Here is a 72,089-nt window from a genome sequence, read left to right as displayed (position 1 = left end):
TCAAGAGGTTTGTAGTCTTTACTATATTTCATGAGGATAAGGGAAGTGGAAACGGATTTTAATACCTCTTCATCACTGGTTTTGATGGTTGATATTTGACAAGATGGGCAAGCTTAATGAAGCCATTCTTGCACTTTGTGTAGATTTTGTCATGAACAACTGTACTTTTCATGTAAGTATAGGGAAATTGAATGTGCTGATGTCTATGCAAAGAAAGTAGGAGTATATGTTTCTGATAAAGAATGGACCCAGAAATGTAAAAATGTATCTTCCAATATTGTTTATCTCCATTTTAATGCTTCCAGTTGTGGATGAATGACACTTGCCTGGTTTGTGCAGCATAATAATTAAAATTGGGTTATGCAAGATGCTAGAATTGGCACAGGGTGGATGTCCTTTTAGAGAGGGGTGCTGTGTTGCATTTCGAGTGTGTGCACATGTACACACTGATGCTTAGCCGGGCTTGTGTGGGGACAGGATAATGACTGGTGGTTGTAGGCCTGTTTAGGTGAAGTTTACCAGTAGATGGAGAGGAGAGATAAATGAATGATCTGTGTGCAAGAATCATTTAAATGGATTGCATAGATGGCTTGGAGCCAGTGTAGATCAACAAAGTAATGGTTGGTTGATTGTGCAAGTTAGGATGCAGTGGGAAGTTTGTGATGTGCTTCAATTTAGTGAGGATAAAAGGTGGGATCCTCTCCTGGAGACCTGTTAAAAAGGTTACGTTGAATAGTATTAGAGGTGTGATTTATTGTCTTGCAATTAGTTAAATAGGTTAGTGGTTGATGTAATGGAGAAGTAAATAGGAAGGTATGGGACCAGTGTAGATATGCATTAATTTGGAGATATGAGGAATTGCAAATAAGTTTGCATTAACAATTGAATGTCATCATATTGATGGCAGCACAGTGAAGATCATTAACCACAACAGGCGTTGAAGAGCCCCATAAATACGCAACACCCTGCTGTTTGTTCCTTATCTCCAAATGGGTATTTGACTAATTTGTGAAAATACTTGCCCACTGGTTATTTATCTTTCCTGTAGTCAGAATGTAGGTGAACATCATGGTCCTTGCAAAACGTTTACAAGTTTTTACCTTAGATTAGCTGCAGTTGTTTGCCATTGTTTTTTACTTCAAATTTAATTATCCTCAGTGATTTGAACAGCACATGTTTACTCATCTACTTCTCTCCAAGCATTTGCTGATTACCTTTACATTCTTACATGTTGAGGTATGAAATGAGATGAGATTCTATAATTGCTTTTGGTTAATTGATGTTTTCTTAGGTATGTTTCTCTTTTATATACTTTGTTTTCCTACGTCCCTAAATAGAATGGTTTGATGTCAGATTATGTGCGGTAGTGAACAAAAAAAAATGGCAGGTAAAAAAAAGTATGGAATATGTCACATTTCCATTATTCGCCGAACACCTCCGCTCAGTCCGCAATAACCTACCTGAACTCCCGGTGGCTCAGCACTTCAACTCCCCCTCCCATTCCCAATCCGACCTCTCTGTCCTGGGTCTCCTCCATTGCCAGAGTGAGCAACACCGGAAATTGGAGGAACAGCACCTCATATTCCACCTGGGTTGCTTGCGTCCGGATGGCATGAACGTTGAATTCTCCCAATTTTGCTAGCCCTTGCTGTCTCCTCCCCTTCCTTAACCCTCGAGCTGTCTCCTCCCATCCCCCCGCCCTCGGGCTCCTCCTCCTCCCTTTTTCCTTCCTTCTCCCCCCCACCCCCCATCAGTCTGAAGAAGGGTTTCGGCCCGAAACGTCGCCTATTTCCTTCGCTCCATAGATGCTGCTGCACCCGCTGAGTTTCTCCAGCATTTTTGTGTACTTTCCATTATTCTTGTCTGTTTGTAACTTAGTTTGATGTTCAGAATCGGAAAGGTCACCAAAGCCAGTTAATCTTTCCCTTGCAAGGGGATAACTAACTGACTGCTTGTAGTGAGGTGGGGAGTGAGCTTAACAATATGGTCACTGACTTTGAAAAATGGTGGACAAAATACTGAGAGCTTTTGATGATTTATTTTGTTATGATGATCATCATGAGTTTATCCAGGTGAAAAGTATGAAACATTTTCCTATTACTTGCACAATATGGTAACAAGCAATCCAACATTTCGGGAGGAAAAGCCAATTTTATTTAGTCCAATGTTTAATTTTTCAACTTTTCACACAGTTATAACTCATAGAAGTTTTTTGTCATTTTAGTAATAAATGTTAATTTGAACAGGTTTACAAGAATTTGGGTTGGTAATTTAAACTAGATTACAGCATGCAAAATTGGATGAATTAAGTTTTTTTTAAATGAAAGGAAATAATAAGAGCTAAGGAATTAAGTGAAAATAATCCACATCTCTCGTTGTGGACAGTACAGGCTGTGCATGATGCAATTGGAGAAAATAAATGAAGAAATTCTGAGAATAGATTGAAATATTAATGCTTAATTTAAAATAATTCAATTAAAATTACTCAAGAGTTATAGGTCAAGCATATTTAATTGTTACGTTGGTATATCCCTTTCTGCTCTGTCTTCTTCATATAGCTTTTGTTTCTTTTTCTCTTTTTTTTTTCTATGGCCTATTTCTTAACTTTTTTCTCTAACTTCGCGTAATGGGTCTTTTTTCTTGATCACTTTTTCACACAATCACGATTCTTTCTCACTTTCTTTACTTTTTTCTCTTTTTAAAGCTTAAAAAATGAAGTGGTACAAGAAATGTAATAACATATTTGGCTTGTATTATTGTAATGTACTTTACTTCTAATAAATAAAATTATTTTAAAAAAAATATATATATTTAATTGTTACATGCATTGGGAATGGAACAATAAAATTATTACTTGCAGCTTTACACGCACATTAAAGCAACTACACAACCAATAAATATACAATAAATAATAATACAGTCTATTTTCAGTTATACTAGGTAGCTAGACCAAAGCAGTGCAAGCTGAAGTACGTAGTGCAACCTATACAAAGTCCATTGTAGCTTGGTGCCGAGGTAGGGTTCGGTTGTGCAGTGTTGAGAGTCTAATGGGTGATGGGAAGAAACTATTCCTGAACCTGGAGGAAATAGTTCTCAACATCCTGTATCATCCTGTATTCCTGCTAGTAGCAGCAGTGAGATGAGAGCGTGACCAGGGTGGTGTGGGTCTTTGATGCCGCTCTTGATCTCATTTCAGTTGCATTCCACTTTCATTAGTTGGATATCAATTATGAACTTCTAATTTGCTAAGCTATTTAAGATTAAAAGTTTCAATAAGACTACATGATTTCAACTCATTTGGTGAAGAGAAAATCGTTGACGAGTTTACTACCAAATGTATTGTAGAGCTGGCAGTTGTGAAGTGCTAGATGAACTAAATTGCTAATTTCATTGGAGCTGTGCCAACCTTCTGGGTCAATTTCATCAGTCTCCCTGACTACTATCTTACAATAATTTTGCCCTTGCCTGTAATTGAAAATAATTGTTGTTGCATGTGCTGCTGGAATTAGTCAATTTCCATCTTGTATCAAGTATGGATCAATGCCCCATTGATCACACTGTCAATTGGTTGACCTTTGGTTCTTTAGAGCTAAAACTCAAAACCTTGTTCTAAACGGCTGCTCAGTATTAGTCATCAGGAAATCAGTGCTCTTCAGTGAATGAGCATGTATTTTGTGGTTATTGTATTTGATATTTCAAGTATTAGTACTTGGAAACTTGGGACATCTGTCATTCAGCCAAACCTCAGCAAAGGTTTGCTTATCTCTGTTCTTAGCAATACTTTTGCACAGCCAAAGACCCACTACATTGGTCAAATAAGCTGAGTTCTTAAATGTGCTGAAGACATTACCTGAAATGGTACCTGGTTTGAAACAGAAGCCTGCAAAAGGTCAGTTTGTAAATTAAAGCACAGTTTAACATCTTGAAAATACCAGCCTTTAATAACAACAAAGTTTGTGCAATTTCTTACATTTTGGCAGCACGTTATTCTTGTTAGGTTTGATTTATAAAACCATCTTGACTGAAGTTTCCTGCCAAATTAGTAGTTGTACAGGACCATTGCACTTCAAGAATAGATCTGGAACTGGTTGTCAGTATTTGCAGGCAGTAGAATCAGTGGGACAGTTAATTGAGTCATGTTTCAGGAAGGCGGTTTGGGCAGGTAGGCATAAAATAAACTAAAATGCAAAAAAATCAAAAATTAAATTGGGAAAAAGAGTGCCAATTCATATCTTATTTCAAAAATCTTAATTTGTGTGCTCAATGCAATGTGGGATGATGGGTGAAGTTAGCAAATATATAATCTGCTTTTCGGTATATTGTACATTGAATCATAATTAAAATGTTGCCCACGTTGATAAAATCTACGTGCGTGGTAGATATTTTGAAAATAATTTTTGTTTTGTTACTTAATTCTCTTCATTTTGTGTTTATTACAGGGAACTTTGATCCAAAAGCCATGAATAATTTTTATGACAATATAGGACTAACTGGCCCTGTAGGAGCTGTTCCCCCAAAGCATAGTAAAAAAGGTAAGTTATTAACTGACTCGCATGTATTGGTTAGTGCAGGTTTTTTCCGTATAAATGTGAGGGTCTATTTTAACACTTAATTGATTATCAGGGATAGCACTATGGATTAGAAAATGCTGATTGATGGGAGAATATAGTTCTGTTTGTCTGCATAACTGCACTGGTGACAAATAGGGCAATAACTATCAGTCAAAACTAGAGGAATAACTTTATGGCTAAATGTATGGGTTAAAATTCAATTCCCTTACAGCAGCACTAAGACAACACAGTCTGTAAAAATATTTTCAAAATCTGATTGAAATTGGAGTTTTGTCCATGGATCTTTAGAAGGAGATATTGATTATTTTGGATGTTTTCTGCAAAATGGCCCCCTAGGCGATCAGTTAGAAATCCCATCAAACTTAAACCTGCAATCAACCCCGTTTGTGATAATAGCTAACATTATTTGACTTCCTAAGTGCTTGCTGCACATGCACAGTTGCTGAAAGTGACCTGCAAACAAGCACACATAGATACCTTTAAAACTCGACACTGCCCATTCTTTCAATATACAACAAACACTCATCATTTCTGATTTGTGGAACAACGTGGTGACCTCACATTTTTTGCTCATGATATGCTATGTTCTTACCCATTCATTCAGCTTGGCCCTATCCCCTTGAAGCCTCATTACGTGCTACATATTGATAATTCCACTTACCTCTGTATCATCAGCAAATGTGTAATTTCAACATCTTGCCCCTAGGGCCACATTTTTGAATGCATCGTAAAAGCTTGGGTCCAAATGCAGTTGTGCTATTTTTAGTACATGATTGCAATGGAACACCTATGACGGTGCTTCAGGTTGCTAAAATACATGCATGTTTTGACGTGGATATAGTGTTTAATTGGGAGTCATGCCCTGTCTGAATATAACATGACTGGTGCAAAGTTTGAATGAGCTTAAGTTTATTGGTAGATTGGAGGTGGGTTTAAAAGAGAACGTGATGACCATGAGAATGAGTGCAGTTGTGATATTTGTCTATGTTTGAAGAAGGCTTTTAGAAATATAATTGAGGCAAGATCCAATTTGGATCTTGCTGAGATGAATATAAGCAGACTTGAATGGTTGTATGGTCCAAAGTTAATCTTTGGCAAAGACAACATTAAATTTACAAATGAGCTGTTTCACCTTCATATGGTTACCGTTTCCAATTAGGAGGAGAGATTGGATGGGCTGGATTTGTTTCAGAACAGAGGAGGCTGAGGAGAATCTTGATGGAACTATACAAAATTATGGGACGGAGGTGACTATAGATATGGGAGGTGACCATAGATATGAATGAATGAATGAATAATACTTTTTGAGTATAGATAGATTCCATGTGAGAAGTCAGTGGACATGGAGTTAAGGTTGAAAAGTAAGAGGATTAGAGAGGATCTAAGGAAAAATCTTGCTAGAGGGTGGAGAGGGTTGAAATCTGAAATTAACTGCCCAAGAAGGTGGAGACTGCAGGTACTGTCACTATTAAAAAATATCTGGATGATCCCTTGAATAGCCGGGAAGAAGACTTTAGGCCAAACATTTGTAAATGAGAATAGTGTAGACAGATCCTTGTTTGTCACACGGATGTCATGGTTCTGTGCTAAACGGCAGTGACTAGTGACCAAAGTTTGTGCAAAAAAACATGACATTTTTGGCTATTTGTATTGGCAGGGATGATGGTAGGTGAGGTTGGGGTGGAATATATCAAGGTGACCATAGGAAAGTGTACAGTTATAATATTCATGTTTGCTGGAATGAGCAAACCTGAGGTTTAGATGAGGTGACAGACACATTAGAGAGAAACAAGAGTCAAGAATGCTGGTAGCATTGAGATAGGGCTTGGTGTTAGCGTTAGCAGGATGCATGTGACACCAGAGCTGTTTTTGGATGAAGAGAGAAATGGAGCCTTGGAATTTCTGTGGGATCCTGGTGAAGGTGTGGGAAAATAAGCTGTTTTTGGCATCACGAGATCAAGGCCCGTTTTTCTTGAGTCTGCTGTACAATTGCAAAGAAATTTCATAGATGTTTTGTAAAAATGTATTTCTGATAAGCCATTAGTGAAATTGAGAACAGATTTCTTGCATGTTTTTGGAGCCAGAGCCTCTCGTTTACCTTTGAAGTCACTGCTCTGGTGCATTGTGTTCTGATCACTTGATACGCTCCTGAGCAATGTTGCAAGATAGTTGTTTTAATCGTAAGCTGTTTAAATTTTTGCTGATCTAGCTGCATTGAAGAATCTCTATATTGGAATGGCATCAATCAGCAAACAGCATTAAAGCACATCAAGCATTACAATTTGGCTGATTTCCAGGAAAAGCATTGCAAACATTAAAAGCTTTGTATATTATGGCAAGAGTTTTGAATTATTGGGACTATCAGTCTAATTTGGAACACCAATTTTTTGGGAGGTCATTATATTTTCTAAGCTATGTTTCATTGATTGTATATGGGATGTAATATTTTGAGGACCGTATGTCATTTTTATTATTCAGTCACTCTCGGGTCAGTGTATTTGATACCAACTAGTCTATGAGTGACAATCCAAATAAGTCATTCTTTTGAAATGAGATCAATATCTTAACAGATGCAATATTCATAGAGAGATACAGTATGGAAACAGGTCATTTGGCCCACTGAGTCAATCATAGTCATAGTCATACAGCATGGAAACAGATCCTTCGGCCCAACTTGCCCATGCCAACCAACATGCCCCATCTACACCAGTCCCACCTGCCCACGTTTGGCCCATATCCTTCTAAACCTATCTTATCCATGTACCTGTCCAAATGTATTTTAAACATCGTGACAATACCTGGCTCAACCACCTCCTCTGGCAATTCATTCTATGCACCCCCACCACCCCTCTGTGTGAAAAGGTTGCACCTCAGGTTCCTATTAAATCTTTCCCTCCTCACCTTACATCTATGTCCTTTGGTTCTTGATTCCCCTAATCTGGGTAAAAGACACCCTATCAAATCCCCTCATCATTTTATACACCAAGTCCAGGGAATGAAGTCCTAACCTGCTTTCCCTTTTGCTCAGGCCCTGAAGAACTGGCAACATCATCTTAAATCTTCTGTGTACCCTTCCCAGGTTAATATCTTTCCTATAGCAGGGTGACCTAAAATGAACACAACAATTTAATCCTAAAGTAATCTAATCCAATTTTTAATCTCTATATTGTCATTAACCCCCCCCCCCCCCCCCCTCCAGAATTTACCACTCAGCTGCACCCATGGGGAAATTTACAGCAGTTAATTAAACTGCCAACCCACATGACTTTGGTATGTGGGGGATAACTTGAGTCTTGCGGGGTCACTAGGAGAATGTGCAAACAGATAGAACATTAAGTCTGAATTGAGCCCAGATCTTTGGTGCTGTGAGACAGTGGCTCTTCAAGCTGTGCCACTGCCGCCCCACTCATAAACCCAATTTCAATTAATGAATAACGGATTAAAGATGGACTTTTTCCTAGATTAATGGCACATAAAACTTTTGTGGGGGCGCTCAGTTTTAATGTTTACTAGAGGGCCATTAATGAGAAACACGTTTTAATTTAACAGTTCATGACCAGTTAGTGATATTTTTAAGTCGTGTTTAATGATACGTGCAGCAGGGTGTTCACAGTACTACTTGTAAAATCTCAGGTGTTGCATGATGCCACTAAGCTCATGTCAGACTGGAAATACTCAGCAGGGTCACAACATCTATGGGGAGAATAGCCATGAGCTTGGATTGGAACTGACAAAAGATCTTTGACCTGAAATCTTCACCTGCTACAAATGCTGCCTGGTCTATCAAGTCGCTCTTGTGCTTTACTGCAGATGCTTGAGCTATGGAAAATTTAGTTTCTCAACATCTCCCATGGTGGGTTGTAAAACTACTTGAGCTAATTTTAGCAATTCGACAGAATGCAGAAAGCTGCATTAGTTTTAAAAGCTTGCCGTTCGTACCTTCCTGTCAAGTGATGCCACTGCATGAAGTGGGCAAGCTGGACACATCTCGTGGTTACTCTCAATACTCATTCTGACAAGCAGCACCAGCTTTTTCCTGGGAATCCCTCATTCAAGGTGACAGTTCTTAACAAGAGTGAAATCCGAGAGAGAAGCCTGGCTGGATACAGTTGTTTGATCAGGTTTACAGTCTATTGTGCTTGTATCAGCTGTTTAAGGGACCAGAAAGAAATTGTAGTTTGAGGCAGCAAGAAATCTAAATCTAGTAGTTGTGTACTCTACCTCGTTTTCCGACAAAATGACTATATTTGCACTAAATTTCAATTTTACATTTTAATAAATTTAAACCCACGACAACCACACAACAGTTTTAGTTTAGTTTAAAGATGCATCATAGAAACAGGCCCTTCGGTCCACAAGTCCATGCTGACCATCGTTCACACTAGTTCTATGTTATTCCATTTGCTCATCCTCTCCTTGTACATTAAGAACAATGTGCAGGGCCAATCATCCTACAAACCTGCACATTTTTGGGATGTGGGAAGAAATTGGAGCAAACCGGAAGAAACTCGTGTGGTCACATGGAGAATGTGCAAACTCTATACAGGCAGTACCCAAGGTCAGGATTGAACCCAGTTCTCTAGCGCTGTGAGGCAGCAGTTCTACCAGCTTTGCCACTGCCGCTCCATTAGATCACCAGGCTTACCCAGGGGACAGACATGCCTATTCGTACTGTACCTCAGTTTCCATTTGGGACCTGTGCTCAATTTATACACTGACAGATTTATGGTCACCACTTCTATATCCTGCATCATACAATGAATAGTATGGACCACCAGTAATATGGGCCATTGTTATATTAACACACCTTGTTCTGTCCACCTATTCTGTATTGCAGTTAATCAGGGATCCCTGTGATCTCTGTCTCAGCCAGTGCACCATGTACATCGGGTATTTGGTAATGGAAATTCACCCTTACAGAATTCACAAGCCATGACCTAAAAGTTTGTCAAATTAGATTCTCTCTTACTACTCTTGTAGGAAGAAAAGTTTTTTAAGATAAACACCATTTTTTTAACTCATGTTTCTTGGCGCTTTGTGCGATGGAAATTTCTGATACATGCCCCATTTTCTCAGAATACAAACCCACAGCCCCTGCCCCATAATGTGGGCTACATCTTTATTTTATGTCCACTCTGTAGTGACTCATCTGACAGGCAAATTGTACTCCCAAGCTGAAATGATAGATACAGTGCCCTCCATAATGTTTGGGACAAAGACCATAATTTGAGATTTGTAATAGAAAAAAAATCACATGTGGTTAAATTGCACTTTGTCAGATTTTAATAAAGGGGGTTTTTATACATTTTGGTTTCACCATGCAGAAATTACAGCTGTGTTTATACATAGTCCCCCCATTTCAGGGCACCATAATGTTTGGGACACATGGGTTCACAGATGTTTGTAATTGCTCAGGTGTGTTTAATTGCCTCCTTAATGCAGGTATAACAGAGCTCAATACAGGCCTGGCAGAGCATCACCAGAGAAGATGCCCAGCAACTGGTGATGGCCATGAATCGCAGACTTCAAGCAGTCATTGCATGCAAAGGATATGCAACAAAATACTAAATATGACTACTTTCATTTGCATGACATTGCTGTGTCCCAAACATTATGGTGCCCTGAAATGGGGGTACTATGTATAAACACTGCTGCAATTTCTACATGGTGAAACCAAAATGTATAAAAATGGTCTTTATTAAAATCTGTCAATGTGCACTTTAACCACATGTGATTTTTTTTTATAACAAATCTCAAATTGTGGAGTACAGAGGCAAATATATAAATGATGGGTCTTTGACCCAGACATTATGGAGGGCACTGTATGTGATTGTCAGTTCCATTATAAAATGACTAATTTGTTCCTATTAGCACAGTAATATTAACAAAAAACAAACCTGCATATATTCAGTAGATCAAATGCATTTCTGTAGGTTAATGACCTTTCATCAAGACTGAAGGTTTGTTGTTTCTCACTTTGAGACGCTGCTGGCATTTTTTGTTTTTACTTGTGATTTCCATTACATGTAGAGTGCTGGTTTTCCCTTTATGCACTGATATTCATGTCCACATAGGTATTGTCCTCTAGTTTTGCACAGAGGTGGGCCAGTGTCAACCAATACTCTCTCAGTATTATAGTGATTGATCCATGCTATACGGTAGTATTTTGTGTCAGTGTGATATATCGATGATGGATGCCGACTAACATAATGCCCAGTGTTACGATATACCTCTCATCCAAACTATGTCCACATGTTATCGTGATAGATTAATGCCAATTAATATTGTGCCCAGTGATGCAGAAAACCTCTGGCCACAATCATCGCACATCGTCACAAAGTGACTGACCAGCATTTACCGGTAATGCAGTCCATTCGAATGGGTACAGACCTGTGCCCACCAGTAATGTCTAACTGCATCTCAGGTTGCACGCAGATCTGGATCTGCCCTGTAGTGAGCAGCACAGGGGACGGTCCTCTCTTCCTTCCTGTTCACCATCCACAGCTTGGACTTCAGATACAATTCAGACTCCTGCCACCTGCAGACGTTTTCAAATGAACTGCAAGTGTGGGCTGCATCAGTGAGGGGAGGGAAGTTAATACAGAGGCGTAGTCAACGACTTTGTTGAGTGGTGTGAGCTGAATCACCTGCAGCTCAACTCTGACAAGACGGAGGAGTTAGTGGTGGACTTTAGGAGGAGAGGAACACCCCTGTCCCATGTCTCCATCAAGGGTGTGGATGTGCAGTTTACCAAGGTGTACAGGTTCCTTGGAGTTTACCTGAACAGTAAACTGGACTGGTTCAGGAACGCTGAAGACCCTGACAAGATGGGGCAGAGCCGTCTGTACTTTCTAAGAAGGCTCCGCTCTTTCAACGTCTGCAGTAAGATGCTGCAGATGTTCTACCAATCGATAGTGACCAGTGCCATCTTCATCACTGTCGTGTGCTGGGGTTGCAGGGCGAAGACCGTGGACGGCAACAGAATTAACAAGCTCATCAGGAAGGCTGGCTCCGTCCTGGGGGTGGAGTTGGATTCACTGGAAATGGTCTTGGAGGGGAGGATGCTCTTCAAACTGCGGAGCATCTTGGACAATGCGGCTCGACCCCCTCCATGACACACTGGTCAACCTGAGGAGCACCTTCAGCATCAGACTGATTCCACCAAGATACAGCACAGAACGCCACAGGAGATCCCTTTTCCCTGTGACTATGAAAATGTACAACTCGTCCCCCATCTGTCGTGGGGTAGACTGATTCCCATTCCCCTTCCCTCTCACTTCAATCCCTCCCTCCCCAATCTTTGCACATCCCAAATCCTGGACTTTCCACTATATATCTTGTTGTGTTTCATGACTGTTGGCAGACCAATTTCCCTCCTGGGATAAATAAATTTCTATCGTATAGTATCACTGGCCACTTCCTCCATAGGTCTCTGATTTTGGACCTGGGTAGAGGGAGTAGTCCACTTCTACCATGTACCTGCAGCTACACCCTTACAGAATTATTCTGATTTCCCCACGAGCTCTGTCTGAAGACATCAGGAGTTTGCTCCATTGAGGTTTGAAACTGTGTTTGGGACTTCTGGGAACTTGGGATCACAAGAGCTGGAAGCTCAGGGATTGCAGGTTGTCACACCTGAACATTGGTTGTTATGGCAATGAACTACTGAAGGAATGCCACACTCAGAGGCACCCTCTGCTGGCCAGCACATTTTATTGCAATGCTGCCTGCCCGTTCAGGTTGATGCGAGGAATCTCTTGACAATATTCAGTGAAAATAGGGAGTTCTCACAGAAGCCAATAAATAAACAAGAAATGCTTATTTTTTCTTTTGCAAAAATTGATGGAAAGTTGGTTATGTAGTCCTAGACTCATTCCTATCTTTGCTCTAGCAAAAAACAAACTGTTGGGGAGATTCAGCGAGTCAGGCATCAAGAGATGAGGGGGTGGTGGGGCAAGAGCTGGCAAATGGTCAGTGGATCCAAGTCAGGAGGGATTGATTGGCAGAGCAGTCAGGTGGGGGAAAGAAGGGTTTAAATAGTTACAGAAGTTGGAAAACGCATACCAAATTTCCAATGTTCTCTCGACCCTGTGAACTGGAGGGTAGCCAATGTAACTCCACTTTTTAAGAAAGGAGGGAGAGAGAAAACGGGGAATTATAGACCAGTTAGCTGTACATCGGTAATGGGCCAGATGCTGGAGTTGATTATTAAAGATGTTACAGCAGCGCATTTGGAAAGCAGTGATGGGATCGGTCAAAGTCAGCATTGATTTATGAAGGGGGAATTTTTTGAGGATGTAACAAGTAGAGTGGATAAGGGAGAGCCAGTGGATGTAGTGTATCTGGACTTTCAAAAAGCCTTTGACAAGATTCCACACACGAGATTAGTGTGCAAAATAGAGCACATGGTATTGGGGGTAGGGTCTTGGCATGGATAGAGAACTGGTTGGCAGACAGGAAGCAAAGAGTAGGAGTTAACGGGTGCTATTCAGAATGACAGGCAGTGACTAGTGGGGTGCCGCAAGGCTCAGTGCTGGGACCCCAGTTGTTTACAATATATATCAACGATTTAGACGAGGGAATTAAATGTAACATCTCTAAGTTTGCGATGACACATAGCTGGGTGGCAATGTGAGCTGAGAGGAGGATGATATGAGGCTGGGATAGGTTGGGTGAGTGGGCAGAAGCATGGCAGATGCAGTATAATGTGGATAAATGTGAGGTTATCCACTTTTGTGGCAAGAACGGGAAGGCAGATTATTATCTGAATGGAGTCAGGTTAGGAAAAGGGGAAGTACAACGAGACCTAGGTGGCCTTGTCCATCAGTCACTGAAAGTAAGAATGCAGGTACAGCAGGCAGTGAAGAAAGCCAATGGCATGTTGGCCTTCATTGCGAGAGGATTTGAGTTTAGGAGCAAGGAGATCCTACTGCAGTTGTACAGGGCCATGGGGAGACCGCACCTGGAGTATTGTGTGCAATTTTGGTCTCCTAATTTGAGGAAGGACATTATTACTATTGAGGAAGTGCAGCGTAGGTTCACCAGGTTAATTCCCGGGATAGCGGGACGGATGTATGATGAAAGAATGCGTCAACTGGGCTTGTATTCGCAGGAATTTAGAAGGATGATAGGGAATCTTATAGAAACATAACTTTTTTAGAGGATTGGTCAAGGTAGATGCAGGAAAAATGTTTCTAATGTTGGCGGAGTCCAGAAACAGGGTCACAGTGTATGAATAAGGGGTAGGCCATTTAGGACTGAGATGAGGAAAACGTTTTTCGCCCAGAGAGTTGTGAATCTGTGGAATTCTCTGCCACAGAAGGCAGTGGAGGCCAATTTACTGGATGTTTTCAAGAGAGAGTTAGATTTAGCTCTTAGGGATAAGGGAATCAAGGGATATGGGGGAAACTACGTAACGGGGTACTGATTTTGGATGATCAGCCATGATCATATTGAATGGCGGTATTGGCTCGAAGGGCCGAATGGCCTACTTTTGCACCTATTTTCTATGTCTATACCTCCAGATTCGGGGACAGTTTCTTCGCAGCTGTTATCAAGTAACTGAACCATCCTATCACCAACTAGGGAGCGGTGCTGTCCTACCATGTATCTCATTGGAGACCTTTGGACTATCTTTAAGCAAACTTCACTGGACTTTATCTTGCACTAAATGTTATTCCCTTTAACCTGCATCTGTAAATTGTGGACGGCTTGATTTAATCATGTATAATCTTTCTGCTGACTGGATAGCATGCAACAAAAAACTCTTCACTGTACCTCAGTACACATGGCAATAAACTAAACTAAACCAAAATCTTTACCTGTCTGTCACATGCTTTGTCTAGTCTCACCTCTTTGTACCACCTTATCTTCCATCCGTCTGACAAAGCATCTTGACCCAAAATGTCGCCTGCCCATTTATTGCCACTGATTCTGCGTGAGCCATTGAGACTCTGCAAGTTGGGGTTTTTTTGGCTTTAGATGTACCTGTGCCACACTTGCTGAGAAAGTAGCATTTGCTTTGTTTCAAAATAAATATATTGGCTGCATAATGCTGTGCATGGCAGAGCATGCTATATAAATGTATTTTTTATTCCTCTCTGAATAATAAAATAAAATAGTTAAGTGCATGGCTCCACTCCTTAAATGCCGAACGAAAATATTTGTGTCCTTTAAAATATCTGTACACTTCTGCTTCATAAATACATTTGTGAAATTATAATGGCCCAAAAAAATCCTCAATGGAAACCTATCACCACAAAGAAACTGTATAAATTAGTTATTTCTGACCTTTAGAAGTTTGGGGGATTTTTTCCAACTTAAAAGAATTTTCAACATGAATTTGTTTATCCTGCCGCAGGTTCTTTGTCTTCCATTACGAAACTGTTCCATTGTAAGATTTCTTCCTCTTTTTGGTGGATTGAGGAATGTGTACTCCAGATTTGTATAAACAGTTTTTGAAACTGGGGTTGGGGGAATGGGGAAATGGACTGTGGAAAAGATGATCAAAATTGGACGTCAATCAATGCTGTGTAGCTGGGAAATGACATTACTGGATGTAGGCTGGTGGCAATATTTTATCCAGTATCTATTATCAACTTGCTACTTCAATTTATTGTCCTGTTCCGCTGCTTAATAAAAGTAAACATTCTTTTAATTCATTTAGTGTTCTTTCATTGTAACGGCATGTTTTAATTTTTGATCTTTAAACTAACCTGTGCAAGTGAATGAATTTCAGCAGTGTTAATGACGGAAAATAAAGTATTGGGTAAATGTTCTACATTGTTACTACGTTTTCTTTTCTGCCTATGTATGGGCCAATGCTGTCCTTAAGACAATTAAGCTTGTGACTGAATTCCCTCTGGAAATGACCAGGAACTAATGAATAAGGCATTTCATATAGCACATTGTGGAATTATGATAACCAAATACTATGGTCTTTCTTAACCGTAGAGCCATGACCCTAAGTGACGTAGATAATGTCTTCTTGACGTGGCCTTACATTAAAATTCAAATGTCATATATAAGTACTTGTGGGTGAAAAAAAGATTTAAGCCATGCTATATACAATGTACTATTTACTTGTGGCTAAACCTTAATCATTTGTCATGGTAGGTTTGATTGTGAACATGATCCTTCAACTTGGAAAGTTTGGGTTTTGAGGTTTAAATGGCAACACATTGAGGTAGGCTGAACTGGTACGTCCATTTATATGTAGTTTTAGCACACTAGAACATAGTTCTAAAATGATGTGGCTTTGTCATAAATTTAATTGGGTAGTTGCAGCTTTCATTGTTTTGGAATGCATTCTTCCCTGGAGTAGTGATGTGGGATTTTATCCCTGTCAACTGCTTTATCCATGCATTGAAATCTTGATTTCATTTCATTTTTGAAGTATCGTAAACATATAAGGAGCTTTTTTGAGTGAAGAAGAGTGGGAGTAAACCCATAGCTCCTTTCTTGACCCAGCTAATTGCTGATGGGTGCAGCAAATGACTTACTGAGAAAAATAGTGCAGGGAAATATTATGGGAAAAAACACAGGGCTGAAAGTAAACATAGAACAGTACAGCACAGGAACAGATTGTTCAGTCCACAGTGTCCACACCAAGCATGATGCCATGTTAAACTAATCTCTGCCGACACATGATTCATGTCTCTCCGTTCATATCCATTTGCCTGTCCAAAAGCATCTTAAATGCCACATGAAACTGCAGATGCTGGAATCTTGAATAAAAACTATGGCTATGATTCAGCAGGTCAGCAGCACCTGGAAAGGGAATGGACAGACAATGTTATATGTCCAGACGCTTCTTCAGACTGATGGAGTGCGGGGAGAAATTGGTTGGGGGTGTGGCAAAGCCTGGCAAGTGCGAGGCGGATACTGGCGAGGGGATGGGTGTGATTGATGTGTGGAGACGGTGACAACGGCTGGAAAGGAAACAAAACAGTGTCGGATAAGGAAAGAAAAGTGAAATGTAAAGATGGAGGGAGGAACATAGCTGGAAAAGAGGGATAAAGGGGAAATAGGGGACTCCGAGATGGGAGGGATGGAGGATGCATAAGGAGGAGGGGGGACGAACAGGTGGAGCAATGGGAGAAGTGTGTGTGCGCATCAGAGTGGTGGGGGGGGGGGGGGGGGGAGAGCAGGGGTGAAGTGAAGGGGTGTGTAGGGAGTATTATTTGAAATTGGGGATTTCAGTGTTCATACCATGGGTTGTAAGTTACTTAAGTGCGATACGAGTTGCTTTAATAAACACAATTCTCCCTCTCCTTTTATTGGTGGGGCCCTCACCCCTGTTTCCCCCAGTTTTCTTCTTGCTTCCCCTCCCCTCAGGTCCTCTGCTTCCTCTCCCCATCAGCCTCCACATCCAACACCTCATTCTCTGACATTTCTGCCACCTTCATCGTGATTCCACCAGTCACATCCTCATGTCCCCATCCCTCTCTGCTCTCTCAGCAACTCTTTGATTCATTCATCTCTTCCCACCCAACCTGATGCCTTCCCAGGCACTTTCCCCTGCGACCGCTAGAGATGTAACACCTGTCCTTGCACCTTCTCTCCCACTTCCATCCAAGAACTCCAACAGAGACTGTGAGTGAGTCAGAGATTCCCTTGGATCTCTTCCAACTTCATCTATTGTACTCAGTGTTCCCAATGTAGCATCCCCTACATCAATCAGACCAAGCATAGGCTTAGCGGCAATTTCACCAAACACTTGCGGGCCCTCTGCCTCCTGGATCTCCTGATTGCCAAACATTTTGACTTCCTTTTCGATTTCCATATCGACCTTTGTCTATCATTTGCCAACCTGTGCCCCACTCCACCTTTCTTTTCCAGCTTTTTCCCACCATCAGTCTGAATAAGGGTCTCCAAAATGCTGTTCCCTCTTCAGATTCTGCCCGACCCACTGAGTTCCTCCAGCACTTTGTTTTCTGCTCAATGGCTGCAAGTGAATTAAATTTTCTTTTATTTAGGTGATTGCTCTAATTAAGCATTTCATGGAACAATCTGCACAACTGAGTAATTCTTGGGGTCGTCCACATCCAATGCTTTAGTCAGATTGAAATGTTAATTCAATAACATGAGGCTGCAACATAATCATCAGTGTTATTTATTAGAAGAGAACAAATTGTTATGAATTATTTTTGTAAATCTTAAATTGGATGAGGCCTTCGGTAGTACAATTTTGATGCAATACAAATCTTTAAGTTTGTGAACATTAGTTATCAGGTAAAGGACACCATAGAGCCTAAAATTTGTGCAACTTATACCGGCTGGGTAAATAAAATGCAAAAGATGAATTTCCTAATCAGCGTTGTCCAGAAACGTCTCCTGATAGATTATGTTCCAACATTTAATCGTCTGACCAGGACGTGCCTTTTTACATTTTGTCAATAGGAATATTTCCAAGTTAAACCTGGGTACATACTTTTATAAATCAAATTTATGGGACAAAATCAATTTTAAAGTTGTTTTCTAGCCCAAGTGCTATCCCGTCATTTTTATTTTTACAGGATTATTGTCTGAGCATGTCTAAAGGTTTTGTGCTGTACTACATTTTGTTGGATGTATCTTGTTAAGTAATTATTATTTTTGTAGTGATATGAAACAGCTCGATAATTAGTTAAGAAATGTGTTTTATGTATTGTGTGTAGTTGTGGTGTCTTATCTGTGTGTTGGGGCTATGTTTTAGGTTTTTAGAGGTTTGCCCCATTATCCCTTTCAATCTTCATGACTTGTCTTGTGCAGACCCTTCAGGTACTCTAGAGAGAAAAGCAAGGAGGATTAGTGTGACTTCAAAGTTAAAGAAGGACTCCTCTGATTCCCGGGCTGCTCCAGCAGAGGGTGGGTACTTGCGTGAATGTCACCTAATATCAGATTGGAGTAGATATTCAATTCAGAAGGCAAAACAACCAGTCCAAAATGGTTTTTAATAGGCTCTTATACAATTTCTTGACTTTATCATGATATTTTAATAATCTTTACAGACTTTGAATATTGTTGGCATCGTTTATTGACAATTCTAATTCTTCACCCATTTTCTTGTATTTTATATTTACAAAAGGTAGTTTGGTCTGCTGGACACAGCATAATTCAGTTTTATTAATATGCGTTTTGAGTAATGTTCGCGCCGAATGTGAGTCAATTTGTTGGATGCAATGTCTCTCGTCAACAGTATCATGTTAATTATTGATTAACCTTTTTTAACAGTCATTCTTTTATCGAGAATTCTTTAATCAAAAAGTTACACAATTGTGAATTTAGTTCATATTTTAAACTTTACAATTAAAGCTGAGTCATACAACAGTCCTGGTATGCACATTTGTAATAATTGTGACAGAGGTTTTGATTTGCCCAGTGCAGCATTTGAGGTTTAATTTCTCCAGGTCCCTTGGCGTTTAAAAGAAGGTGGTATTTAACTCTTTCAATTTACAGGACCAATTGTCAGCAAAATCTTTCATGTGATATATAACTGAGTGAATCAAGTGATTCTTATCCTATTTTGATTTAACATTTGGTGTGGGAGGAAGAATCAACTTGAAATAATCAAATAGAGATGGATAAATTCTTGATTAATACAGGTGTAACGGGTTATGGGGAGAAGGCAGGAGAATGTGGTTAGAAGGGAGAGATAGATCAGCCATGATTGAATGATGTAGTAGACGATGGGCCGAATGGCCTAATTCTGCTCTTATCACTTATGACCTTATGAGATTTATTCAAGTTGCTTTACCATGATTGGATGCAAAAATTAACACCTGTACATTTTTCAGTACTACAGTATTTTAAATATTCGGTACAGGAAAGATGGAATTCAAAACAGTTTTTAAAAGGCAAAGTACCCTTTGTATTTTAAATGAAGCATATTTTAATTAAGAGCAAACTAGTAACTTTGAACATTATGAGTCCCTGCAGAATATTTAATTGCTCGTGGTTAGAGATGAAATGGTAGCAGTCTCAAAGAGAGGGACCTAAATTTGGATATTTATTTTCACTCTTTCCCCACTTCCAAATATTCACATATATTTCTCCTTTTAGAAAGTGTAACATTATAAACAGAGCTCTCCCCTGCAGATTTTATATATTCTTCCACATGGGCACATTAATCAACACATGTTTTGAATAGTGCCAAATGAAAATTTAGATAAACAATCGATATTTATGAATAATGGTCTCAATTGAGATAATAATTTTGACTGGCAGATTATGTTGCATGGTATGAGATGTGACTGTTCAACTACAGTGCTTTATTATTCTTGACAACATTTTAGTTTTCAGTGTAATTGCCTTATTCTTTTCAGTTAACATTACTTTTGCATCTATTGTCTCCAGTTCATTTGCTTTTTCTCCTGGTTTTCCAGGGCTCCATATTTAGACCTCTCTCATCCAAATGTAATTCCTAGTGTCCATCAGCATCGGATAAAAATTCAGACCTATGTTGACTAGGTCAATTACCTTTTCTCCTTTTTCTGAACTTCTGTGTTTAAGTCAACAGGCAAACCTTGGAGATGTCATGAATTTCTTTACTTTCTTTATGGTGCCCTGAAATGGGGCTACTATATAAACACTGTTGTAATTTCTACATGGTGAAACTAAAATGTATAAAAATCTGATAATGTGCACTTTAACCACATTACAAATTAACTCTATTAATTGTAATTATTGTAACATTCTATTACAAATCTCAAATTGTGGAGTACAGGCAAATAAATATATGATGGGTCTTTGTCCCAAACATTGTGGAGGGCACTGTACTTGGTGATATAAGGGATGTTGATAAAAAAATGTGGACACTGGTAACTTTGCAGTGAATAGGTACAGCAGTTTATGTAAGATGACTTTTTTATTGAGCACACACTGTAATCATGTAGCCTGGGTGGTGGTCATAAAGAAGAAAGACGGGCTGTTTACTGTAACTTTTGCGTTCCTTTAAGGATGTACCACAAATAAATTTATGATCTCTGATGGCTATGTGGCAGATAATTTGCACATAATATTCTCCCAGAAGTTGATAGTAACTAAAACCAAAAGAAATGCTTGAATAGAAACATCACTTAATGCCAGTGCTAAACTCATTAATTTGGAAGAGCTAACATTTTATGATATGGGGTAAATTAGTTTCACATGGACCGATTACAATGTCAACGTGACTGTCAGTTAAAGTAATTGTTTATTTTCTTTTGCCAGTTCCCAGGGATCACGGTGACTTATTTCCACTCTAGTTTTGTGGATTCTCAGATGGCCAGTGAAGTCAAAATAGAACTGCAGTCTTGCACAGATAGGGCAGGTGGTGGCTGGTGTAGTGGTCAGCTCCTTCAGCAGAGTATCTTTGTGCTCCTATCGTGTGGCCTTAAATTTCCCAATACCGCAGTGGCGCAGCTAGTAGACACCGATGTTCGATCCTGACTTTGAGAACTGTCTGTGTGGAGTTTGCACGTTCGCTCTGTCACTGCATGGTTTCCACCCATCCCAAAGATGTAGAGTGTATAGGTTAATTGGCCGCTGTAAAATTGTTCATAGTGCGTAGGACATAAAAGGAAAAAGTGGGATAACATAGAACCAGCGTGAACGGGCGACTGATGGTTGTTCTGGACTCAGTGGGCCGAAAGCCTGTTGACATGCTGTATCTCTAAACAAAACTAAATTCTAACGGAATCAGGGGAGAAAGCAGGAACAGGGTACTGGTTTTGGAAGATCAGCCATGATCATATTGAATGGCGGTGCTGGCTCGAAGGGGCGAATGGCATACTCCTGCACCTATTTTCTATGTTTCTATCCCGAATATCCTTTTCATTTGAGAACATGAGCAACACAGCAATGATTGTGATTGTGGAGGAACTGAAAAAGGGTCTCGACCCAAAACATCACCCATTCCTTCTCTCCAGAGATGCTGCCTGTCCCACTGAGTTGCTCCAGCATTTTGTGTCTATATCAAAATGATAAATCTAGTTAGTTAAGAGAAAGTTTTGAACTATAATTAATAATCCTGTGAATTAAGAAGTGATTAGATTAAACAAAATGCTACTACTGGGATTTGAAACCTATTGTGTAGAATACACATTAAACAGCAATCATTCAGAAGCAAAAGAAGGAAGTATGAAGTGAAATGAATGCTGGAAATGCTGAGTAAATAAGTGAATTGATGGTGAGGAAAAAACACCTCTTAAGGCCAATTATATTTCAGAAATAATTGAGAGAGATACCAAGAAATTTCAGCTGCAGACATATACATGAGAATACCTATGGTAGTGCAGAATGTAGGAGTCCTTGGATGGTGCAAGGTGAAAGAGCATAGAAATGGGACTAGTAAAGAATTTGAATAATGACTTAGTTGAAAGAGTACTTGCATTATCCTTTGATTGTTGTGAGCGACAAATGTACCGTAATGTCCTTTCCAAGTGCTGATCTTCCACCTCTTGTTCTTGTTTTTAGATGATTTTTCTTTGAAATTCACTGTTTATATCATATATTCTGCCATTTGCCAGTTATTACCATCTATGTTACTTTCCACATAGGAAGGCCAATGAAACATTCAACAAGGCTTGCAATAAACAAATGTTAAATTTACAGACTGTATACAGGGGAAGAGACTTGTATTTGTGGTTACTGAAATTATGGAAAATGGATGAGCGGGTAGCATGAAAGGTAACTCCGAAAACTGCTTGATGTTTCTGGGAGAGATGGCAGGGCTTGAAAGTAGAAGCTTAGGAAAGGGAGAAGTTGGAACTGCAGACCCAATCTACTCTAGTGGAGGTGAGTCTGCAGATGAGACAAATCTTCTTATCGTAAGTACTGTTGTGGAATGTGAATGGCAACATCAAAACAAACTCATTCTGTCTAGATGATTACGTCTCTGTATTGTCTTTAGATGTCATTGATGCTGTCAGGTTTGACTCAATTGATGTCAAAACCAGTTGTGGTTGTCTCACTCTAGACCTGTAGGTGGGTTGATGGCTCTAGGTCGATACTGTTGCTAATTGCTATCTAGGATTTGGATGTGTAAGTCAGATATCATGGAAGGCCACTGTAAATAAATAATGATTCACTCATTATTAACCATATGATTGGGGAATAACATTGGGTTGCAGGGGATCATTGCTTGAAGATTCGATCATGGACTGACCTGAGGAATTATTAAATTGAGACTGTACCTACTGGCTCCCGCGAACTCAGGCATGTTTCTTTGTCCTAGATAGCGTAATGTTTTACTTTGCAACATGCAGCCTTGACATCAGATGTAACATGCTTTGTTTCTTTTTGTGGATTTGTGCAGTTGCAAGCTGTGACCATACTGAAACTGAGATACACACAAAATGCTGGAGTAACTCAGTGGGACAGGCAGGCTCAGTTAGAAATTGGCAAGTATGATGTTGTGGGAATTACAGAGACATGACTGCAAGAGGGCCAGGGTTGGGAACTGAATATTCAAGAGTATACCTCCTATTGAAAAAACGAACAGGTGGGCAGAGGGGGTGGGGTAGCTCTGTTGGTGTGGAATGAAATTCAGTCGCTTGTAAGGGGTGACATTGAAACAGGAGGTGTGGAGTCAGTATGGATAGAACTAAGGAATTGTAAGGATAAAAAGACCCTAATGGGACTTATCTACAGTAGCCTAGATATAGGATGCAAGTTGAATCAGGAGTTTAAATTGTCATTGGTAAAGGTAATGCTACGGTTGTTATGGGAGATTTTCAACATGCAAGTAGACTGGGGAAAATCAGGTTGGTACTGGACCCCAAGAAAGGGACTTTGTAGAGTGCCTCCGTGATGGATTTTTAGAGCAATTTGTATTGGAGCCTACCAGGGAGAAGGCAATTCTGGATTTAGTGTTATGTAATGAACCGGATTTTATAAAGGAACTTGAGGTTAAGGAGCCATTAGGAGGTAGTGACCATTATATGGTCAGGTTTAATCTACAATTGGCGAGGGAGAAGGGTAAATCAGAGGTGTCAGTGTTACAGTTGAATAAAGGGGACTATGGAGCCATGAGGGAGGAGCTGGCCAAAGGTGACTGCAAAGATACCCTAGCAAGGATGACAGTGGAACAACAATGGCAGGTATTTCTGGGAATAATACAGAAGGTGCAGGATCAGTTCATTCCAAAAAGGAAGAAAGATTCCAAGGGGATTAAGGGGCGACCGTGGCTGACAAGGGACGTCAGGGACAGTATAAAAATAAAAGAGAAGAAGTACAACGTAGCAAAGATGAGCGGGAAGCAAGAGGATTGGGTAATGTTTAAAGAGCAACTGAAGATAACTAAAAAGGCAATACGGGGAGAAAAGATGAGATACGAAAGTAAGCTAGCCAAGAATATAAAGAAGGATAGTAAAAGCTTCTTTAGGTATGTGAAGAGGAAAAAATTAGTTCGGGCCAAAGTTTGAAGACTGAAAAAGGTGAATTTATTATGGGGAACAAAGAAATGGCAGATGAGTTGAACATGTTCTTTGCATCTGTCTTCACTAAGAAGGACACAAACAATCTTCCTGATGTACTAGTGCCCAAAGGATCTGGGGTGAAGGAAATGCACATTAGGTAGGAAATGGTGTTGGGTAGACCGATGGGACTGAAGGCTGATAAATTCCCAGGACCTGATGGTCTGCATCCCAGGGTACTTCAGGAAGTGGCTCTAGAAATTTTGGGCACATTGGTGATAATTTTCCTATGTTCTATAGATTCAGGATCAGTTCCTGTAATTTGGAGGGTAGCTAATGTTATCCCACTTTTTAAGAAAACAGGGAATTATAGACCAGTTTGCCTGACATCGGTGGTGGTGAAAATGCTGGAGTCAATCATAAAAGATGAAATAGGGGCACATTTGGATAGCAGTAACAGGATCGGTCCGAGAGCATGGATTTACGAAGGGGAAATCATGCATAACTAATCTTTTCGGGTCGAAACCCTTCTTCAGACTCAAAACCCTTCTTCAGACCGAGTCTGAAGGAGGGTCTCGACCCGCAATTTCACCCATTCCTTTTATCCAATGATACTGCCTGTCCCACTGAGTTACTGCAGCATTTTGTGTTTATCCAGAGATGCTGCCTATCCCACTGAGTTACTCCAGCATTTTTTTGTGTCTATCTTCGGTTTAAACCAGCATCTACAGTTCCTGAAACTGAGATATTCAGGCAAGTTACATAGAAATATAGAAAATGGGTACAGGAGCCTTCAAGTCAGCAACGCCATTCAATATGATCATGGCTGATTATCCAAAATCAGTACACCGTTCCTGTTTTCTCCCCATATCCCTTGATTCCGTTAGCCCTAAGAGCTATATCTAACTTTCTTTTGTAAACCAGTGAATTGGCCTCCACTGCCTTCTTTGGCAGAGAATTCCACAGATTCACAACTCTGGGTGAAAACGTTTTTCCTCATCTCAGTCCTAGATGGCCTACCCCTTATTCTTAGGGAGTGTGGTTAGTTAGTGGTTAAAAGGTGTTGCTTGGTGCTAGCAGATCATCCTGTCGTTTGCTGATTGCGAAGAAATTGTAATGTAAGCTTTGGTTGGGTTAAATGTGTCTTGGCTTTATTTGTAACCATTACACTCTGGAATAACCTCCCTTAGAAAAATACACAGGTCTTTATCATGGCAGTTCATTTGTTGCCAAGGCTCAAACTAAATCATCAGAACGTTGAATTAATGTACTTAAACATTGTAAGTTCAAAGATGTCATGTATTTGTGGAGCCTTGTTGTTTACTTTCATGTCTCTGTGTGCTTTATATGCCAATGACCTTTATTTTATAAATAAAGTTTTTAACGTAGAAGTAACCTTTTCTATTATATAATCATAAGGCATGGAAAGAGGCCCCTCAGCCGAACTTGCCCACATCGACCAACATGTCCCATCTGCACTAGTCCCACCTGCCTGCATTTGGCACGTATCCCTGTAAACCTATCGTATCCATGTACCTGTCCAAATGTTTCTTAAATCTTGCAATAGTACTTGCCTCATCTACCTCCTCCAGCAGTTTGTTCCATCCGCCAACCAACAAACTGGCATTGAATGAATTAATAAGTTTATTTGCCTTGGTGCTCTGCCCAAAAGTGTCAACATGACATACAGTGACAGTTAGGAATGACACAAGAATACCAGAGCAAAAGGAGGCTACAGATTTTTGGTTATTGAGTAGAGCTACTACTTGTGGAAAAAAGCTGTTTTTATGTCTGGCTGTGGCAGCTTTTACAGTCCGGAGTCACCTTCCAGAAGGAAGTGATTCAAAGAGTTTGTGGCCAGTGTGAGAGGGGTCAGAGATGATCTTACCCGCATGCTTCCTGGCCTTTGCAGTGTACAGTTTGTCAATGGAGGGAACGTTGCAGCCAATAACCTTCTCAGCTGATCGGACGATTTGCTGCAGCCTCCGAATGTTGTGCTTGGTGGCTGAGCCAAACCAGACCATGATGGAGAAGGTGAGGACAGACTCTACGATGGCCGTATAGAATTGGACCATCATTGCCTGTGGCAGATTGTGCTTCCTCAGCTGCTGCAGGAAGTACATCCTCTGTTGTGCCTTTTTGGCTGTGGAGTCGATGGTGGCCCCCCATTTAAGGTCCTTGGAGATGATGGTTCCCAAGAATATAATTGGGGTTATAATATATGGTTATGGATATTATATAACTATTACTAATTATAATTGTCTATTAACTATTGATATATAGGTAATATATTAATCATATATTAATTATTTATTAATTAGTCTATAATTCACACTTTATAAAGGCGAATAAACCTGTATCTCATTATTTGATCATATAACCCGTGTCCAATAGATGATAGACCATCTTATGACTCCATTTTTATTTTTAACACGAAGAACAATTTGCAAAGCTCCGAATCACAAATATCTTATGCATGAGGTAGCCGGTACAAGTGCTATGCGACAAGTAGATGCGTTTCTCCTCTGAACATTTTGAAGCTGCAAGGAACATTTAATTCTCTTGCGTAGATGCACATTGTTGAAAACACGACAGCCTGTGCTAATTAGTTTGTATTTTATGTGTGGTTAAATAGCCTGTCTTTACGTCCTTGTAATGTTGCATGGCATTTATAAGTTCATTGTACATTATGTTTCTGCCTTTTATTTTAAATTAACCTTTTTTTTTGTTGCAGTTGTCATAATAGCACCTTTCCACACTGGGCCATTTACTGTTTCCCGTATTCTATAGCTGTAACTTGGAAAAATGCTGATATTGTCCAAGCAATGCATTTTAAACACATTTGTTCAGCAAACATCAAGCCAAACTCCAAAGATATTTAATGATTTTTCTATTGCAATTGTGTCGTCTTAGTGAGATGGATCGTTGTTGAGTTAGGGTCATGTCCACATGAAATAAATTGCCAAGTTTCTGGAAAGCCACTTCTAATTTGTGTTCCAATCCAAATTATGTATTGTACAGAAGTTTTTCTTTATGCTTTTCCAAAAATCTTCATGCCTGCTGGAAATGTCGGACCACTTTTTCTGTATTGCTTTGTTTAGTTTATAGATATAGCGCGGAAACAGGCCCTTCGGCCCACCGGGTTCGCGCCGACCAGCGATCCCGGCACATTAACACCATCCTACTACACCCACTAGGGACAATTTTTACATTTACCAAGCCAATTAACCTACAAATCTGCACATCTTTGGAGTGTGGGAGGAAACCGAAGATCTCGGAGAAAACGCACAAAGGGCACGGGGAGAACGTACAAACTCCGTATTGCTTTGCATTGGCGATTTTGCGTAAACAGAATATGCCAAGAGCTTTTGAAAATTCTAGTAATTAGAGTAATTGTGATTTAAATTGTTAAATTAGTATTAGGAAGTGGAGGAAATCTTCCTTACAAGTTGATCCCAGAGAATATTTTTTATTAAACATTAGTCAGCTACATGGAGAAAAGATCTAAATGAAGCTATGGATACCAGCATAATGTTCCTTGGTAAAAACATGCTTATTTGGAAACTGCACCCTTTGGTTGAATTTAAGGTGATAAAATAGTGATATAAAGCAAATGTTTATCTGGACCATCCCTTTCTTATTGATGCCAAAATAAATTTTGAGTTGGAAAACATTTTGCATTCTTTTGTATTGGAGATTGTACATTGCGTATTATCATTGCGATGTCTGAATGTAGCTCTACCTCTAGTTGCAGAAGCTGGTCCCGTCACGGCGCACAGTCGAAGGCCTCATCAGCGAGATGAGGATTATGAAGGTGCCCCCTGGAACTGCAACAGCTGCACCTTCTTGAACCACCCAGCACTGAATCGCTGTGAACAGTGTGAAATGCCAAGATACACCTGAACTGAAGTGGGCAAGCACTCGCCAGCACGCAGAATCCTGAAACTTTTTGGGGTCATGAAAGGAGACTGCAAATCTGCAAACCATCGGTCAGGCCTAAAGTGAAGAGGAATAGCTGAAATCTATTGCAACAGTGAGCTAAATTCACAATACCATCATGACCGTCTACATTAGCAGCGTAAATGTTAAACTTCAAGCAACATCCAGTCACAGATGTTTCTTTGCACGATGCATTTAAGCAAAAATATAAATGCCGTGAAGATGGTCCTTAGTGAAGCTGCGCATTGTTAACCCTTCTAAGCCTGTGATTACACGTCGGGATGCTGTTTTGTTACCCTTCCCACGTAGGGTGTCTATCCACAAGATGACTTGAGCTGTGTAATTAAAAGTCTCTCTGGGTTTAAAAAACCCATCAATTATGAAGGATACTTGTTGTTTTCATTTGGGGTGGATTGTCCCTATGCTGCATCTATTAAATGTTGGCATCTTAACTCAGTCTTGCAGGCAAAAGGGACTGCCGTGACACTACAGTAGGGTAAAAGACTTGAGTTACTTGTGATTGCTGCTTTCTTCAGGGTAATTGCAATCTTTACACAAATCAATTGTACATTAAATTTAAGACTGTCTCAGAGGACAGGTATGAGGTATTGCCTTAGGTATGTTTTAAATATACAGTCATAATCAATGATCCCTTTGCTTGTACTGTGTTCTTTGAGCTACATCATTGACACTGGTGAAAAAAGGAGTCTTTGCAGATCAGAACAGCGCTGCATGCTCGTAATAGGGAAATAATTTTATCTGTGGGCTCTGTCCTTGATTTTAAAAGTCACGTGTGCTTTTTTAACTCTTATTTTTCCACGACGCTTCCCTTAGGCCTTGCTCTGTAATTGTACAGCAAACCTATGCCAAAGGCAAGTATTCCACAACCTGCTCCAGACTCAAAGCCACCTGTTCTCGCCAAGATTTGTTCCGCAACCTAAGCAATTCCTGAGCTTCCACTCTGTAAAGAAATCACCTTGTTTACAGCACAGAAGATAATATTTTTGTGTCCCATCTTCCCCCGTATAGGTGCATTTAGTAATCAGTGGCTCTTTAAGAGTGAGTTTGCACATCACTAAGAAACCAGCCTGTACTAAAACTTGCTAAACGCAGCCTAAAAATAAATGGTCACACACTGCAAATATTAAAAAAAACTGTTGGAACTTTCATTCGTAAAAGAATGAAACTTGCTGGACCCGCAAATCGAAGTTCATTACGAACTAGCTGGTACTTTTATGCCTACGATGTTATACTGTATTATTAAAGGTGATGTTTAGTTCAGCTGCTTCAGGTTGCTTTAAATATAATAAAGTACTTGTTCGTTGTGAAATTGCAGATTTGTCGGGTCTGAACAGCTGAATGAGAATTAAGTTTGAGTGACTAGGATGTTCGTGTTCCTATACAAAAAAAGCACCTCCGTTCTCTACAGTTTAACGAGTGTACTGTATGATCTCGAAAAGTTTGAGCTGGAGACAAAATTGTGCAAAGGCAATAGGGGCATTGCATGTACGGTACATATATGAACATTCTGGTGGCTGCAGTATTTTACGAATAAAGTCACAAAGTGAAGAAACTATTTATCTGGTTTTACTTGACGAGGAATGAAAACATTAACGTTTTTGTTTTATTCATTTGAATCAAATCTGCTAAGATCAAAATCTCATTCGTACATTGTGTCAAGTGTATTTTGCTCAAATGCATGTTTGAAAAATAGTCTCTTTTTGTTGCTTTAAAAAACACACTAAATTGGTTTGAATTAATATTATTGCAGTTGCTCCACTTTGTTCCAAGAAGTGATTTTTTAAAAACATAACATTGTATATATTTACACTGGCGCAGGTTAGGCTAATAAGGGACATATTTTGGACATATCAGAAAATTATCCACGGTTTCCTTAATCATTGGATTGATTATTCCCCAAGTCTATCCCGAATTACTACAGTTTTAAGCATGGCTAAGAATCTTTGTGATGCAATTTGACAAATTGTTATGATTACACAACCAAGATTTTTCTGCAACATACTGGAGAGATTGCTTGAATTTGAGGAGAATTGACAATGAAAGCTTTCTTCCAAACAGTTATGTAGTTAACCCTTAAATTTATTCTGATAAACTTTGTGATTTCATGGGGGATCCAGGGTTGACCAATGCACCTGTCTGCAAAATGACAGCATGATGGAGGTCATTTTACAATCTTGTAAGAATTACACTAATGTGGAATTACCCAATCCATATGTCTGCCAACGTTTTGGAAATTTACCCCATAGTTTTTATCTCCTCATTAGAATAATTGCTATCTTTTGGAGAGGATTTTTATGCTTTTTGCTCTATTTTTGCATCACTTCCATCAGAACCTGAAGGCATGCGCTTGAAACATGGCATGAGTATTTTTAGGAAGTGGTCATTATGTTTATTGTTAATGCTTGCTGTTGGGAAAAAAAACCAACCTTTTGCTTTGCTTCTGGAATAATGTGTTTTTTTATATAGGGTTGCTGCTTTTTTTTCATGTTTTCAATGTGTTATTTTCATCCTGCTGAACCCCTGTCTCTATTATTTCCATAGGATTTGAAGAGGTAAGTTGGCTTTATTTACTCTGGATTTGCCTTGTTCCATATTGGGTCACGCCTGATCAATTTAAATCATCTGATTCTTGGTGCGCACTAGTGCTGCGTAATGTGTATCATCCCTCTGAAGGAGTTCCACTTGTCATCAACTCGCATCTTGATGGGGATGGAAGATGTTTGCAATCTTGAACTAATGAAGATGGACCAGTGAGCAGAGATCTGAATGAGTGGGAATATATATGGCTAAAGGAGGGAATATACATGGGATGGGTTTGAAAAGTATGTGAATTTGGACAAAGGTGGAAATATGGATGGGTGTAGGTGGAGGCGGTCCATTTGTAGGGAGAGGAGGAATGCATCCCTTTGCCCACATGACTGTGCTGTTTGGTCTCTTCTGCTCATGGGGAAGACTATTTGGTATTCATTTCAACTAACTGATGGATCCAATGGACACATTCTCCCGCTGCCAGCTTGCAGGAAACTAACTTGCTGGTATTCAATTGGCAACATCCCTCATTGTGCTTTAAAAGTATGAATCTGTCTTGAAAATGGATTGTTCTTTTGGACTCTGTGCTCTTTATTGCACCAACTTGCACGTGTTTTCTTGCCCACATGTATTTTGTAAGACAGAATTCCCTAGGATTTCCATGGAAGATGGCTAATAACAGAACCATTAATGTTTGGGGGTTTCATTTGCTGGGAACAACTTGTACTGCTCAGTTCTGGCTTGCATTTTGTGAGCTTTTGGGCAGCACGGTGGCGCAGTGGTACAGTGGTACTGCCTTGCAGCGCTGGAAAACATGAACTGAATCTGACGGAGAAAGCATTTGTTTTTCTAGTCCTGTCAAGTTAATTCACAGACAAAAGCCACCTGCTCTGGAACAGTCCATTTTTCCTGATATGCAAAGCAATTATTGTTTCAAATAAATAAAAATTTAATTGTGAAGTCAACTTGTTGCTCTAAATACAGTTTAGTGCCATAATAAGAAAACTATTATGTTACTGTACAAACATGTAAACTTGCACACTGGCAATATGGTGGAGTTATTGCAGCAGTCTACATATTCTGGGTATACTGGATGCGGTTGTTAGGAAAAAAGGTTTTCTAGGTAAGTACTTGTTCAGTGAATAAATTTGCATTTAGATTGTTTCGAACTCAGCGGGAACTCTACTGTGAACAGTATTATGGAAATTTATACAATGCCAATGTTAAGTTTCAAATGTGCCTAAGAAGGAATTGCAGATGCTGGTTTACACCAAGGATAGATACAAAATGCTGGAGCGGACCAGGCATCAACTCTTGAGAAAAGGAATAGATGACGTTTTAGTTTGCGACCCTTCATCTGTCGGGGATGGGGGAAACTAGAGGTATGGGAAGGTACAGAACAAAGCCGACTTTGATTTGATTTGAAATTAACATTTAGCAAATGTGCTGCAACTTTTGGCTTTGAAGAGAGCTTGTCATGGCCGTACAATATTTGCATTGTAAGACACACAAGGATATAGCCCAAAAGGAGTCCCCTTTCTTCCTTGTCAAACCGAACGAGCACTGTCGCCATCTCACTGTTATAGACAGTTAATGTTGAGCTTCATTGATGGAGAACTAGTCATGTTTGCATCCATCACTACTATCTACCTTTTTCTGAGAAAATATTGCAGACAACAGTTTACCTAGTTATTTAGTGAATGAGCAACTGGACAACAATCCATCAAGTGAAGAAATATTCCACTGCACCACATTTCACAACGACAGGAGAATTTGTCAAACACAAGTTTTAAATGCAGTTGAACATGGTGTCAGCATTAATCTCCTTGACTAGTACCTGTACTTAGTTACTGACATAAATTTTGTTCACAACTTGAACGTTATGACAGTGAATTAAATTGGGTGGTTGCTGTACCTTATATCCGTTACTATTTTTTTTGTTTTTGATCATTTTCGAAGTAAGTTTACGTGGATTTCTGCACTATAGATAGTTGATTGCAAAGTTTTGCATCCTGTTGTACTTCCACCGTGTTGCTGATGCCGTGCTGTTATTATTGAAGGGAGAATTCTGATTTGTAGCGAAGCCGAGGCCTCTGGAAGGAGGTGGTGTGAATGGGCAACTAGTATCACTACTGTCTGAAGAAATGAAACCTATTCCTTTTCTCCAGAGATGCTGCCCGACTCCCTGAGTTACTCCAGCATTTTGTGTCTATCTTCGTTGTAAACCAGCATCTTCAGTTCCTTCCTACACTAGGAGCCAAGCTTTTAGTCAATTGGAAAATAGTAAAATCAGTGCCAGCATTAATGAACTGGCAGTCACTCTGACGCAATGAAGTTGCAAGGCTGTTTCTTTGGGGTGATGAACTGGCTTTGCTCGCTGCCCAATCACCGCCATCCCTCACCTTGCCCACCGCCATGGCCAAGTTGAGACTGGAGCTGTTCCTGATCCGACATAATAGTGTGGAAGAATCTGGTGGCATGTGCTTTCATGTTTTTGAGTCTTCTACCCAACAGAAGAAGGGAGACGAATGTCTGGGGTGAAAAAGGTTCTTGATTATGTTGTCATTGGTCTGCATTTCCTTTAATCATTGATAGACACAAAGTGCTGTAGTAACTCAGTGGGTGAGGCAGCACCAGTTGAAGAAAAGGGTGACGTTTCAGGTTGGGACCCTTCTTCGGAAGCTTCAGCTGAAGAAGGGTCCCAACTGGAAACATCACCCATCCTATTTCTCCAGAGATGCTGACTGAACCGCTGAATTACTCCAGCACTTTGCATCTACCTTTGGTATAAACCAGCATCCGCAGTTCCTTGTTTCTACTTTCCTTTAATCACGCCCAACTTGCTGTTGCAAATTTTCCGGTATTGTAACAATTCACTGTAAAACAATTTAAAGTTGATAACATTGCCACTGGCTCTCCAAACAGTGGACAGTCTTTTCCTGGCAGGTATTAGAAAGTTGTTTAAGAAGGAACTGCAGATGCTGGAAAATCGAAGGTAGACAAAAATGCTGGAGAAACTCAGTAGGTGAGGCAGTATCTATTAAGATAAGAGCAAAGGAAATAGATAACGTTTTGTCTACCAGGTATTAGAAAGGATTTGTTGCTACTCAGCTAGTTCAGAGATTAATGATTTTCTCAGCATCTTGCATCCATTCCTTGTTGTAGGGGAATGCAACTTCTCTCGGATGTCTCCCCAAATGAAGACATACCTGAATAATTTCATTAAAATGGGATGCATGTGAATGAAAATGATTATCATTTGGTTGTTGTCACTGGGTTGTATTTCAGTATTGCTTCCGCCACAATTTGTACTACAGTGCCAATAACGTTTCCAGTTAACTACGATCAATGGATAGGAAGTGGGCAGGAGTCTTGAAAGTAAGTGTATGATCATTTTATCATTGATTACAGATGGGCTTCCTCCTTAAAACATGTGCAAAAGGGAACAGTTTAAAAATTGTCCTGAAACATGACATGGTGGGGCATTAAACCCACCAACTACACCCACAACTCTGCAGTCAGAATCACTAAATGTGTACTGTGGACACAAAATACAGCAAAAACTGATTTTTGTTTGGAGTTAAATATACAAACATTTCTGGTTTGTTTAATGTCTCAATGGAAACTAAGAAGTAACTGCTGGTGTCATTCCGTATTGTGCTGTGATCCTTAGTTTCATTTGTTCCGTGTATAATGTTTCTATCATTGTAGGTAAGGTGAGATCAAATTATTCCAGGAACACCTATTATTGGGTACTGGATAGGTAGGGTATTTGTAAGGGCAACATACAGTTGTACAGCATGGAAACAACTGCTTCTGCTTAATGACCCATGCTAATCATGGTGCTACTTGAGTTAATCCACTTTGCTTTCATTTAGCTCATATCCCTATCAAACCTTACCTATTCAAAAGTATTTTAAATGTTGTGCATACTCATTTGCACCACTTCCTCTGGCAGCACATTCCATGTGAAAAAAAATTCTCGGGCCTCCCTTAAAGCTTTCCCCTCTAAATTTAAATTAATCCCTCCAACTCCTGGGGAAAATGGATTGACCATCCACCGCATGCTCCACAGCCTCCTTCACTCGAAGGAAAATAGTTCCCGCTCATTGAGTCTTTCACCATATGTCAAGCCTGTCAGTCCCATGAATATTTTTGTGGATGTTTTCTGCACCCTCTGGTTTCCTCACATCTTTCCTATTGCATTACAACCAGAACTGCGTACAATATTCCAGCTGTGGTCCTCTAGGCTCAATGCTACTCAAGACTGTATCTTTCATGATATGTTCATGTTTCACGACATCACTGTTCCCTTCTCTGAACTCACTAGCTTCCATGAGTCTGCCAACCTTGAATATAGACTAATGGGTCTGTCCCACTTAGGCGATTTTGTAGGCGACTGCCAGCGACTAGGACAGTGAAATTCACCGAAGTCAGCACCGGTGACAACCTACGCTAACCTGGCAACAACCTACGACAGCCCAAATTGTCGCCACAAATTTTTTAACACGTTGAAAAATTTTAGGCAGTCGCCTAAAGGATTGCCTAAGTGGGACAGGCCCATTAAAGTGTTCATTTAAGACTTCTCACAACTCTGATGGCTCCATATATAAATGACAGCACTGATCTTTAATGGGACCTATTTTTTCCCTAGTTACTTTGTTTTTAATATGCTTGTAGAATCTCTTTGGATTCTCCATTAGCTTATCAGCTAATGATGTCTCACATCCCATTTTTGATCTCATGATTTTCAATTTCCGTGTATTCCGACATCCTACTCCTACATCTTTAGACTTGCATGATCCCAGCTCTGTGCACTTGACATATGCCTCCTCTCCCTTTCATGACAAGAGCCTCAACATCTCTCATCAACAAGGTTTCCTGAAGTTTACCAACCTTGCCTCTCATCCTAACTGGAACATGTTGACCCCTGAACTATCTAACTTTTAAAAGTTTCCCAATTGCCAAATAACACTCTATCTGCTATCAACCTCCCCCAATCAATCTTTGCAAGTGCCTGTCTGATATAATCTAAATTTGCCTTGTCCCACACATACACCAGTCCTATCTCTTTCCATAACTACCGTATTTTAAAATGAATAGAATTCGAGTCACCTCATCCAAAATGTTCACTCACTGATATTTCGGTCATTTGCCTAGCCTCATTTCCCAAAGGAGGGCCAAGTGGAAGAGAACTTTCTGGTGCCTTTCCCCACAGTGGAAATTTTAGATTCTGCTCTGGGGGGACGTTTGTGTTGAACTCTAATGTGTTGTGTCCATTTTCTTTATTTTTTTTAACCTTTTTCTATGGTTTGTATGGAAACTTATTATCTATTTTATGTAAAGCACTTTGGTGTCTATGCGAGTTGACTTAAAACGTGTTATATAAATAAAACTTACTTACTCACTTACTAAGTGGTGCCCCCTCTGGAAGGGTCATCTACATATTACTTCAGAAAACGTTCCTGGACACACTTCATAACTTCAGCCATCTAATTCCTTAGCCCTGTCATGGTCCCAGTCAATATTAAGCAAGTTAAAATTGCCTGCTGTTACAATCCAATTATTCCTCCAGTTTCCTGCAATCTCCCTACATATTTTTCTACTCCAATCCATGCAAACTATTTATAGGATTCTATCTTACAATCTGCTCAAAGTGATCACCCTCTTTTTATTCCTATTCTCCTCTAAATACTACTGTGATGTTTTGACTTATCAAAATCGCATATCTCTATCCTCTTACCTTCATTTCTATGTTGCCTGTCTCATTTGTACCCTGGAAGAATGAGCGGTCAGCCCTGCTAATCCCCTCAACTGTCTTTCTGAAATAGCCATTAATATTACCATCTCGTGGGCCAATCCATGCCCTGAACTCATGTGCCTACCCTGTCAGGCTTCTTACATTAAAATGAATGGGGTTTAGCCTATCAGTCCCTCCTTGATCCTTATCCTGCCTCTACCTGTTTTACCCATTGGATTTGCTCACTTTAACTTCTGTACTTGCCTCAACTTTCTGATGTGCCACATTACTACTTTGGTCCCACCACCTGTGAGACTAGATAAACCCTCCCCTTTCAAGCCCCACTATTCTCGGTGCCTTGGTGTTACAGAAGTCTTACTCTCACTGTTGAGTAGTTCCAGTACGTCTCCACGCTGCCCTTCCTTCACCACCGCCCCACACTTGTATCAAACAACACATTTTCCCCACCATAAGGCAGTTTAGTTGGGCAACCTAACCCCCAGGAGGTCTTTGTCTTTCACCTGCTTGATGACTACAGCAGAGTGAGCAACGCACATTTTCTATTTCAAAGTACTTGACTATAATGTGTATTTTGTTCAAAATCGTGTTAAAATGGAAATGCCACCAGGTGGTGGTGTTGTATGATTTTTAAAAGTATGCGAGTTGTGCAGTCCATAAAGTACCTGCACACTGCAAAAAATATTTGTATTCATTTATTTTAGACTGATCAATAATTCAGTGTAATTTTCAATGAACTTCTTTTTCATTTAATAGAGAATTTATTAAAGACAATGTCTTGCAATCGTTTAGGCTTTGAAATAAGCGAATCTTGTCAGAGTTGAAGTAACTGGGAAACACAAAGAACACATGGCGGGCTCATAAGTGATATGAGCAGAATGAGGCCATTCAGCCCATCAAGTTACTCCACCATTCAATCATGGCTGATCTTTCGTTCCCTCTTAACACCATTCTCCTGCTTGGGGAGATATTTGGAAAATTCAGACAGATATCTTTACTTCTGCTACAGCGGAGTCCCATGATGAACAGTTAGACTTCTGTTCCACTGGACTGGTACGCAGTTTCCACACAGTGGCAATCCTGCTGGGAATCTGCTGAAGTAAAAGATGAGATTGAGGCAGCCACAAAGGACTGAGCAGTTCTTTTAGTTCAGTTTAGTTTAGAGAAACAGGCCCTTCAGCCCACTGAGTCTACACTGACCAGCGATCCACATACACTAACTAGCACTATGCTACACACTAGGGACAATTTCACCAAGCCAATTAGCCTGCAAACCTGCACATCTTTGGAGTGTAGGAGGAAGCCAGACCTTCCAGGATAAACCCACACAGCTCACGGAAGAACGTACAAACTCCATGCAGCCAGCACTCGTAGTCAGGATCGAACCCGGAACTCTGGCGCTGTAATGCAGCAGCTCTAACGCTGTGCGGTCCTTGGGAGGATTGCCCTTCCTGCACGCAGTAACATAGTGCACACTTGGTGAAGGGTGGTTTTAATTTGTGTAGCTATTCATTGTCTTACAAGGTGTTTATAAAATGATTACACTTGTTTCTTTAAATAATTGATGCAAATATAAGTTTGTGACCCTCAAAAGGAACTTGACAAATTTGTTCAGGTATTTTTTTCCTTTGTTTGAAACACAGAACTGGAATAATTCAATGGGTCAGGAACACAGAACTGGAATAATTCAATGGGTCAGGCAGCATTTTGGGGGATTAGACAGGTGATGTTTCTGGTCGGGAATCTTTTTCAGACCCCTTTTCTCTTCATTGGAAATTTGTTGCATCCTCTGCCTTGCCTGGAAGGACTGTCGGGTTCCCTGGATGGAAGCGAGGGAGGAGTAAAGCATATAATTAGTTAGTTACCTAATTGTAGCTAATTTCAGACTTCAATTACTAGATCTAAACATCTATCCATTTCTTAATAAATGATTAACATTTTTAAATAGCCTAAATGTCCAAATAATATTCACAAATAATTCACAATAAAACATGATTTTTAAATCTCATTTACATTAATTTATAGGCCAAATGGAAGGAATTTAGTGTTTAATTGCTGTAAATAAATGCCCATTTAAATCAGCTTTCCAGTGGGTCCCTGTGGAACGCGCTGGTTTAGAACGTTCACATTGCGGTAGATTTGTGCCCCAAATGCCGAGAAAAATACTGCGGGATATAATGGGCCCAAATTGAGCTACTCGCAATATTAAACTTAGTATAAAGGGATCTTTAGAAGCCCTTTTTAATGTAAAAATATACAGCCTAACTTCAATTTGTTTGCTTTATGAGACCCTGCGGTTGCTGGCGGTCGCGGGTTTAGAGATTGATTTTTAAACTACTATAACTATTATTCAAGGCCTTTAAACCTAATAATAGCTTTTGCGACGGGGTCTTCCAGCGATTTTTCGTTAATAATTAACTAGGCTGAACATTTTCGATTGGAACAGCTTAGAGAAAATCGCGTTTTAAACCCGCCCCCTCTAAATGGCGCCAAAATCGCGCACACCCCCAGCGGCAGATTTTCAACGACACTTCAGGTAGGCTTTGCAACATACCTACTTATAGCTCGTCAATCTCCTAGCTTCACAATTCGCAACTCTCTAATCCTTTTGTCTCATACCTTGTGTGTTCATTTCTGGCCTTTGTCCTACAATCTGCAGCAATGAAGTTATTGTCGCTTTCCCAGCAGCCTAATTAAGTTAGAAGGGAAGTCGGAGAGTGCACAGCAGTATGTGATTTTAATTTGGTCTTCCTGGAACAGCAGGGGATGTAGGGGCGGCACAGTGGTGCAGCGGTAGAGCTGCTGCCTTACAGCGCCAGACACCCGTGTTCGATCCTGACTGTCGGTGATATCTGTATGGAGTTTTATGTTCCCCCCATGACCACATGGGTTTTCACCGTGTGCTCCGGTTTCCTCACACACTCCAAAGTCGAACAGGTTTGTAGGTGAATTGGCTTCAGTAGAATTGTAAATTTCCCCCTAGTGTGTATAGGATAGTGCTAGTGTACGGGGTGATTGCTGGCCGGCACTGATTCGGTGGGCCAAAGGGGCTGTTTCCCAGCTGTATCTCTAAAGTCTACTCTGTGTCCTAAAAGGTGAGAATTGTATCTTCACTTTGCTGAAGCAGAAGGAGATTGGGCTTTATTGCCTTCCATCACAGCGAGGAACATAGGGAATCCGCTGTGGTGGATGTTTATGTTAACTTTTATGTAGTTGTGGGTCTTGTTTTTTAATATGGCTGTATGGCGATTCAAATTTTACTGCACCTTAATTGGTACATGTGACAATAAACTGACCTTGAAACGCTGAAACCTTGATTTGGTGCATCTTGTCCATTTACCACGAAGTGTCAAAGGTATTCTGGTTCCTGACACTCACTCTCACTTTTGCGCCCAGCCGTGGCAGTAGTAGCATCAAATCAGTCACAGCCACTGGTTAACAAGTCCCTATTGTGACTGTGGTAAAATCACTTGTTCTTTCCATCAAAATGACCGTTAATCTAAATTAATAACTGTGTGCAGTTTTTTTAAATGACAAAATACATGAATTTTATGTTTTTATTATTTATACGCTACAGGTTTTTATTTAAAAAAGCAAACAAAAAAATGGTCTCAATCAACTTAATTTATTGAATCAATACAAAAGACTCTACATCATTTCTTCAAAAATTCTTCATTAACCGTTCATTGAGAAGATTTATTTTATCAACAACTCTATATGTAAAACAGACTGGCACACACATTGATCCATTTACAACAAAATGTAAAGTTTAATTAAAGGTTTAGTGGTTTTTCCTCAAATGTAAGGAATCAAATTCTATAAAAATGAAATTAGCTATTGGGCCTATTAAATGAATAACCTGGTGATGGTACATTAGTGACTTTCAAGGCATCTTTTTATAATATATCTTGCACAGCAAAACACCAAATTTGATTGATAGAGCATCTTTATTGTAACCAATATTAAATTATTTGTCAATAACACCAACAACTGAGAGATGCATTGATTACAATGTATGGTAAACATAGATTTTTAAGTTGATTGTTTTCATAGGGAGTAGTGAAAGTACCAGAGGATGTCCTATCTGGGGCACATGACAATAAACTCTCTTGACTCTTGACTTGATGTACACACAGTAGGTCGACAATGTGAAGAAGTTGATCCAATGCAGGATTGACATAGTTTATGTACAGAAAATGCACACTGATGGTGCATGGTGAGTTTAGTCTGTACTTTGACCCACTTGTGATCCTGGGCCGATGCTCAGGCTCAGAAGGAGTGTCTCGACCCGAAATGTCACCCATTCCTTCTAACCAGAGATGCTGCCTGTCCCGCTGAGTTACTCCGGCATTTTGTGTCTATCGTAAGCTCAGACTATGCGCATCTGATGTTTGATGCACACAAACAAAATCTGAAATGGAATGCCACAAATTCAGGTAGTGCACATGTCGTCAAGAAATGCAAGAATTTGACGAATTGCCACTTTTTTGTGAAAATGTGTGATGGTCAACTGTTAGGATGGAGATTGAAATGTACAACGGCTGGGGATTGCTGTCAAGTATTTGTGTTAGTTGGCAAGAGAAGAAAATATTCAGTAATTGTTGCTTGGAAACATTGTGGCATGTGTGACTGAAAAACATGTCCTGCACTGAGTTGTTGGAGGGAACATTTAAGGCAAATTTATGTTATGAAATGAGAGATTGTGCTTCTAAGGGGCTGGAAGCAGAAGATCAATCCACAATCTCAGTCTCTTAAATGTATTTGTTCAAGTCACCATCAATCAGTTCCTACTCTCCATAACATACCTTTGTAAATATTTATACACAAAGGTTGGCAAATCTTGTTTACTGGAAACTTTTGTCTGCTTTGTTTAGATTTATTAATACATAAGGATTTAATATTTTCTGACTGAAGTCCATTTGTAGTGGTCCATTAATGTTAACTCAGGTTGAAACGTTCAGAGGTTGGTGATTGATATGAGGTATTTGAATCTTTACAGAAGTATCACGGTTTCATTTTATTTATTGAGTTTGTACACTGCCTCCAATGTCAATGTAATTGTTTTGAAAGAGACAACTTTCTGGCATTGTGGAAAGATGTGCATAGGTGGGGAAATGGCCCTTTAACGTTTAATGCCGAGGCCTTTTCTATTAACTTGTATGCCATTCCTCACATTGTCAATCAAATTAAGTGACAGCAGGATGATTTAAAGGATATTGGCTGAAATAAAGGAATAATTGACAAAGCATTAAGCCCTTGTTATAACGGACCATAGGAGGGGAATGGTGTCAGTTTTTGCTGATTGACCGCTATAACCGAGTATGGGATTACTGAGTAATATAGTATCATTGTACATGTAGTAGAAACAAAGAACTGCAGATGCTGGTTAATATACAAACAGACACAAAGTGCTGGAGAACATGGATAGGTGATGTTCTGGGTTGAGCCCTTCTGCAGAAGGGGGTGGCGTTGGCAGCCTGGCCTGCAAGCAGTCAGGGAGGTGGTGTGGGCAGTCTGGCCTGCTGGGGAAGGTCCGCTATAACCGAAATCCGTTATAAAGAGGTCCGTAATAACCAAGGTCTACTGTATTTTCCCTCTTATTCCAAGTCGTAATAGCTAATGTCAATAATTATTTTGATGTAAAGATAGACACAAAAAGCTGGAGTAACTCAGTGGTTCAGACAGCATCTCTGGAAAAAACGAATAGGTGACGTTTTGGGTAACAGTTGAGACTGAAGAAGGGTCGAGACCCGAAAGATAAGGTAGGTTAAGGCGGACTGAGTGGAGGTGTTCAGCGAAATGATCACCGAGCCTGCGCTTGGTTTCGCCGATGTACAGGAGTTGACACCTGGAACAGCGGATACAGTAGACGAGGTTGGAGGAGGTGCAAGTGAACCTCTGTCTCTCCTGCAAAGAGTAAAGGGACAGGTGTTGCATCTCCTGCGGTTGCTGGGGAAAGTACCTGGGGAGGGGGTGGTTTGGGTGGGAAGGGACTAGTTGACCAGGGAATTGGTGAGGCAACGGTCTCTGCGGGAATTAGAAAGGGGTGGAGATGAGAAGATGTGGCCAGTAGTGGAATCCCGTTGGAGGTGGCGAAAGTGTTGGAGGATTATATACTGTATGCGATGGCTGATGGGGTGGAAGGTGAGGACAAGGAGGACTCTGTCCTTGTTGCGAATGTGGGGTGGGGGAGTAAGAGCGGAGCTGCGGGATATAGAGACCCTAGTTACAGCCTCCTCTATAATGGAAGATGGGAACCCCCGTTTCCTAAAGAATTAGGACATCTCCGATGATGTAATGAGGAGTACCTCATCCTGGGCGCAGATGCAGGGTAGATGGAGGAATTGGGAGTAGGGGATGGTCTTTACAGGAAGCAGGGTGGGAAGAAGTGTCGTCTAGATAGCTCTGGGAGTCAGTAGGATAGTAGTAGATGAAGGTCAATAGTCTGTCTCCTGTGATGGAGATGATGTGATCCAGAAATGGTAGGGAGATATCGTAGATGGTCCAAGTGAATTTGAGTGCAAGATGGAAATTAGTCATGAAGCTGATGAAGTCAGTGAGTTCTGCATGGGTGCAGGAGGCAGCACCAATGCAGTTGTTAATGTAGCAGAGGTAGAGTTCGGGGATAGGGCCAGTGTATGCCTGGAACAGTGATTGTTTGACTTACCCAACAAAGAGGAAGGCATAGCTGGGGCCCATGCGGGTGCTCATAGCTACGACTTGGATTTGAAAGAAGTGGGAGGAGTCAAAGGAGAAGTTGTTGAGGGTAAGGACCAGCTCCGCTCGGCGGAGGAGAGTATTGGTAGACGGAAATTAGCTGATTCTACGGTCGGGGGAAAAACGGGGGGCTTTAAGACCTTCCTGGTGAGGGATGGAGGTGCAGAGTGAGAATTTAAGACCTTCCTGGTGTCTTCTGTACAACTTCTGTACAACGGCGAGTCCAAGCGCAGGCTTGGCGATCATTTCGCTGAACACCTCCACTCAGTCCGCCTTAACCTGCCTGTTCTCCCGGTTGCTCATCACTTTAACTCCCCCTCCCATTCCCAATCTGACATTTCTGTCCTGGGCCTCCTCCATTGTCCAGCATTTTGAGTCTATATGCAGTTCCTTCCTACACATGATTTGATTTATCGGATTGACACTGCTAATCTATTGCAGTCATAATAAATTGAGCACTACATCAGACTTACCTCTCTATTCAAAAATTGCATTGAAAATCAATGTTAGTGTTGCACGGAGGAAAAAAATTAATTGGGAAGTACACAGATGTCACTTTTCTCGTGCATTCGAATATAAAATCTATTGCGAGAGCTGATTTTTAGTGTAAAACAGCTCACCAGGTTAGATGATGTATTTTAAAGTGAAGGCTGGATCTTTGGGTAATTGTAGACATTCTATTTGGAAATATAATTGACTTTCCTCTTAAATATCAGCCAGTAGCAAGTCTTGTCTAGACTTGAAAGGACTGAAATTGTTTCCCACTCTTCATTTGCCTAATCCTTTATGGAATCTAGTGGCAACACACACTCCAAAATCAATTTGCTTACAGATAGACCAGCATCTGCAGATCCTTCCTACACAATTCACACGCTCTGACCTGGCTCAGGAACAGTGAGAGCCATTCATTTATAAGGAGAGAAAAAGCTATAAAGAAAGCATTCCGAGTGTTTGGTAAATCAAATAATTGAGATGCTGTTGATTTTGTGCTATTTTAAAACTTTAGTTTTTAATTTTAGGCCCACCACCGATTTTCTGGCACCTTTGGTTCCAGAGCTTTTCTGGTTTATCCGTTTTGCCAGACCAACCGAGGTCACGGCCTCTTAGTGGAGTCCAACGGTACTGGAACGGTCCGCCTAGGCCCGCGAGGGGCCGAGATACAGCCAAGGAGGTCGGCTATGGGAACGGATCTGCCGGCTCAAATCGCAGGGTTCAAATTCAACCTGCCAGTCGGCTGCGGAAGTCCCGATTAAGTCTAGATCGACAGCCTCACCTGACCCAGGCCCCACATTTTTGGGGGACTTCCAGGGAGCATTTCAAGTGCGCTCTTGTGATTTTTGTCTGGATTAAAGAAGATGCCAGACCACTAGTTGCCAGAAAATCAGTGGTAGACCTGCAATCATTCATACTCATGAATAATTCATGGCATTTAATATTTTAAACTCATTAGTTTCTGAATGTAGAACAGCTTTTGCAGTGACCTTTGTCAGTATTTTCAAGGAAAAACAATTGTTCTGCCCTAACCCTCCTCAATCGATGTAAAATGCTGTAGGAGTAAAGGAAATCACCATTAAAGATCAGACTTGTTTGAGATCAGTGTGAGAATGGTGGGTTTACCAAAGACATACTTGTGCTTAATTGCCAGTCAGTGACAAGCTCTGGAATTTCTGGGCTAATATTCACAAATGTATTTTAAGTATAGCAAAGAAAATCTAAAAAGGGAAACAAAAGCAAATGCTGTCAATTCTGTCTTTAAATGTTTATGAATGTCAGTTTGGGTCTTATGTAGTGATAGTGAATGTTTAAGAATGGGGATATATTAGTTCCAAAGTGGAAAATACTGGAAGTGCAATTGGACTGCAGACATGATTGTCAGAGACTGTTGACTACACAGTGCAGAGAATGGTACATGTTGGTCAACAACTAGATAAGTTTGAGGTTAATATTAGTGCCAAACATTAAGTACATTGAACGCATAAACCATAAAGTTTGCAATTGAAGCAGGTACCATGTGTGGGATTTTTTTGTCTCTCTCCAAACAAAACTCATCTCATTGTCATTTTATGTTAGAAATTTTCTTTTGTCTTCCATGAGAATTATTTGTTCCAACTTCTTTTTATTCCCAGGCCATGATAACTTTACTGAAGTTAACGAACACACCTTTGTTCAGTTTACTGTGAAGAAAAGAGAAAATGGTAGGTCAGCTGGGGTCAGTTGATTTAAACTTCATGCCTTCAATAATTTGTGCGACCATCGTTCATGCTTATGCAACTGGATTGCACCTTGGAATAGGACCTTTGTGTTCCATGAACAGAGAAGGTTGCAGAACAATATGTGTCATTTCTACTCCTACACCTCACTGACGTGCGGTGAGGTCAATGGCTGGGGAGGCACTGGCTAGTATCAGTGGGGAGGCACTGGCCCTCCCTGTAATGATCACCGCGTCTCCCCGAGGAGAGAGAGGGGTGGAGCCGTGGCTGGGGGGGAGGGATAGAGAAGAGAAGAGGGGGGAGAGAGAGAAGGGAGAGAATGGGGAGAGAGAGAGGAACGATGGCACGTTATAACCCGCAGCCGTCCCATTCTGACCGCTGCCGAACCCCCCCCCCCCACCGCACCATTGCACCCTTCTTCACGGCGGCCCAGTGATGTCTCGGCTCTGACAATTCGAGGGATCTAACCGGTAACAACACTAAGAGCAGCCCCGGGCTGCCGCGCACCCCGACTCGAATCTGAGCTTGAAAAATCAGTTGTCGTCTGTAAATATATATATATATCAATGACCCGGGCTGGTTGGTAACTTTCAAAGATTCAAAGGTTAGTTTATTGTCACGTGTACCAATTAAGGAACAGTACAGTGAAACTCGAATTACCAGGTTCGAACTTTGCAGATGACGCACAATTTGGTGGAGTTATGGAGAGTGGAAAAGTCTGTCAAAGGATACAGTGGGATTTCGATCATCTGCTGCTTTCAATGGTCCCGATGTGGCCTCCTTTACATCAGCGAGACCAAGCATAGACTAGATGACCATTTGCGCTTGGTGTGTCGAGGCCAGATGGATCTCCGAGTGTTAGCCATTTAAATTCCCTTTCCCATTGTTTTCTGTCCTGGGTCTCCTCCAATGCCAGAGTGAGGCCACATGCAAATAGCGCAACCGCACCTCGTAATCCGCTTGGGTAGCTCAACCCATTGGTAGGTTCATTTAATTTTCCAACTTTTGAAAACAACATCCCCTCTTTTTCTCCCCCCCTCTCCTTGTGGCCCCACCCTTGGGAGGATCATTTTCTCCCACTATCTTGTCCCTTTCCCTTTCCACCCCATCCCCTTCCACTTGTATCCCTCCCGTTGGCTTTAGATTGCACACCTCTTTCCTGATATAATACCCTTCTGTCATCTTTTCATCTCTGGACTTTGTCCACCCATCTGCCAATCAACTTGTATCCACCTATCACTTGTCAGACTCTGTCCTGCCCCCACCTCTCTTCCCTCTTTCTACCCCCTACTATATTCAGTCTGAAGGAGGGTCCATAACGGAAACGGTGCCTATCCATGTCCTCCAGAGATGCTGCATGACCTGCTGAGTTACTGTAGCACTTTGTAAACCAGCATCTGCAGTTGCTTGGAAATCTAAAGGCAAACAGAAAACTTTGGACATAATCAGGAGGCCCGACTGCACCCGAGGGAAGAGAAACTGGCGGCACAGTGGTCGAGTGGTCTCACAGTGCCAGGGACCCGGGTTCGATCCTGACTACGGGCGCAGTTTGTGCAGTTTGTACGTTCTCCCTGTGACCACGTGGGTTTTCTATGGGTGTTCCAGTTTCTCCCACACTCTAAAGACGTGCAGGTTTGTAGGCTAATTGGCTTCGGTACAAATTGCAAATTGTTCCTAGTGTGTAGGATAGTGTTAGTAAATGGGGTGATCACTGGTCAGCAGGCCTGAAGGGCCTGTTTCCGCGCTGTATCTCTAATATCCAAAGTCTAAGCAGAGTTAATGCTTTTGGAATCTGAAACAAATCATTCTCGCAACCTCAGACTCGCTAATATTTTGTGCAAGTGATGACCATGGTTACATCCTTCAACAAATCCATTTGAGAACGACAAGAGTTTCAGTAAAACCAATGCACAACCTCAAGATATTTAGCTTACCAAGTGAAATAACGAACTCCTTCAAAGGTTCCGTTGTGCCGGCCAACTTCAGTGCCCTCCAGTTCCACGCCCAGATATGCCTCCTGCCTTCCAGGGAGGTGGCCCCGGTACCTGATCACTCCTTTGCCAATCTTTCCGGCAGGCCGAGAGAACTTAACGAGGTGCCCCAGTTTCAGATCTGCTATGCCTCTGGGAGCAAACGGACGTCGGGGCAATACCACCTTGTTGACCAAGCCCCTGTTAATGAAAAGTCAATATCATTTCTGATCCCAGCTCAAGGCCATTCCAAAGTCACCATTTGGAGTTGCTTAGCTTCTGGCAGGAGAGGCAACTCGATGATCCTATCTGGATGGGCACTGATGGCTATCTAACGTTTCTTGGGTAATGTGGGTGGAAATATCGGCAATGTGATTGCTCCACCTACCTTGACGTAGTTGACAATAAATTCGGGTTTGGGAACTGGCAAAACAATAAATACCAGGACGGGACAGAATTGCGGTGTTACGGAGGGAGGGTGCCAACGAGTAAATTAAGGAAGAGTGTTGGGGTGGTGTGAGGGTGGATGGGTGGGAGGGATGGATGAAGGGTTCACCCTCTCCCCGTCATGCTTCATCTTTGTTCAACTTCTCTGCACTGCTTAACGATATCTTCCCATCCTTCTGACAGCAGGATGACTAAATCTGAACACATTGCTCCACGTACGGCCTCACCAACGTCTTGTCATAATGTCACCGCTTCAATGCTCAGTACCCTGACTGGTGAAGGCCAATAATAATAATAATAATAATAATAAATTTTATTTATGGGCGCCTTTCAAGAGTCTCAAGGACACCTTACAAACATTTTGCAGGTAGAGGAAAAACATGTCAGGGGAATGAAATAAATAGTAGAGACATGGCTAGTACACAAAGTAAAGACAGAATTCAATGCAAAACACAATAATAATGCAATTAATGCACAGATGAAAAGGGAGGGGGACGTGGGGCTAAGGATAGGCAGAGGTGAAGAGATGGGTCTTGAGGCGGGACTGGAAGATGGTGAGGGACACGGAATTGCGGATCAGTTGGGGGAGGGAGTTCCAGAGCCTGGGAACTGCCCTGGAGAAGGCTCTGTCCCCTAAACTGCGGAGGTTGGACTTGTGGATGGAGAGGAGACCGGCTGATGTGGATCTGAGGGACCGTGAGGGTTGGTAGGGGGAGAGGAGGTCAGTGAGATATGGGGGGGCCAGATGGTGGAGGGCTTTGTAGGTGAGGATCAGGATTTTGTAGGTGATCCGGTGGGAGATGGGAAGCCAGTGAAGTTGTTTGAGGACTGGAGTGATGTGATGCCAGGATTTGGTGTGGGTGATGAGTCGGGCGGCTGCGTTCTGGACCAGTTGGAGTCGGTTGATGTAGGTGGAGCTGATGCCAAGGAGAAGTGAGTTGCAATAGTCCAGTCGGGAGGAGATGAAGGCATGGATGAGTCTTTCAGCAGCGGGCGGTGTGAGAGAGGGTCTGAGTTTGGCGATGTTGCGGAGGAGAAAGAAGTAGGTTTTAATGACATGGCGGATGTGAGGCTCAAGGGAGAGGGTGGAGTCAAAGATCACGCCAAGGTTGCGGGCCTGGGGAGATGGGGAGACAGTGGTGCCGTCGATGGTGAGAGTGGGGTTATTGATTTTGCTGAGTGTGGCTTTGGAGCCTATGAGGAGGAATTCTGTCTTATCGCTGTTGAGTTTGAGGAAATTATGTTGCATCCAGGTTTTTATAGCTGACAAACAGGAGTTGATATGGGAGGGGGGGGGGGGGGGGGGTTGTGGGGGGATTTGGTGCCAAGGTAGATCTGGGTGTCATCAGCGTAACAGTGGAAGTCCAGGTTGAAGTGGCGGAGTATCTGACCAAGGGGGAGGATGTAGATGATGAAGAGGAGGGGGCCGAGTACGGAGCCTTGGGGAACGCCTTGAGTGACTGTGGCTGTAGCAGAGGTGTGGTTGTGGAGAGAGATGAGACAAGCCAATGTCCCAAGGGCCTTGTTTTATCTCCATGTCACTCCACCATGTATCAAGGAGATGATGTACCTGCACTCCAAGATCCCTCTGTTCTACAACACTCCCCATGGTCTTGCCATTCACTGTGAAGACCTTGCCCAGCTGATCAAGGTCCTGATAACCATTTTCACTATCTACAATACCGCCTACTTTACTGTCATCTGCAAACTTACTAATCATGCCTCATATATTCTCATCCAAATCATTGATATAAACTAGAAACTGCAGCGGGCCCAGCACCGATCGCTGAGACACACCACTGGTTACAGGCCTCTAGTCTGAGAAACACCCTTCCACCACCCTCTGCTTCCTTCCAACTGTAAGACACATTCAGCATGTCAGGCAGCATATATGATTGAAAGATACAGCATGAAAACAGGCCCTTCAACCCATCGAGTCCATGAAGCCAATTCACAAGTTATAGTAGAATTAGGCCATTCGGCCCATCGAGTTTACTCCGCCATTCAATCATGGCTGATTTCTGCCTCCTAATCCCATTTTCCTGCCTTTTCCCCATAACCTTTGACACTGGTTCTAATCAAAAATGTCTCTATTGCTGCCTTAAAAGTTCTGCTTGTCCAAACGCATGTATATCTTATCCCTCAGAATCATCTCCAGTAAGTTTCCTGCCACAGATGTCAGCCTCGCTGGTCTATAGTTCCCAGGTCTTTTTTTTGCATCTCTTCTTAAATAGAGGCACAACATTAGCCACCCTCCCACCATCTCACCCATGTCTAAATTGGCTTGGTAAATGTAAACATTGTCCCTAGTGTGTAGTAGGATAGTGTTAATGTGTGAGGATCGCCCGGTCGGCACAGACACGGTGGGCCGAAGGGCCTGTTTCCATGCTGTATCACTAAACTAATCTAATAATGATTCATGTATCTTGGCCAGCGGTCTTGCAATTACTTCCCCGATGAGGAATGGGAATAGGAAACGAGGAGGAGGAGAAATGGTCATGGTGGTGCGGACCATGAGATGATAATGTCAGCCTCCGTCCACTTTCCTCAATCTCCTTCACATTGATGAAGTATCACAGGGGGAGGTTGTCCCACTGCACTGTGTGTAAATGGCCTCTTTGCCTGAATTGTTTAACGGTGTTCCTGACCAACCTTGTTTTCCTGGTGAGGCAGCTGCTGCTGAAACCAACTGATGAAGTTAACGATTTGCAGAGAGGTGAACTGGAGCAGTGCTCGTGGTGGAACCGTTGGTGGGGATTGTTTAGGTGAACAAACGACATGTCATCTTCACTCCATCTATCCAGTTCTGGCAGACTGTCTGGAGGGGTGGTGGGGGAGGGGGTGGGAGGAGGGGAGATGTTGTGGAGGGTGGGGTTAGGAGGGGGAGGGGGGTGGAGGAGGGGGGGTGGGGAGTGGGGGAAGGTTGCACGGAGAGAGAAAATAAATCTGTTACTTATTACAAGATAGATACAAAATGGAGTAACTCAGCAGGGCAGACAGCATCTCTGGCGAGTAGGAATAGGTGACGTTTCGGGTTGAGACCCTTCTTCAGACTACTAGCATCTGTGCTCCTTCCTACACAATCTGCAGAGCCCTATGGTTGAGAATTGCCTCATTTTGTGGCAGTCTGTATTAATATATATTTCATTCCTATCTTGAATAACTGAGTGTGTCCAGTCTGTCTATTTGAGTTCTGGACTGATGTCCATATCAGTTTGCTGCATCTTTGTGTTGCTTTAAATGATAAATGAGGAGAGAGAAGGATGATTACAGTCAGTGTGTCAGTATATTATCAGTTTGAATGATTGAACTTGTGTTTTTTGGGAGGATCAAACGTGAGATTGATTCATCTTGACAAATTAGAATGCAGTGGGGAATGTCAAATAACTGCGGGTACTCAAAATATGAAACAAAAAGAGAAACTAAGACATATATGCTGCCTGACAGGCTGAATATGATTGAAAGTTACAGCATGGAAACAGGCCCTTCAGCCCACCGAGTACATGCTGACCATCGATCACCCGTTCGCAATATTTCTACGTTACTGCATATTTGCATCTATTTTCTTCAGGACAAGAGGAAACCCACGTGGTCACAGAGAGAACGTGCAAGCTCCACGCAGACAGCACCGAAGGTCAGGATCTCAGCATGCCATGAAAAAGCGTAGTCACATCTGAGGCCATACAATTGTGCTGTCTGCTTTTAGCAAAGGTAATTGGAGCAAATACCTTCACCGTGATGAACCTTGGGATTAATAAGCTGACCATCGGTAACGTCGTTGCAAGATGCCAGCAGAGCCTCGGTGTCGTTGCTGTCGATTGAATCTGAAGAACAACTACTTGCAGATCTCTCCACGCATACATCTGTGGGTGGAAAGTCAAAGAGCAGCCTGAGAGTTGCTATCAGGATATTCAATAAAATGCAAATGGATGTAATGCTTTTGAGGGGTGAACTGAACAATGGTTTCAGCACACTTGATGGAAACCACGTTAGAAGTTTCTGTAAGGATTGGAATACAGAAGCATGCATTGGGAATCTCTGCTTGCGTTGAGAGAATCTCTCACTTCAAGAACTATTGGAATGGATCAAAAGACTAAAGCAGCAGAAGATAGACACGAAAAGCTGGAGTCACTCAGCGGATCAGACAGCATCTCTGGAGAAAAGAAATAGGTGGCGTTTTGGGTCGATACCCTTCTTCTCAACCCAAAACGTCACCTATTCCTTTTCTCCAGTGATGCTGTATGACTCGCCGAGTTACTCCAGTTTTTTGTGTCTATGTTCGGTTTAAACCAGTATCTGACGTTTATTCCTGCACACTAAGGCACCAGACTTGTTCCACATAAGCAGAATGCAATAAAGGTGAGATATTTAAAATGAACCGACAAACAATGTACAGGTCACCATCTCCTAATTAATATGAAAAGGTGAAAGTGTTGTTAATTTTGTGGAGGATGAATTTGAAAATAGAGCATTGCCGATGGACATCAGAATCATTGTACGGTTTTTGATAGATACCAAGAAATAGCAATACTAAACACAAAGCTCTGGAGTAAATCCAGGGGTCACGAGAGCATGGGTAGGTGACGTTGCAGGTTGGGCCCCTTCTTCAATAATGTTTTTTTGCAATATTGCAGAATACAATGACTACATCTTCCGTTTTAAGGTTTTAGTTGAGTTGAAAATAATTTTTGTACTTCATGGAGTGACCTATTGTACGTGATTTTTTTTTAGTGAATGAAACATTAAATCAAGGGCATCCCTTCCAGAAGCTCAGGTATTGTGCTGAACAGTATTCGGCAAGAGATGACTGATGTTCACACTAGTGGTTACCCGACATCTAATGTTATGGAAAGAAATTCTCTAGGCATTTGGGTGGCATTATTTTCGGAAGCTTGGTTTGTGGTATTTAGCTGCTGTTTAAGGCAGTGTAACAGGGCCTGCATTTCAAAAGTAATTGGTTTGCCACGTACACCTTAATGAACCAGGTGGCACAACGGGGCCGCTGGTAGAGCTGCTGCCTCACTGTTTCAGAGATCCAGGTTCAATTATGACAATAGACAATAGGCGCAGGAGAAGGCCATTCGGCCCTTCAAGCCAGCACTGCCATTCAATGTGATCATGGCTGATCATCCACAATCAGTGCCCCATTCCTGCCTTCTCCCCATATCCACTAACTATCTTTAAGAGCCCTATCAAACTCTCTCGTGAATGTATCCAGAGAACCAGCCTCCACCGCCCTCTGAGGCAGAGGATTGCACAGACTCACAATTCTCTGTGAAAAAGTGTTTCCTCATCTTGGCTCACGTGAGGGTGACCCGGATCGGGGCTGGAACGGTGCTCCGGTGGCTGAGACGGCGTTCTGGCGGCGGCAGCCTGAGTCCGGGGTTCGGCCGCGGGCCAGTGGACAACGTCGTCAACAGCTGTGTCCACTGGGCTGGAGGCGGCAGCTTCGACCACCCCGGGCCGCGGTGTTTGAACCGGCCCGTTCGCGGAGCTCGGTGAACCGCGGGACTGATTTACCATCGCCCGGTGGGGTATCGCCTCAGCGCAGAGGGAGAAGAGGAGGGAAGAGACAGCAGCCCTAAGATTTTTGCCTCCATCACAGTGAGGAGGTGCTTGGTGGACTCACTGTGGTGGATGTTAATTTGTGTTTACTGTCTGTTCTGTTGTTTATTATTGTATTATTGTATGTATGGCTGCAGGTAACGACATTCCGTTCAGACCGTAAGGTCTCAATGACAAATAAAGGATCTAATCTAATCTAAATGCCTTACCCCTTATTCTTAAACTGTGGCCCCTGCTTCTGGACTCCCCCAACATCGGGAACATGTTTCCTGCCTCTAGCATGCCCAAAACCTTAATAATCTTATATGTTTCAATAAGATCCACTCTCATCCATCTAAAGTATACAAGCCCAGACGCACCATTCTCTCAGCATATGACGTTCCCGCCATCCCGGGAATTAACCTGTGAACCTACGCTGCACTCCCTCAATAGCAAGAATGTCCTAACCTCAAATTAGAGGACAAAAACTGCACACAATACTCCAGGTGTGGTCTCACTAGGGCCCTGTACAACTGCAGAAGGACCTCATATCTCCTATACTCAACTCCTCTTGTTATGAAGGCCAACATGCCATTCGCTTTGTTCACTGCCTGCTGTACCTGCATGCTTACTTTCATAGACTGATGAACAAGGACCCCCAGATCCCGTTGTACTTCCCCTTTTCCGAACTTGACACCATTTAGATAATAATCTGCCTTCCTGTTTTTGCTACCAAAGTGGATAACCTCACATTTATCCACATTAAACTGCATCTGCCATGCATCTGCCCACTCATCCAACCTGTCCAAGTCACCCTGCATTCTCATAGCATCCTCCTCACAGTTTGCATTGCCACCCAGTTGACCTCGGGTGCTGTCTGAGTGGAATTTTCATGTACTTCTGTGACTGCATGGCATTCCTCAATGTGCTCTGGTTTCTTCCCACACCTCAAATACCTGTGGGTTTGTAGGATATTTGGCCGCTGTAAAATTGTCCCTAGACTCTCTGGAGTGGATGAGGAAATGGGATAGCAGGACATTATAGTATGAACGGGCGATGATGGTCGGCATGGACTTGGTGGGCATGTTTCCATGCTGTATCTTTAAATTAAACTAAATCCCTAGGTAGACGCAAAGTGTAAGAGTAACTTAGCGGGTCAGGCAGCATCTCTGGAGAAGAAGGATGGATGACATTTCAGGTCGGGACCCTTTTTCAGACCCATCCTGAAACGTCACCCATCCTTTTTCTCCAGAGATGCTGCCTGACCACTGGGTTACTCCAGCACTTTGTGTCTTCCTTTCTAAACAAACCTCTGTCGAAACGGGAAAATAAAGCAGTATATCAAACTGGTCAGAATTGAAAGTAATTCAATGTTAATTTTTAATCTTATGAGGACTTAAGCTGCCCCCTCATTGTGAAATCTTGCATTGAGTTACCGGGATGTGGCAGCTGGTTGCTATGTCTTCGACCCTGCAGCTTTGAACCTGTTCAATATCAAATTGTAACTTTTTTTTGTATAGATAGAATATTGTCTGTTTATTTACATCAGCATGCAGACACTGCACGTACAGATGAAGTTAATCTGATATAACGGCATTTTGCATTCTGTTCTGTTTTATTTTACATTCAGAGGAAGTAATGGAGAGCAACATCAACTTACCTTCACAGGATCTCAGTCGCTGATCGAAAGTCATTACACTCTCTTGCTGGTTTGATTTAACTGGGCCACTTTTGTCTTCGATATTGAAATATTCAAAGCTGTGATTTATTGAGAACAAATGAACATAGTTGGTTATTGTGTTTTATTTTAATTCATAGGCCATATTAATCACCCACATGTTTGACCCATTATGCTGCAGTGTGAGCACACCATCGCAACAGTCTGACTTCGAAGAATAGTAAAGTCGGTGCGTGTATTAAGGTGATATATTAACTCTCCCACAGGTTTTACCTGGTGCTCTGCTGATATAATTATACTCTATTAGCATCTGGATATCACAGCCAGTATTTTGGTCTTGCCAATCATCAACCTCTTTGTGCTAATTAACACTCTCAGTGAATAGAAAATAGAACAGCACAGGAAAAGACACAGAGTGCTGGAGTAACTCACCAGTTGAAGCAGTTTCTCTGGAGAACATGAATAGGTAATGGAAGATAGACACAAAAAGGTGGAGTAACAGCATCTCTGGATGAAAGGAATAGGTGATATTTCAGGTCGAGACCTTTATCGAGACCATTCTTCAGATATTAATCAGTTTGAAGAAGGGTCCCGACCCAAAATGTCCCCTATTCATGTTCTCCAGAGATGCTGCCTGGCCCGCTGAGTTACTCCAGCATATTTGTTTTGTAAACCAGCAACTGCACATGAATCTGTCTATAATTACCCACAATGTCCATGCCGAAGATTAATCTCCTCTGTCTTTATGTGATTCATATCCCTGTCTATACATGTGCTGATCTAAAAGCCTCTTATATGCCACTATTGTTTCTTCCCCCACCACTGCCACCACCACTGCGCCTGGCAGTGTATTTCAGGCACCTACTACCCTCTGTGTGTGTAAAAGAACTTTGCCCCTCTCACCTTAAAACTATGCCCTCTGGTCCTTGACATTTCCATAGCTGGGGAAGAAGAATCTGACCTACTACCATATCTATGCATCTCAGTATTCAGTATTCAGTATTTACTTTAATGTAATTTTAACTGAGCACTTACATACACAGATGAAACAAAAAAAATAATTTTGTACACATTTACCAGGGGTCTAACCCAACCTCCAGTGTCCAGAGAAAATAAGCCCCATTTGTCTTAGACGCAAAAAGCCGGAGTAACTCAGTTGGTCAGACAGCATCTCTGGAGAAAAGGAATAGGTGACGTTTCGGGTCGAGACACTTCTGTAGACCAAAGGGTCTCGATCCTTAACATCACCTATTCCTTTTTTCCTGAGATGCTGTCTGGCCCGCTGAGTTACTCCAGCTTTTTGTGCCTATCTTCGGTTTAAACCAGCATCTGTAGTTCCTTCCTTCACACTCCCCATTTGCCTAACCTCTCCTTGTAGCTAATACCCTGTAATCTAGTCAGCATTCTGCTAAATCTCTTCTGTACCCTCTCCAAAGCCTTCACATCCTTCCTCGAACGGGGTCACCAGCAGTACTCCATCTGCAGCTACAAATAGAGAGTAATCTGTAGGGAACAACAAGATATCATACTATGTGCTTACTGCTCCTACCTGATCTGTGAAGATGGGGAGATGGAGTGTAAGCACGGTGGTACAGAAGACATTTTCTGCAACACAGTCTCACTCTCTCCCTTACGCACTTGTGCCTTTGTTCCTGAAAGTGTCCAGTGGCCTAGGGATACAAAGAGAATGAGTAGAGCAGAATAGAAAAGGATAACAAGTGTAAATGGAGATTGAACTACACGGAGGCAGAGTTTTAAAATTGTAAAATGTGGATTGTTTTCTCTGGACACTGGAGGTTGGGTTAGAGACCTGATAGCTGTGTACAAAATTATGAGATGCATAGATTATCATTATCATCCTTTTATTGTCATCTTGCAAAGCAACAATTGTACAGTGCAAAATGAGAAGACGTTTCCCAGGGAATACCGGAGCATCACACATAAAAACTTAAACATTTCACGCATAAATAAAAACAATAAAAAAAACAATCCAGTTCCTGATAAAAACAGTACAAATAGTTTTAAAAAGTGCAGGTAAAAAAAGCAACATTAAAATACAAGTTAAAAAAAGGGGTAGTCAGTCCAATCCTTCTTCCCCAGCTGTGGAAATGTCAAGGACCAGAGGGCATAATTTTAAGGTGAGAGGGACAAATTTTTTTTTTCCCCACACGCAGAGTGTTAGGTGCCTGGAATACATTGCAAGTGGTGGTGGTGGAGGATGAAACAATAGTGGCATTTAAGAGGCACATGGATATACAGGGACTGGAAGGATATGAATGTGTTTATTGTCAATTTGCAATAACAAGGCACAGGGTGGATTCAAATGAACAATGGAGAATGTCAGAAAAATGTAGGCAGAGTAACTTGGGGTTCTGTGGAAAATCCTGCACAGATTTACAAACATCAATGCTGGAACTTGGAACTGATGTCTGGTACTCTTTCAATGGAATCACCAATATGGTTGGATTGTCAGCTATTACTGCCATGAAAAAATTGGAAGTTGGAATATAATGTTGCAAGTTGTTGACTGTGTTAGCACTGATTACTCATTATTCATTGTTCAAAGTCAAGAATGTTTAAATGCAATATGTACCGAGAAAGGGAACTATGAAATTCTCCATAGCAAATCTGTAAACACAATGCACATAGATAATATATGATTTAAAAAATGTAATAGATTAATAACCCCAATACTAGAGCAAAAACACTCTAAGCCCTTAATGCACCCAAGACAGTTCACAGTTCATAGTTGAGGTTAGTGTTGTGTAGTGTTGAAGAGCCTGATGATTTTTGGGAAGAAGCTATTATTGAACCTGTTGGTCACGTTATTCAGACTCCTGTACCTTCTCCTCAATGGTAGGAGTGGCATGAGAGGGTGGCCAAGGTGGTGTGAGACTTTAATGATACTAGCGTTATTTTTGAGGCAATGCCTCATTCTATGGGTACTAGGTTGTGCAAGGTCTTATTGGTGCCACGACATTTGGCTGACAAGTTAATGTTCCAGGTCTGTGGATAAAGTACCGCTAACTCTAAAAATATCAGTGAGTGATGAAACCAGTTTCCTTCTGGGCAAGAAAAAACATGGTCCAATGTTTTTTTTATTGTGACATATGCACAGCACAGTGAAATTCTCTTGCTCAACCCACAGATGCACAGTCGCCATGTTTTGGTGCCGTTTACAAAAAGTCCAAAGTCCACTTGTTGGAAGCACTGGAGCACCCTCGATCCAGGAAGGCCCCAGGCTGCAGCAGGCCCACGACCTGACATCCTTCTCCTCGCCCGACTGCCCCTGTGTCCCGAGGGTTTACCTCCTGCAGCCAACCTTGAAGGCGCTGGAGGCAATACCCCGGTCCCTCTCCTACCGGCCCACTCCTCGCATTCTTCGTTTCCAACGGCTCCCTCCTCCTGTTACTATTGAAGGGGGAATTCAAATATGTAGCAAAACCGTGGCCTCTGGAAGGAGGTGGTGAGAATGGGTAATTTGTAGTCTGTCTGAAGAAACGCCACCTACTCCTTTTCTCCAGAGATGCTGCCTGACCTACTTTGTGTCCTTTTGTGTAAACCAGCATCTGCAGTTCCTTGTTTCTACATAATGGCACCTGTGTCAGGAAGCCCGGATGTTCCATGTGCTCTTCCGACGGAACCAGCAGCATCTTGGCACCGGCCCGAGCCTCGGAAGAGGCATGGGGATGTTTTCATATGTTAAGAGTAAATAATGTTGGGATAAATATCCTGAGAACTTTAACGCCTGCCTTGCAAACAAACTTAAAAGCTGTTATGTCAGATGCACAGTTTTAAATGTGTGTATACAATGTCTAGTGAGCTGCAACTGCAAAATAATCCTGGTTGCTTGCCCGCTAATTTACCACCAGGAGCAAAAAGTGGTGGGAGACTTGGGGAAAAGTTGTTCATGTATAGTCAAGGGATTATATGCTGGGGAATGCGATTGAGAAGTGGAATAGTCTGACTGAATGGTCATCAGTGTTGTAAGGAAATAGTCAAATGTGTTGAAGCCTGTACTCGCTGGTGTTTAGAAGAATGAAGGGGTTATCTCATTGAAACATACCGAATAATGAAATGACTAAATAGAGTGAATGTGGAGTGGATGTTTCCATTGGTGGGTGAGTCTAGGACCTGAGGGCACAGTCTCAGAATAAAAGAACATACCTTCAGAATGGATATAAGGAGGAATTTCCAAGCCAGAGGGTTCTGTGGAATCTGGATTTCATTGCCATGGTTGGCTGTGGGGGCCATTGGGTATTTTTAAAATGGCGTTTGATAGATTCTTAATTAGTAAAGGTGTCAAAGGTTACGGGCAGGTGAATGGGGTTCAGAGGGGTAAATAGTCAATCGGTACAGACTTGATGGGCTGAATGGCCTAATACTGTTCCTATGCCTTATAATCTTAGGAAGTGCGTTACTTATGGGAGAGGATGGGGGAAATTAGTTTTAAAAGAAAAGAAAGATGGAAACCAATGGGAGGAGTAGAGATTTAGAAATGAACGAGTTCATGTTCTTTGTGCTTGTCGTATTCATAAAGAGGTGGTTATTTAAATTGCTTTATTTATTGCTAGTATTTTAAGACTAGAAATATTGTGTGGTTTCATCCAAAATATATTGTCATACAAATGTGAGCAGAGAATGTGGGTCAGGAACCATACATGAAGAGAGAAAAGGTGGGAACTTTTATGGTCAATCATTGTTGATCGCAACTAACAAATTGTTGTACAAATTGTTAATGTTGATTATCTGCCATTGATTGATCTAGTGTCATATCTCCCTCCATTGAACCCAAAGGTTCAGTTTTACACACAACATACATCTTGTGCCTTTTGTCTGATTTATCGTAAAATGTAAATTAGGATAGAATTGAAGTTCTGGCATCTCAATTTTTGACGTACCTTTTTTGGTGATTTCTGCATCCCCCTTATTTCCTTTGAATTGTTTTGACAACCATTTGTCTTGTTGCTTGAGATCCCATAGAATTTCTTTGAGTTGATGGTTTTCTTCATCTAGTTTGTGGATGACTTCCCTGAGTTTGCGGGACTCAGTTCTCAATTGTTGGATTTGTTCCAGCAAGTCGTCTGTGTTGCTCTTTGCGGTGTTCTGGGATGCGTCACAATACAGTCTGGTAAACTGTGAATGATGGAAGCAAAGGACATCGGAGAGGCGTTGATCAAGTTTGTATTGATATCTCAGTCATTGAAAGTGAGTGAATGAAACACAAGTCAATTTAACCTAAAAAAGATATATTGCTGTTCTGAATGGATTTTCTAAAATTGTTGATGAGTGACAAATGCTTGCATTTTACTTATTGATGCAATAATATCCATCAATGTTTATCATTGATTTTTATTGATTAATCTTTGCAGCTATCAAGATATTAATTTGCTGCATTCGACCGAGTTCATCGTCTTTTGAAATCTGGGATTATTTGGGTTATATAATTTTATTTATTGTTTCATGATTTGACCACCACCATTACAAACCATTTTCTTTGTGCTTTTTGAATGTCTAAAACTGTCACATTTCGTTTCAAGGCTTGGTCACTGTGTGCGTATGTTACCTCTGAGAAAATGCCAGATACATTCACATGGTTATTATTTCGAGAAATTAATTTATATGCAATGGGTATTTCAACACGTTGCAACTAAACAAAAAGTTTTTAAAAATGCAATTACAGACATTATTGTAGTCACTGTGATGAAATGGTGTGTACATTACTTCACTGCGGGTGTTAGTAAATTGGTTGTTGCCTTGACGAGTGTTCTTGGGTGCTCGTGGACAGTTATAAAAGTATGGCTTGGGCAGGGGGAAGGGCGGGGAATGAAACAAATTGGGCAGTAGAATATTCTATGAAAATTAGTTCTGGTGGAAATAATGTCATCGATTTGAAGGTGGGATAACTTTAGTTTTAGTTTAGTTTCGAGATACAGGGCAGAAACTGACCCTTCGGCCCATCGAGTCCGTGCCAAACAGTGATTCCTGTACACTAGCACTTGGGACAATTCACAACTTTTACTTTAACTTACAAACCTGTCCTTCTTTGGAGTGTGGGAGGAAACCAGAGGACCCAGGAACAACCCAAGGGGTCACGGGGAGAGCTTACAAACTCAGTACAGACAGCATCTGTAGTCAGGATCGAACCTGGGTCGCTGGAGCTGTGAGGTAGCAACTCTGTCGCTGCGCCACCGTGCCGCCCTTTGGTTTAGTTTCCAGTCGAAAATAATGTGCAGTTCATGCCAGTGGCAGTAACAGGGCTGTGATTTCCAGCAAGCTATCTATGATAGACCTAATTCAATAAACAAAGCTATTATTCTAAGATGAACACCTTAGTTTTGAAGTAGTCACTCTCTTCCTTGACTGCTTGTAGCTCTTCTGTGTGTTTGGCTCTCAGCTCAGCTATCTCTCCTCTGAGTTGGGAGATTTCCTCATCAGCCTTGGTGAGTTCATTGATGGTGCTGTCATTGGCATCTTGAAGATAAGTGAGGTGACACTTAAGATGCTCTGCAGAAGGAAAGAGTTTAGTGAAACCTTGCTGTGGAAAAATAACACATCAGCCCTAAAAAGCAGAAAGCTGTCAGCATTCATACTCTTATTATGAACAATCTTTCACAAATTTGCCTTTGTGAACTAGAAAGGATAGAAACGAGAAACTTAGTTTGGGAACTAGAAACTTAGTTTCCAGTGAATAATTTTGATTCCTGCCTCTGGACCAACTTTGCAGTTGATTTTTTTAAAGGACCATCACCTGAAAAATACTGATGGCTTCATTCGTGCTTGTTGAGAAACAAGCAGTAGTTGTTTTATTGGTATGAGATAATTAAAAACAAGAGAAAATCAAAAGGCAAACACTGCGAAGACTTGCAAGAATCTATGTTTTGTTTGTCAGGGTCATTCAGAGCTATTTATGTTGATCTAATGCAACAATAGACCTGAATGACTCCAGTTTAATAGCATTGCATTAGCATTGATCATGCATCAATCAACAATTACTCTCTTGAAGGCAATTGGTAAAAGTCCAAATCGGTCTTTTAAACATTATTTCACATTCAAAATGAATGTATGGGTAGGATAAATTGATAAGATCTGAGGGAGAAAAGGATACGACCATTCTTTATCTTTGAGGATTGAGTATCAAACCTTGTATATAACATGCAATATTTGTGTATCACATGCATTGTAACAGCACCTTGTTGTCAGGATACACATGTAGCTCTGCAAGAAGGCAATGGTTGCATTCCTAAAGATACTCGCATTATAAAAACAATTGTGTCAATGGGGAAAAGAGGTTAGGGCTAGAGTTAAGACTCTCACTAAGATTTTACCCTCACACCCCTGTAGAAATTAAAACAAAAATAAAGGGTGTTAAATTTATTTTAGGTACTGCAAGTTAAAAATACTTAAGACTACATGTAATATTGTTTAATCGAGCATCATTATATGTGTGACTGAAACATTGCTGTTCAATTTTCAATGGCCACCTTCAGTTAAAGTGGTGCAGCGGTAGAGTTGCTGCCTTACAGTGCCAGAGACCTGGGTTTGATCTAGACTGTGAGTGCTGTCTGTACGTAGTTTGTATGTCTGGCCTGTGACCACGGGGGTTTCCTCTGGGTGCTCCGATTTCCTCCCACACTCAAAAGACGTACAAGTTTGTTGGTTAATTGGCTTAGGTAAATTGTCGCTAGTGTGTAGGATAATGTTAATTTAGGTGTGATCGCTGGTCGGCGTGGACTCGGTGGGCTGAAGGGCCTGTTTCCACGCTGTATCTCTAAAGCATAAAGCAGCTGCGTTGTTAATAAATGATTGTGTCTGATGACTCTTGCGATGTTATTCCTCTATTTGCTGTTTCTCTTTATTATTTTCCACCTTCCCTTTTATAATTGTTCACGAACCTTACTGACCACTCATCTACCTGTCCCTTCCAGCTACACCCATGGCTTACTCACCTATGTGTTGATGCAGCACTGGTACTCCCATGTTGGTGTGAAATGCAACTCCTCCAGCTTCATTGCTCTAATGACAGTGAGAGATTGGGAACATCTTTAACACAACACTTTGCAGGAATACATTGGCTTTGTCTTTTACAACAATAATGGTTTAAGTATTTCCTACAAATTGCAAATTAAACAATTACATTTCCCTAATGTCTGAAGAAGGGTCTCGACCCGAAACGTCACCTATTCCTTAGTAGAAAATCACATCCGAGGCCCTGAGAGTCAGAGGTGAGGGACTAGAGATATGGTAGGGTATGGCGTGAAAACGGAAGATTAAGGCAGACGATGCTCAAGAAATGGTTCATTGATTGCTGAGGGAGAAGGTGACAACGAGGCATACAATCAGTAAAATTAATCAGGAGGACAGTGAAAGTAGTTGGAGAACTAGGGTGGGGGAGGGATGGAGAGAGGGAAAGCAAAGATTACCTGAAGTTAGAGAAATCAATATTCATACCGTTGGATTGTAAGCTGCCCAAGTGAAATATGAGGTGCTGTTCCTCCAATTTGAGTTGGGCCTCACTCTGACAGTGGAGGAGGCTCAGGACAGAAAGGTCAGTGTGGGAATGGGAGGGGGAGTTAAGGTGTTTAGCAACCAGGAGATCGCGTAGACGTAGGCGGACTGAGCGAAGATCTTCAGCGAAACGATCGTTGAGCTGCGACATTCATGAAGCTTAGGTGCCCATCATGTTGCTTGGCAAAGCAGATCAACAAGTGACTGAGTCAAAAGGCAGACTTCAGGTGCAGCACAAGTTATACATATTCCCAATATGGCTGTGTCGTAATTTATTTGTGAACAATCAGAAGCTGCCAGTGACAGTATTACACTTTCTTAACTTTTGAACCTAACTTAAACATACAATTATATCATGATCAATGAACAAAGTGCTGGATACCCTCTGAATTCCTCCAGCACAGTTATTTGCTCAAGTTTCCAGCATCAGCGGTTTCAAGTGTCACCATTTACACCGTTGTTTATTCATTGAAACCAAGAGAGCTCCTTCTTGAAATGGAGAAGACAGCCATTCCCTGCAGTGCACCGAGAACCAAGGGTGGCAGGGTGGTACAGTGGTAGAGTTGCTGCCTTACAGCGCCAGAGTCCCAGGTCCGATCCTGACTACGGGTGCCCTCTGTATGGAGTTTGTACATTCTCCCTGTGTACAGGTTTATATGTTATTTAGCTTCGGTAAAATTGTACATTTTCCCTATTGTGTAGGATAGTGCTAAGTGTGTGGGGATAACTGGTTGGAGTGGACTCGGTGGGCTGAAGAGCCTGTTTCTGCACTGTATCTCTAAACTAATCATACAAAATATTTTTTGTGCTTGGATTAAAAAAATTACCTCTTTATGAAGTCTGTTATTCATAGACATCACCAGGCACTGTTCTTTGAGTAGTTGCTGGTTCATGAGCTTCCGTTTCATTAGTTCTTCCCTGATCTGACTGACGTCTTCATCTTTCTCGGCCGGTAGAGCTTGCAGGAGGGCCACTCGATTCTCCCTGCTTCCCCCCATGCCCGTGCCCTGAACACAAACAAGCTACATTGATCAACATGTGGATACAAGGAATTGCTGATGCTGGTTTACAAAAAAAAAACACAAACTGCTGGAGTAACTCAGTGGGTCAGACAGCATCTCTGGAGAACATGGATGAGTGACGTTTCAGTTCAGGACCATTCTTCTGCCCAAAACATCATCAATCCACGTTCTCCAGTGATGCGACCTGAACCGCAGGGTGACTCCAGCACTTTGTGTTGCTCTTTAAATTTATCAACATGATGCACTCACCTCCAAGGATGTACATTTGTTAACACACAATACCTTCTCTATCCTTTGTCAAACATTTCCTGCTATTATCTCCAATTTACAGAACCCACTTTGACTTTGAAAAGAACAGATGTTGTTCAATTCAGCGCAATTGATCAGAATTAAACGGGAACAATGTGAATCAACTGTCAATCTGCCCTCAACGAATTCAGGAGTGGCTTGCCTTTATACATCACTCCTTCTCAAGCATCATAGGATCCAAGCTGCGACATTTATGCTGCACTTACACAAGAGAGACCCAGTAACGTCCATTTCGCCCAGTTTAAAGCATTTTATCAAGATGCATCACAGCATGGTTTGGGAACAGCTCCATCCAAAACCACAAGAAATTGCAGCAAATTGTGGATGCAGCCCAGAACAACACACAAACCAACCTGGAGAGAAGGAATGGGTGACGTTTCGGATCGAGACCCTTCTTCAGAACGTCACCCATTCCTTCTCTCCAGAAATACTGCCTGAGTTACTCCAGCATTTTGTGTCTATCTTTGGTTTTAATCAGCATCTGCAATTCCTTCCAACACAAAGCAACCTCCCTTCTATTGACTCCATTCATACCTCACGCTTCCTCGGCAAGGCCACCAACATTATCAATGACGAGTTGCACCCCAGCCACTCCCTCTACTCCCCTCTCCCATCAGGTGAAAACACACACCTCCAGATTCAGGGACGGTTTCTTCCCAGCTGTTATCAGGCAACTGAATCATCCAAGGAAAGAGCGTTCACGCCGCGGCCCTGTTTCAACCAATCTTTCCACCACCACGCACAAGAAGCGCAAGACAGACACCATTGTGCAGATGCCGAGAGGTGTGTTCAGCTCTGGCTGAACAACTTCTAATCTTGTGTATGGACTCGATAAGAAGAAGAAGATCAGGCAACTGAATCATCCTACCAACAACTAGAGAGCAGTCCTGAGCTACTATCTATCTCATTGGTGACCCTCGGACTACCTTTGATCGTACTTTACTGGCTTTACCTTGCACTAAATGTTATTCCCTTATTATGAACGGCTCGATTGTAATCATGTATTGTCTTTCCACTGACCAGTTAATACACAACAAATGCTTTTTCACTGTACCACGGCCGGTACACGTGACAATAAAACTGAATTGAGCCATTGTTAAAATCTTCCCTTCAGTACTACTCTCCAACCTTGAATGGGATCATGACATTCTGACAGTCTTCCACGCCACCATCCGGTCCAACATCCAAATGCCTCCCCTCACCCATCCTGTCTGAGATGGTTCACCATAATACCTCCAATCCATACCTGCTCCAGTCCTCGCTCTTCATGCATTCATCACTTCTTGGACCACGAATTTTGATTAAAACCTTATGCTACTTGCTCGGCATTTTCCTTAATGTTCCAGCTGATCAATTTGATTTTAAAATCTCTCCAGAATCGCAGTTGATCGTAGGTTTTGCTCTTGCTGTGTCTCTGATGCTACGTACATGAGGTTCACACTTGTACCAAAATACCCAGGATTTATGCCTCCATACAAAGCCCTGGCTCATATTCTTCCAACAACATCAATGCTCATTATCAATATCATTCCATAAATGTTGAGCAGGCCAGTTAATAACTTTACAAATGTAGAAACAAGGAACTGCAAATGCTGGTTTACAAAAAAAGCTCACAAAGTGCTGGAGTAACATATCTGGAGACATTTCAGGATGGAGTCATAGAAACATTGAAACATAGAAAATAGGTGCAGGAGTAGGTTAATTCGGCCCTTCGAGCCTGCACCGCCATTCAATATGATCATGGCTGATCATCCAACTCAGTATCCTGTACCTGCCGTCTCTCCATACCCCCTGATCCCTTTAGCCACAAGGGCCACATCTAACTCCCTCTTAAATATAGCCAATGAACTGGCCTCAACTACCTTCTGTGGCAGAGAATTCCATAGATTCACCACTCTGTGTAAAAAATGATTTTCTCATCTCGGTCCTAAAAGACTTCCCTCTTATCCTTAAACTGTGACCCCCTGTTCTGGACTGCCCCAACATCGGGAATAATCTTCCTGCATCTAGCCTGTCCAACCCCTTAAGAATTTTGTAATTTTTTATAGGATCCCCCCCTGAAGAGTCCCTCTTCAGTCCAGACTGAAGAAGAGTTCCAATCTGAAACATCAACTATCCATGTTCTCCAGAGATGCTGCCTGACCAGCTGAGTTACTCCAGCACTTGGTGTCTACCTGTGACATTGATGCTGCACTTGTACCAGATACTGGTATTCCACTAAAGTAAAACTTCCCTTCAATACCACCTCCCCACCCACGAATGGGACCAACACAATCCGTCGATCACCCAGATCACCATCCCATCACCCGAAGGCCTCTGATGGTTAAACCGCAACACTGTCAATCGCGTCTGCTCCAGCCCTCTGATCAGAAGACCTCCACCATCGTTCACAGCCTCAACTCCACACACGACGCATACCTGAAAACATTAAATGCCAATTCAATGCAACACTATCCTCAGGCCACTTGAATATTCTAGGACTTGTAACGTCTACAATCACCGTGCATGTGATTGCCAATTCCACCAGTTCCACACTGTGGCATCTTGAATTTACCTAAGGTACGTGAAGGCTCTTCCACTAAAGTAACGTCCTGCTTCTGTTACCACAGATGATGCCTCACCTGCTGGTGTTGAGGCAATTTTCTAAGTCGTTACCCACCTCAGACTGAAGAAGGGTCTCGACCCGAAATGTCACCTATTCCTTCTCCGCAGAGATGCTGCCTGGCCCGCTGAGTTACTCCAGCTTTTTGTGTACAACTTCACTTTGACTGATCTTTCCAAAATACAATGACACCTGTAGCCAAGGTCTAATGTGCAAGGGGAAGCTCTGGAAACAACTGCCCACAAAGTTTGACTCCAGGTTAAGCACATTTCTCACCATGACCTTCTATACCATGGCATTTTCTGAAGAAGGGACCTAACATGAAACGTCACCTATCGATGTTCAGGCAGAGATGCTGCCTGACCAGCTAAATTAATCCAGCATTTAGGGCCCATATCATTGTTCTATCTGGGACACATGACAATAAAACACTCTTGACTATATCTGGATAAACTGCCCCTGCCACAACAAGGTGTCATTTTGTTTTCACATTTCATTTAGTCATTTCTCAGCGCATATTTATTGCTGTTGTAATCTACAGTTATTGCAATCATCCCCCACACCCTTGTTATTCTCTGTTCAAAGTTATTCCACACAATTGCAGAAGCCTTAACCCACTCACTGCCACCGCACCACCCTGAAATGGGTTGTTTTGAGTAACTTTGCCAGGTATTACATCTACACAAGGGTGCTCAGTGTCGACAATGTTCCCAACGTTAGTGCGCGGTTAATGGAGAAGCGAGGACGATGTGGGCGCCTTGGCTATCGGTGCCGGCTCGGATTTGGTCTGTACCTTTTCATACCTCTAGTTTCCCCCTTCCCTGACCCTCAGTCTGAAGAAGAGTCTCGACCTGAAAAGTCACATGTTCCCATTTCTCTATAGATGCTGCCTGACCCTGAGTTACTTCAGCATTTTAGATTCAGATTCAAACTTTATTGTCATTGTGCAGTGTACAAGTACAGAGACAACGAAATGTAGTTAGCATCTCACCCAGAAGAGCCAACATACAATAATGGAACAGTAAATATATATACATACAGTAGCTGTATCTGTTAATGTGTATCTTCGTGTAAACCAAAGTCTGCACTTCTTTCCTACATATCCTGCCCGCTTCCCGTTAACGGGGCTCTGCTCGCAACCCACCTTCAAATGTTTGCCAGTGTGAAAAGATCAGGAACAACCCCGACGCCGCTTGCCAACGTGTGAGTGAGCGCCTTGCCACCTCCAGCCTCAGCACCACAACAAAGAGCTTGTAACACACGCTGCCTGTAGGCACCACAACACCACATCTCCGCCTTTGCAACACACGCCATTTAAAATGGTGATGCTCCCGGCTCACTGACACCAGTTCCTTCACTTACCTTCATTTCTAAATCGCTTGATGCAACGTGCAGCGAGTTAACAGCAAACACAATCACAGAGCTGGTGGTGGCAGCAGCAGCAGCGAGACTCCCTCCATCCACTTCACGGTGCCTGCACACAGGGACGGGGCCTCTCCCTCTCTCTCATGTTAATTCATGTCTCCTTGACAATTCCGACCCTGGCCTTGCCGCTGCCAATACGCACCTTAACAACAAGCGGTTTTCGCCACGCTGCATCGCAACCAATGCTCAGAAACAAGCGCCGTTCAATGGCAACGACCCCGCTTAATTTTGACTCAAGCACCTACGGCAGCAGCTCGCAACAGACCTGTTTCAGACCCGTCATTTTCATGCAGAAAGAAGCATGTTATTTGCTAATAAAGAAATAACTTACAATGTTCCTCGAACCATAGCCAGTCATGTCTGCGGATCATGTCGGTGACAAACTGCAAGGTTTAATATTCACATGCAAAAAAAATAGTGTAAAAAAGGAACTGCAAATGCTGGTTTACACCGAAGATAGACACAAAATGTTGGAGTAACTCAGTGGGACAGGCGGCATCTCTGGTGGAAAGGAATATGTGACATTGCAGGAACGAGACCCTTCACACATCAGACTAAAAAATCGTTTGTCCAAGATTTTTCACTTGGGTTCAATCTAAACAATGTTACATTTAAAAGCTTGATTCCCAATAATATTGTTAAACCAGAAACACACCATACAATCACCAAGTTTCCATCTCACATTGTCCTTACTGCTGAATAGATCAGCAACAGGATATTAGTCCATCAGTCTGAAGAAGGGGTTCGGCCCGAAACGTTGCCTTTTTCCTTCGCTCCATAGATGCTGCTGCACCCGCTGAGTTTCTCCAGCTTTTTTGTGTACCTAGGATATTAGTCCAGGCAGCTTGCAATTGATGGGTGAAGTGATGCCTGTATCACCTGTAGGCAAGTGGTGTTACAGCCTCGTGGACTTCACATCTCCAGTGGAACAGGAACTCAAATACAATTACTGTTCCCCAGCCTTGTCTACACATCCAATATTCCTTACTGGATTCAAGCTTTAAACAAATGGTTGGCATCGCAAGATACAAAGTGCTGGAGTAACTCAGCGGGTCAGTCAGCATCTCTGGAGGACATGGATAGCGGCACAGCGGAGCAGCGGTAGAGTTGCAGCTTACAGGACCAGAGATCTGGGTTCAATCCTGACTAAGGCTGCTGTCTGTACAGAAACGGTACTCCGGTTTCAGCCCACACTCCAAAGACTTACAGGTGTGTCAGTTAATTGGCTTCTGTAAATTGTAAATTGTCCCTAGTGTGTAGGGCAGTGCAAGTGTATGGGGTGATTGCTGGTCAGCATGGACTCGATGGGCCGAAGGGCCTGTTTCCAAACTGTATCTCTAAAGTCTAAAGCTTACGTTTTGGGTTGGGCCTCGAACTCGGACTGCCTGACCAGCACTTTGAGTCTTTTTTTTTGTAAACAAGCATCTGCAGTTCCTTGTTTCAGCAGGGTGACATTGCACATGTTTTGGAGTGGTGGAGGGGAAGGCGAAGGCCAATAGACACTTTCTTACACAATCAGAGCATCACACCAGAATTTACAAGTTTGCAGACAACTCCACTGCAGAGGGCCGGATATCAAATAATAACGAGACAGAGTACAGAAAGGAGACTGAGAACCTTTAGCCTGGTACGAAGACAACAACCTCTCCCTCAGTGTCAGCAAGACAAAGGAGATAGTGATCAACTTCAGGAAGTAAAGCAGAACGCACAACAAATATATTTAAGGTGCTGAAGTAGAGATGGTCGACAGTTTCAAGTTCCTAGGAATAAATATCACCAGCAATTTGTGCTGGACCAGACACATCGACGTTATGGCCAGGAAAGCACACTAATGCCTCTACTTCCTTGAAATGCTTAGGAAGTTTGGCATGTCTCTAACAATCCTTGCCAACTTCCACCGATGCACTGTATGAAGCATTTTACTAACATTCTTTGGGGACAGCTCCCTCCAGGACCACAAGATATCACACAGAGTTGTGGAGGTAGTCCAGACCATCACACAAACCAACCTTTCATTGATTCCATCTACTCTTCATGCTGCCTCGACAATGCCACCAGCATAAACAAGGATCAGTCCCACACCAGTCACTCTCGCATCAGGCAAGAAGTACAGAGGTTTGTAGACACATACTTCCAGATTCAGGGACATGTTTCTTTCCATCTGTTACTAGGCAACTGAATGGTCCTCTCATCCGGTAGAGTGCTCCCATCTACCTCATTGGAGACATTTGAACTATCTTTAATTGGACGTTACTGGACATTATCTTGCAGTAAATGTTGTACATTTCATATTTATCTGTACACTGTGGATGGCTTGATTGTAATCATGTTGAGTGTAGATGGTGTCAATGGAAAGGACTCCATCGTCTCCATCAATGGAAGGGGTGTTGGTTTGCGTGAAGGACTGTTTCTGTATAGAACTGTTTCTGCAAAGGGTTCAATGCTAATGGTTTGGCTCACCTCAGATATATCAGCGGTATCCTGCTTTAACCCATGCCTGTTTGAATTGCTGGGCTCTGCACAATGTCTTGGTTCTTCCGACCTCACGCTTCTGCAGTCCACTGGTATATAGGAGGCGGAAGATGGCAATGCCCCAGACGACACTACGGAAGAGGTACTGGATTCTGTACTCACGGACTTGGTAGACATTGACTGACTGAGGTTCTCACTGGAAGGCAGAGGCTGCAACTGACAAACTTCTTTGTGCTTTCCCGTGTGGAGAGGTTCTGACTGCAATTCCCCGGGGGAGGTAAAAATTGGGCAAGAAATCGTTCCATTAGGGGCATCGTGAACTTGTTCATGATCCATAGTCGTGGTATCTCCAGGATCAATTAGCGAGCGATACCCGCAAGAGGATTTACCGTCCAGCTCGTCACCTATAAGATCCTCCACAATATCTCCGTCAGCTTGTAACTGCCCTGCATCCGCGCGTTCCCCACCACTGCCTTGGCGTATACAGGGCATGCTTGATGAATGATTTTTCACTCCTTCTGCACTGCCAGGAAATGAAGGTTCATCTTGTACTGAATGAAAACTGTGCAACAGAGAGACGTTGTCCACCAGAGCGCTCTGCCGCGGTTCCATGTTGTCCACCTTCTCTCGGTGGCATTGAGACCTCTGGTCCCAACTTGCTCTGGGGCTGGCGCGCTTATTCCTGGCATTCCTGGGCTGCTGCCATGTTCAGATCGGATCGTCACCAAACCGCCTGTTAGTTATTCTAAAATGTGAAAGAAGGAAACATTTTGATTTGTCTGCACGTCATGTGTAAACATAAAATCATATTTTTAAGCTCATGTCTGAAGAACCGTTCCGACCCGATCCGTCGCCTACCACTACTTTTCTCCAGAGATGCTGCCTGACCCGCTGAGTACTCCAGCATTTTGTGTCTATCTTCGGTATAAACCAGCATCTGTAGTTCCTTCCTACACATAATTAGTGATTATTGACGGATACAAAAAGTGAA

At 41.9% G+C, this 72,089-nt stretch overlaps 2 protein-coding genes across 9 annotated transcripts in view; one reads left to right on the top strand and one right to left on the bottom strand.

Annotated features, from left to right (window-relative positions):
• Positions 1–30,708, top strand: part of tab3 (TGF-beta activated kinase 1 (MAP3K7) binding protein 3) — a 111,636-nt gene extending 80,928 nt beyond the window's left edge. For 2 of the 7 annotated variants that reach the window (XM_033033185.1, XM_033033186.1), the window contains 4 exons: positions 1–7; positions 4,440–4,532; positions 18,324–18,419; positions 27,696–29,462. The exon at positions 1–7 is cut by the window's left edge and continues 87 nt beyond it. In XM_033033185.1, coding sequence (XP_032889076.1) covers positions 1–7; positions 4,440–4,532; positions 18,324–18,419; positions 27,696–27,850 — 351 coding nt within the window. In that variant the 3' untranslated portion in view covers positions 27,851–29,462. Of the gene's footprint in view, positions 8–4,439; positions 4,533–15,686; positions 15,770–18,323; positions 18,420–27,695; positions 29,463–30,448 lie in introns of those variants that run through there. The other 5 variants (XM_033033189.1, XM_033033192.1, XM_033033193.1 and 2 more) reach the window with 5 other exon arrangements.
• A 13,666-nt stretch (positions 30,709–44,374) lies between these two features.
• On the bottom strand, positions 44,375–71,724 carry LOC116980712 (golgin subfamily A member 5-like). Of its 2 annotated transcripts, none has more exons than XM_033033183.1 (11): positions 71,087–71,724; positions 64,096–64,275; positions 62,710–62,776; positions 61,092–61,267; positions 59,662–59,896; positions 56,310–56,430; positions 54,743–54,840; positions 51,267–51,401; positions 50,191–50,356; positions 47,056–47,292; positions 44,375–45,085 (listed from the first exon to the last, which is right to left on the bottom strand). In XM_033033183.1, the coding sequence occupies exons 1-11, from the start codon at positions 71,708–71,710 to the stop codon at positions 45,028–45,030; spliced, it is 2,097 nt and encodes a 698-aa protein (XP_032889074.1). In that variant the 5' UTR covers positions 71,711–71,724; the 3' UTR covers positions 44,375–45,027. The 2 variants fall into 2 exon arrangements, with proteins under 2 accessions (XP_032889074.1, XP_032889075.1); XM_033033184.1 differs by lacking the exon at positions 71,087–71,724 and adding an exon at positions 68,564–68,784.
• Between the last annotated feature and the right edge of the window lie 365 nt (positions 71,725–72,089).

Source organism: Amblyraja radiata, chromosome 14, assembly GCF_010909765.2.
Source record: "Amblyraja radiata isolate CabotCenter1 chromosome 14, sAmbRad1.1.pri, whole genome shotgun sequence".
In the NCBI taxonomy this organism is placed as follows: Eukaryota; Metazoa; Chordata; class Chondrichthyes; order Rajiformes; family Rajidae; genus Amblyraja; species Amblyraja radiata.
Note: the sequence above shows the minus strand (reverse complement) of the source record. Positions and strands in the feature narration are given on the sequence as shown.

Excerpts from the sequence above, each read along its gene's own strand:
- LOC116980712 (XM_033033183.1), bottom strand. The coding sequence starts at position 71,710 with ATGGAACCGCGGCAGAGCGCTCTGGTGGACAACGTCTCTCTGTTGCAC. Across the intron at positions 56,431-59,661 it reads TGCAGAAATCACCAAAAAAG|GCCACTGGACACTTTCAGGA; the intron begins GTACGTCAAAAA and ends TTGTATCCCTAG. Across the intron at positions 47,293-50,190 it reads TGCCTCACCAGGAAAACAAG|GGGCTTGGTCAACAAGGTGG; the intron begins GTTGGTCAGGAA and ends TTTCATTAACAG.